Source organism: Lathyrus oleraceus, chromosome 3 (assembly GCF_024323335.1).
Source record: "Lathyrus oleraceus cultivar Zhongwan6 chromosome 3, CAAS_Psat_ZW6_1.0, whole genome shotgun sequence".
Classification (NCBI taxonomy): Eukaryota; Viridiplantae; Streptophyta; class Magnoliopsida; order Fabales; family Fabaceae; genus Lathyrus; species Lathyrus oleraceus.
The window spans coordinates 487,595,486-487,667,574 of record NC_066581.1 but is presented as its reverse complement, the minus strand read 5'-3'; the positions used below and the strand labels follow the sequence as shown (position 1 = coordinate 487,667,574).

General features: G+C 38.2%; 2 protein-coding genes and 2 long non-coding RNA genes across 6 annotated transcripts; 1 reads left to right on the top strand and 3 right to left on the bottom strand.

Moving 5' to 3' along the window:
* The first annotated feature begins 40,382 nt into the window (after window positions 1-40,382).
* LOC127131787 (pentatricopeptide repeat-containing protein At2g33680) lies at window positions 40,383-41,150 on the top strand. Its single transcript, XM_051060692.1, has one exon. It carries the CDS (start codon window positions 40,383-40,385, stop codon window positions 41,148-41,150), a length of 768 nt encoding a protein of 255 aa, XP_050916649.1.
* A 388-nt stretch (window positions 41,151-41,538) lies between these two features.
* LOC127129493 (uncharacterized) lies at window positions 41,539-56,087 on the bottom strand. Of its 3 annotated transcripts, none has more exons than XR_007806351.1 (7): window positions 55,956-56,087; window positions 55,821-55,879; window positions 55,429-55,671; window positions 55,065-55,265; window positions 54,913-54,942; window positions 54,654-54,790; window positions 41,539-41,595 (listed from the first exon to the last, which is right to left on the bottom strand). It is a non-coding gene; the product is annotated as an uncharacterized LOC127129493 (long non-coding RNA). The 3 variants fall into 3 exon arrangements; XR_007806352.1 differs by lacking the exon at window positions 54,654-54,790 and adding an exon at window positions 41,687-41,823 and having other exon boundaries at window positions 41,553-41,595; XR_007806350.1 differs by lacking the exon at window positions 41,539-41,595 and adding an exon at window positions 54,358-54,562.
* Window positions 42,035-43,109, bottom strand: LOC127129494 (uncharacterized). Its single transcript, XR_007806353.1, has 4 exons — window positions 42,989-43,109; window positions 42,854-42,912; window positions 42,462-42,704; window positions 42,035-42,298 (listed from the first exon to the last, which is right to left on the bottom strand). It is a non-coding gene; the product is annotated as an uncharacterized LOC127129494 (long non-coding RNA).
* A 9,813-nt stretch (window positions 56,088-65,900) lies between the features above and the next one.
* LOC127129489 (putative glutaredoxin-C14) lies at window positions 65,901-67,217 on the bottom strand. The gene has a single exon (XM_051058661.1). The coding sequence runs from the start codon at window positions 66,490-66,492 to the stop codon at window positions 66,100-66,102; it is 393 nt and encodes a 130-aa protein (XP_050914618.1). The 5' UTR covers window positions 66,493-67,217; the 3' UTR covers window positions 65,901-66,099.
* Between the last annotated feature and the right edge of the window lie 4,872 nt (window positions 67,218-72,089).

Sequence of the window (72,089 nt, the reverse complement as noted above, 5' to 3'; positions counted from 1 at the left end):
GGTTACCTCTCCGTTGGTCTTGGTAAACGTTGAGTTTTTCCCCATTACGTCCGCTGACGTATGGTTGTATATCTCTTCCCATTCATCCTATGATGTCGGGTTGCCTCTCCGTTGGTCTTGATAAACGTTGAGTTTTTCCCATTACGTCCGCTGACGTATGGTTGTATCCTTTCCTGGTTATCCCCAGTAGAGTTGATTTACCTCTCCGTTGGTCTTGGTAAACGTTGAGTTTTTCCTGGTTGTCCGTTGGCATCTAGTTGAGATGATTTCTGACCCCATGCATCGTGTGTCGATGTCTGGATGTGGTTGTACCTCTGAAGCAGAAGAAAGCAAAAACAAATAAAGTCCCAGCAGTGTGCAAATTTCTACGGTACTTGGTATTCAATCCCTGTTTACCCTGAAAGTCTGACAGCCGTTGCTCTCATCCATTCGGGTTCCCAGTTGATTGAATAGGGGCAGCTGTAGCACCTCAAATTTGCACCCTACCATTTTGTACATTCATTTCATATTAGGTCATAGCATTAACAATGTCCATTGCATAACATTGCATTGTCCATTTGCCCAAGTGCAAGCTCAGTTGATGAATCAGGTCAAACTGATCAGGAGAATCAGTCAGTCAAACAAGTGAGTGCCATTTTTTATTGAGACAAGGCCCTAGGGTGGATTTATCAAGCTCATATGGTCCAAGGATCATTTTGAAGTGGTTTGTCCAAAGATTGGATGCTCAGAAGTCACCAGTCATTGTTCAGTCAACCAGAAACCCTAGAAAGTCAACTGTGGTCAACTGTGGTCAACTGTACATTTAATCAGTGATTTGAGGATTGGAATTGGTTTGAAAGGCCTCATTCATGTCCATATAAGTCTCATTTGACATGACAAAGACCAAGGTTGAAGGAATTGAGCTCAGGCAGAAAATTTCCAAAAATAGCAAGTGGACCTGTAATTTCAGCTGCTCAAAATGGAAACTTTTTCTCCTCAAGATAACTTCATCATACAAGCTTCAAATGGAATTTTGTCCAACATGAAAGTTGAAGATCTTGTTCTCACCTTTCCAAAAAGTCCAAGAACTCAAAAATCCCATGTGTGGTTTGCAAAATATGGCTCAGTGAATTTCAGAAAAGACCCGTAATCAGGAGGCCATAACTACCACATGGCTTGGTCCAAATTGCAAGTTCTTTATATGCACAAACTCCATTTGACATGTACTTCAAGGGTGCATCATTGGATTTTTCCAAAAGTGGCCAATGCAAAAAGTCACTTTTCAACTGGACTGTTAAATTGGATCAGGGGCAAAATTGTCCAAATGTCAAAATATTTGGAATTTTGGAATGGGACTTTTTGTAACACCTCAGGAATGGCATTTGGAGTGTGTTTGAATCCTCATTTCATGGCTAGGCCTCATAATTTGAGTTTTGGTTTGAAGAATGAAAGTGCATAAATTGGACATTTTCCATCACATGGTGAAATTCAAGAATAGGCATCCAATTGAAATGAAACTTGTTTCTACACATTATACATGACATTTTGGACTTGTTGGAACCAAAATTGGGCTGCAATTTGGACTGTTTTGAAGGGAGGGCATTTTTGGCCATTTTGAAGAAAATTGCATATTTGCTTAACATTGCCATTTGGTTAATCCCTTGATTAATCATGATTAAAGCTACCATATAAAAGCTTAATCTCTCCCAAAACATAACAGAATTCTCATTCACCAGAAATTCAGATCAAAATCACAAATCTTCTCCAAGAATCTTCAAGAACTCACAAGAGCCAAAATCCAAAAATCTCCACAAAACCTTGATCAATTTGCATTCTTTTTTTTGCATCGATCTCCAATTGTCTATTACTTCATCTGTTTGCAGCTGGTAGCATCAATAGCCACGCCATTCTCCACTGTACAATCAAGGTCCATTCATGGTGATTTCGAATTTCGAGCAACAGGAGTAAAGTTGATCAAATCCAAGCTTCACATCACCTTTCCTGTGACTTGTTCTGCTGCTGTTTCGATAAATCGTGCGCAAATTCGTCCCTAATCATTGCTGCCATAGCAGGTTGGTGCCAAAATCGAATCGCTTGCTTTAGTGAATGATTGTGTGCGTGAGGTAGTGCGTGTTGCGTAGATCACGAGGATATGTTTAGATTTTCAAATGGTGAACTGTAGTGTGAGAAATCTTAACTCGAAGTTTAGATCTAAAACCCTATGTTCATCGATTCTTGAGATTTAGGAAGTTTTAGGTTAATTGGAGTTAAGATTCGTATTCTACGCGTTCGTACGGTTCCAACGACTATAAGATTGCGCATTTTGGTTAGGTTTTGGAAGAAGCGTGTTCTTGAGCTTTTGGTAATTTTCTGGAAAATTTCTTGGATGAAGATGATGAATTATGCTGTTTGATCCTATTTCCAGTTTGAAATTTTGAATTCCAAGTTTCCCTCCCCCGCCACTTTAATTACAGTTTTGCCATTTCTAATTTAATTTAATTAATTTCAATAAAAATCTAAAGAAATGTAAAAAATATCTAACACCTTAGAAAAATCATAGAAAATTATAGAAAAATCACAAAAATATGAAAATAATTTTGTTGACTTTGTCTTTGACTGTAGATGATTTTTGACCTATTGGTCAAAGTTGTGCATGGAATATTTTTCATTTGACCTAGGGTTTCTTCCATATGTGTATATTTTGATACCTTAGACTAATTTGATCATGAAATTCTCATATTGTAAAATAAATGTCTGGAAATTTTTGTGATGGTTGTTGACTGGATGAGGTTTATTTCCATATAAATTTTATGCATTTTTGATACCTGGCCATGGAGTTATGAATTTTTGAACTTAGGTGTGACAATTTGTGTCACACCTCTTGATGCCAATTTGTTGGATTTTTTAGCATGACCTATCCTTGTTAGAATTGATTGAAATTTGGTATGGATGTTCATTAACATGTTAGGGTCCTTTGTGAATTTTTGTGGAATTGTTCATTGTGTTTTCTAATTGATCATGATTTTTCATTTCTGATGATTGAATTTGCAAGCTTGTGTGACATAGGTTGGTAGGTTCATTGAGAAATGCTCATATGGTACTGTATATTCATGAAATTTGATATGCTTGTAATAGACACATGTTAGGACCTCCCTGTTTTGGTCTCATCCATTTCTTTTTTTGTTTTCATTGAGTTATGAATTTTTGAAGTGGAAGCATGTGTTGATGTTGTGATTTGGAGCCTATAATTGTGTCTGTTTTTGTTAATTTTCATTGACATGGTTCCATTTGCCCAATTAAGCTGAAATTTGGTGTGCCATACCTGGATTAGGTCCTGTTTAGGTGTAATTTATTTGAGAATTTTTGGGATTGTGTTGATGTGGATTTGAATGCAATAATTCTGTTTGTGGGCTTAGTGCTTCCTTTGAACTAGTCTGCCTTATTTTGTGCATAGAATGAGCATGATGAATGATATGACCATGAAAATTGATAGGATAATTCTTAACCCCTGTAGCTATCTTTTGGCTTTGGTCCCACTGATTTATAATGCATCATTACTGTTTACCATCTAATTGAAGTTGGTGTATAATTGTAGGCTTCATTTGATGTTGTTTTTGCATGCTCCGATATGTTTAATTAATTCCTATTGATCTACTAGTCCAAATGACTTGAAAATTAACATGTGGCTTGTTGAATGCCTTATGGTTAGAACACAATTTTTGTGGATTTTTTGATGCCATGTTGGAATTTATTTGAATGTGATCTCGCTGGTTGCTTGTATGAGACTCCACATTGCGTCTTTTGCCTTATATGTTGCATAAATTGAAATGAGAGCATAGTTTGAATATGGGACCAATTGGGATCCCTTTGTTATTGATATTATTTGACTTTGATCATGAATTGGTTGCTGTTTTAAGATTTTTCCATCTTTTTGACCCTAGGCTAGTCCTAGTGGTCTTGTCACTTACAGTTGAACTTGTTTTTGGCTTTTCAGGTTAAGGAGTTAATGATTAAAGGAATTGTTTCACATTTGGGATTATTTTACTTGACCTATAAACTAATGTGTTTGTTTTGTAGGATGTTTGAGCCTTGAGCTTTGTGCTATGCACACCATTGTTTGATTATGATTGAACACTGTTGATCATTATATTGTTGTCTGTTTGTGAAAGTAGATGCTGATTCTGTTTGACTTTTGTACAGGTACACTTAGTTGCTCAGTTCTCTTAAGAACTTGCTTTGCATTGCTTTGCTTATAAGCAATTGGCATTGAGGTATAGAACCTTCTTCTTCATGTAGTCTGGAGACCCGGCTGTTACCGAGCCGGGCAAATTGTCTGAAGTCCTCCTTAAGAGGCAATGCTTGTGTATGTTTATATTTGTCCTAAGCAGGGAAAGTCCTCATTTGAGGCAATTGGTGGAAGGTAGGGGTAAGCAATCTATCCCCCACTATTCTGTGAGTCTTCTCCTTGCTCCCATTACATGGTTGTAGCATTGAGATCCAAGCCCAAGATCTTGTACATTGTACAGTCGAGTCTATGTCCTGAGCGTAGAAGGGTCCCCCCATTCTGGACCCACGCTCCCTTGTCTGATGCTCTCTCTGACTTGAGATAGAAGCAATGAGGCACACCCCTCATCACCTTTCATCCGGCTTCACCTTAGCCCCTCAATGGCAAGGTTAAGAGCTAATCTGACCCCGATACAGAGGCTTGTTTGTTGAGGTTGATATGACCCCTCGACTAAAGCCTAGCCCTGATGTTTGAGCCCCTTGTTGGTGTGTTTATTTCATGCTGTATATGTTTGTGTGGTGTGATTGTATCCCCTAGGTTTGCTAGACTCCGCGTAGTCTCGTTTGCATGTCAATTAAGGTAGCACGGTTCCTTCGTATAGGACTTCCTTTCTTGCTTGAGCTTTCCTAAAACACAAACAAACATCATCCCCTCTTAAGGATACGTCAACTCCTTCTACTACAGGTGAGTAAGTCTCCAAAGGTCGAGCATCCGGTAGATTGCGTAGTGACGTTGTCCACCTAAAAAACACAAACCAACAGGAATAGTTTAGCCGAACTACGGCAACTCTGATTCTCATGTTCAGATGAGATACGTAGGCACGAGATGCGATGTCTTGTCGAGTTTGACTAACAACTAACACTAATGCTTTTCTCTCGCCCTCGTTGCGATTGAGACCTTCCCCTTCTCTTGCCCTGGTTGCAATCGAGACCCTTCTTCTTGTTGTGTGCTTGGAAGCTGATGTAAGTCCATCGAGTGGCGTTCGGGTTCCAGGGTGGGTTTTGTTTGGTTCGGATGCTGATGTAAGTCCAGTGATTGGCATTCAGGCTCCACGTTTGCCCCTTTGTGTGTGTTTTGGTTCGGATGCTGATGTAAGTCCAGTGATTGGCATTCAGGCTCCACGTTTGCCTTTGCCTGTGGTCGGTTGTGTGCGCGTCAGCCGAGCTACGAATGCTCTGATTCTCCTTCGTCCAAAGGAGATACGTATGCATAGGATGCGACATCCTAGCGAGCATGTTTTCCCCCAGTCGAACTACTTTGACTCTGATGTCTATGCTTGATAGACTAAGTAGGCCCAGGATGCGATATCCTGCCGAGTCAGTCTCAGTCTGTTTCTTGTGTCTCTTTCAGCCTGTGTAGATGATTATTTTGAGCAGTGTTTTAGCAACCATTTTCCTTCTTATTGTGCGTGGATCCCGTCGAGTACGACGGATGCGTAGGGGTGCTAATACCTTCCCTTCGCATAACCGACTCCCGATCCCATTCTCTTTGGTCGCGAGACCACGTCTTTTCCAGGTTTACTCTGAGCGTTTCCCTTCCCTCTTTTGGGATAAATAACGCACGGTGGCGGCTCTGTTGTTCTTGCTTTCCCGCCGGTTTTTCGCGTAATGCGACAGCTGGCGACTCTGCTGGGGACATAGAGCGAAGTTGACCTGTGCTGGTCCTTCTTCCCTGAGCGAGTCTCTCCTAGCGCTCTCTAGGTTAGGGCCTTGGTTGCTTTTTGCTGTTATTTATTGCATTCATTTCATTTATTGTTTGCATTTATTGTTTGCATTTATGTTTGCATGCATCATACTATCATTGAGCTGTTCTCTGTGCAGGTGGTTCCTCTGTTTGGGGTGGGTGTTCTGAGTGGGGCTAAAACCCAGGCCCGAGTATACACCTAGGATTAGTGTGGTCTCATGTTGCCTCCTTCATGTTAGGTCAACATGTGCCTGGCAACATGATGTACCACAAGCCGGACGAGGTTCATTTGATAGTGCTTGCCTCTGTGGGTATTCCACTTTGGTTGAGTTACTTCATCTGAACTGTTGACTCTGGTGACCGTTCTTTCCCGGATTCTTGGTTGAGACGATCTTAAGGGAGCTACAATGGCACACCCGAAAGGGCAAACCCATTGAGTATCTTTGCCCGACTGTCGAGACTATTATCCGCCTTAGGATGACCTGATTAGAATTTACCTGTGAGGGGAGGGTGATTCTTACAGATGCATGTTCTGATGGTGACTTTTGGTTTCGTTGATCAGAGTCATATTTATAAGTCGGATTTATGGATCGTTATTTCTGGACGCCGGAGGTTTGACCCCGGTATTGATCAGAGGGTTCCGTTTATTTCGGATCCCTGGGCTGAATTTAAGGTTGCTCCGTTGGTGACTCGGTTCCTCAGATTGGGTTCAGATGACAGTTGACCAGTTGACTTTGGGGTTTCAGATGATTGTGATCAGAGTTCGAGCCGAAGCTTCGATCCTGTGTTCAGAGATGCACAGCTTGCCAGTCGTGTCTGCATCATGTGCATCATAGCATGTTTATTTTTCAAAAGAAACGCAATCAACAAAAAAAAAGAATCAATAAAAAAATTGAAAAAAAAAAGAAAAAAAAATGATCTCTGCATGCATATCATTTCTCAGGTACATTCCAGAGTCTGTTCACTGATAGATCCGGGTGCTCATTTACAGATGAAATTGTTGGTTTCACTCGGTACTCATTGCTCTTGTATACTGTGCCGTTGCTGCAGATTGCTTTTTTTTCGAAGATGAATCAGGCTCTTTGAAGGCCTGAGAAATGATCATTATCATGTGCATCATATGCATTAACATCATAATCATAACATGTTGCATAACAGGTGTTCTGGTTCGGACTTCTCACTCTGGCTCCTGTCTGAGACAGGATTGTTGATCATCGTCCGCACCGCAACCAGATCAGATCATCAGAGGAGTATGGATCAGGTTCAGACTGAGTTGGCTGAGATGAGGGCAAACATGGCCCAGTTCATTACCATGATGTAAGGGGTCGTTCAGGGGCAAGAGGAGCTGCGAGCCTTAGCCCAGAGACAGGAAGCCATGATTCTGCCACCCAGTCGTGCTTCACCAGAGGGGGTCCCCGTTAATGATCAAATTGCTGCTGTCACTATTCCCGTCAACAACTACAACGTGGATGATGATTTGAGGGGTATCATAATCAATGGACAGCCTCTTGCTACAGAGACTGTTAATGTCAAAGCAACCCGTACTCCGGTTCGCCATCGTGGCTCTTCAAGTTCGTTGAATTCTAAGAAGCCATTCTCTGGGGCACCCAAAAGGGGAGAGAGTGAAACAAATGATGTGCACCGGCGAGGGAGTGCGAACAGAGGACAATATCGTCAAGCTGCCGCTGTGACTATTCCAGCAACCCAACAGCAACAGGGAAGGCCAACTCAGCGGTATCAACATCAGCAACATCGTCCGCAACAGCAGGCTTACCAGCCTCCCTATGATAATCAAGCCGGTACAAGTAATGAGAGGAAGAGGGTCATTTTTGATCCGATCCCTAGGTCTTACGCAGAGCTGTATCCCTCGTTGATAGAGCGGAACTTGATTACTCCCAGAGACCCGCCGGCTATACCCGTCAACCCTCGGTGGTGGTATAGGCCTGAGCAGCATTGTGTGTATCATTCGGGTGCTCCTGGTCATGATGTGGATAGTTGCTTTCAGTTGAAAATGAAGGTTCAAGACCTCGTGCAGTCAGGTATTCTGAACTTTGAAGACTTGGGTCCCCGTGTTAATAAAGCTTGAAGATAACAAGTCGCGGGCTGGCGTTGGCTTTTCTCCTGAGGTCTTCAACAAAGAGGGTTGATCAAAAGCAGAAGCTACTAATGCAAGAGATTCTGACAGTTGTTATCCCTGGTGGGATCTATCACAATTGGGTCACTGTGGGCGTTCCTACATTTGTTCATAAGTCAGAGTAATAATCACTTTGTTTAAAAAACCCTTCTCCCATGCCAAAAGGAGAAGTGATGACATTGTTGGCAACATTTTGTGCAATGATATTTTCATTCAAGTAAATGCATGTTAAACATTTGTTTTTCCAATTGTTTTCCCTTTTCGCTTTTTGCATGAAATTGGTGATCACAAAAAACCCTAAAAACAGGAATAAAAGCAATCTTTTCATCTGCATAACGATTGTCTTGTTTGTTTTCCAAAAAGTTTTTCATATCGAAATCATTATGCAGGTTGTTTCTCAAACCCATTGAACATAGTGATCGGACGTCATCTCCCAATTTTGAATTCCCTGTATTCGAAGTAGAAGAAGATGATGTTGAAGGGATTCCTGACGAGATTTCCCGACTTCTTGAGCAAGAAAAGAAGATCACTCAGCTGCATCTCGAGAATCAGCAGAACAGCCAACTGGGGCATCAAGAAAAAATCAATCAAAAAAAAAAAACAAAGAAAGAAAGGGTGCAAAAGAAATCAAAAGAAATCAAAAGCAAAATCAAAAGAAAAAACAAAGGAAAAATAGCACCCTCAAAGTCCCAAGTTGACTGATGCTGAATTCGATCGAAAAGAAGAGATTAACTGCCAGGTGTCATGGTCAGTTATATCAGCAGAGAGTGACGAAAGCATTCGACTAGAAGGTCGAGTCTCGAGTTCTGATAAAATGACCTTGTGCTCAAGAAAGTCTTGTCTTTCGTGCCCGATTCCAGGGGCAAGTGGACTCCACGCTATGAACGTCCATATGTTTTCAAGAGAGCCTTTTCAGGCGGTGCTTTGACACTTACAGCAATGGATGAAGAAGTTCACTCGTCCTGTGAACCCAGATGCAGTCAAGAAATACTTAGCCTAAACAAAAAAAAAAGAGCAAAACAGCTCGCTAAGTTGAACACCCCAAAGGGTAACTTAGGCAAAAAGGAGCGTCTCGGTGGATTGAAAACCCGAAAGGGCGATCCAGGCAAAAGTTAGAGACGTTGAAAAAAAGAATTTGCATCTCGCTAGATTGAGCACCTCACGCCGGGGCAATCTAGGCAAAAATTAGGGATTTGGCAAGTAACTGCATCTTGACAAGACCGTGTTCTATATCTGTCATCCGCCAGGAATTCTCTATGCGTCGTCGACCGAAGCTTTGAATACATCGAAAATTCGGAATGGTAGAGGAAAGGTCATTATGTTCAATGTAGCCCTCTCCAATATATATCACCGATTTCAAACTTGTACAGATCTATGGAGTCTCGCCCTTTGCAGACTACCATTCCATCACATCGATTTGAGCTTTTACCCCATTATTTGCACTCTTATTTGTTTCAACTCAACAAATGTTTTGCATGCTTTTAATTGATAAAGTATCATTGTTTTCAAAATAACAAATTTTTCACAAAATTGTTCTTAAACAAAGTGAACATTCACAATGATGAAAGGATACCTAGGAGACCCGCAGTGCTCTCCCAAGGGTGGTATGATTACCGACGGGTAAGACAGTCGTTCGTATCTCGAGCATAACTGTATCTTTGTCCTGTAGAACCTTCTCATGGTCTCTCCTCAGCGAGGTTGCTCAGTGCAGTGTTGGTTGAAGTTGTTCATCTTCACGTCCCCGACAGTGCAACATGTTTTCTCCAAGTCTCTGTTAGCCCTATGGTGGGGCATCCCTAATAGAGTGCTGTTTGAGCCCTATCGTGGGGTATCCCCAGCAAGGTTGTTGTTTTGGACATTATCGTGGGCCAGTTCTCGAGCAGTAGGTGTACTGAAGACTTCAATTTTCGTCTCTCCAGCAGAGCAGTCTTCTCCTCTCCCTGGCACGAATGCTTTTCTGCAATGACTCGGTATTTGGAGGATTGACGTCTCAGTATTCCGTCATTTTTTCAGGTAGGTCCTCAGCAGAGTGGTTGACATGAGGAACTTCATCAACGCCTGTCTATTTTCACCAGAGATCTGGTTGATCCTGGATATCTCTGTTCTCCAGCATGAGTGAGAAGTCGGTGCTCTCCCCGCGGAGTATTCTTCAAGCAGATTTCCTCAGCAAAGTCTCCCCACAGAGTTGGAGTATCTGATCAGTTCGGCTCCCTAGCCGAAGTTCATTTTGCATTTTGCATGTAGTGATCATTGCATCCTCAAATCGCGTAGCATTTCCATTCATAATGGAGCATTACGCCATAGAAAAATTCAAACATATGCTTTCATGTGTTAACCCGATCAGACCGTCTCCCCGGCAGAGGCAGCTTCTTGTTCGACGTCTGTACAGCGCTTTCGCTACAGTTGCTCCTGACGGCTTTCAGGATTGGTACCCCCCGGAGAGGTTTATTTCCTCATCCGTTGGTGAAAGAAGAACCTGTTTCTCCCCCCAGTAGTCTCCTAGTAGATGTGGGTGTGTCCGATCTCTCCATGTAGAGTCTACCCCTTAAGCAGAAAGTGTCCATCCTTTCCTGCCATTTCCCCACTGAGATACATCCTCGTGGATGACGGTTGCTTCCGTTCCCTCCCTAATGGGATGGGTTTTCCCTATTGAGTTCTTTCCTCATTAGGATGAGTCCTGTTTCAGTCCGCCTTTTTGGATCGATCCTAAATTGGCTTCCTGTTGGCTGTCTCCTGTGTTTCCCTGGGGCATAAATGAATAGTCGCTCACTAACCGGCACTCATTCATCTTATCCTCAGCGGAATTTGGGGCCTCTACCTACGAACCGGTAGTTGTAAGTCCTATTGTCGTGGTTTTCTACCTACTCCCGGTAGTTGTAAAATCCCACTTTCACCCCCTAGCAGAGGTAACCTTTGTGGTTCATTCTGTTTGTTGGCTTCTACCTACAACCCGGTAGTTGTAAGTCCTATCTTTGTGGTTTTCTACCTACAAATCGGTAGTTGTAAAATCCCACTTTCATCCCCTTGGTGGAGTTAACCATGTGTGCTCATCTTATCGATGACTGGTTACTTTTCCGTGGTTTTCTACCTACTAACCGGTAGATGTAATCCCCTCTTTGCAGTTATCAGTATCCGGTTTGCGGTATTGATATTCTTTTCCCCTCTGGATACTCGCCTTGATCAAGCAGTATTGTCCCCAGTGGGTCTCTCCCTTTCTTTTGGGTACTTGCTCCGAGTTAGCAACTTTATCCTTTTTGATTGGTCATCTTTTGCATACCTGTTCCTGGTACACGATGCCTTTCTTTTCGGTCGTTTACCCATTTAACAACCTGTAACCCGGTTATGGATAATCTTCCATGCGAGTGTGTTATCTGCGTTCCGACAGCTATAGATAATGTATCTCATGCGCTCTTGGGTCGAAGTCGTCCTCCCCAGCAGAGTAAGATTCGTATTCCTTTGTCCGGAATCGAATGTCCATCCTTTAACAAGTTTGCTTCCACTTTCTTTAGGATGATGTCGGTCGTTTATCCATTTAACAACCTCCAACCCGGTTATGGATAATCTTCCATGCGAGTGTATTGTCTACGTTTTGACGGCTATAGATAATACGTCTCATGCGCTCTTGGGTCGAAGTCGTCCTCCCCAGTCGAGTAAGATTCGTATTCCTTGTGGAATCGAATGTCCATCCTTTAACAAGACTGCTTTCTAGCCTTCTTCAGGGTGTTGAGTTTTTTGCATCGACAACAATTGTCTATTACTTCACGTTTGGTCGGTCACAATAGCCATACCTACAACCCTGTATCCTTGGTGTTCCTTCCTGGTGATTTCGCTGTCGTGCAACCTTGTAAAGTTGGTGAGATCCCAGCTTCACATCACCTTTCCTGTGACTTGTTCTGCTGCTGTTTCGATAAATCGTGCGCAAATTCGTCCCTAATCATTGCTGCCATAGCAGGTTGGTGCCAAAATCGAATCGCTTGCTTTAGTGAATGATTGTGTGCGTGAGGTAGTGCGTGTTGCGTAGATCACGAGGATATGTTTAGATTTTCAAATGGTGAACTGTAGTGTGAGAAATCTTAACTCGAAGTTTAGATCTAAAACCCTATGTTCATCGATTCTTGAGATTTAGGAAGTTTTAGGTTAATTGGAGTTAAGATTCGTATTCTACGCGTTCGTACGGTTCCAACGACTATAAGATTGCGCATTTTGGTTAGGTTTTGGAAGAAGCGTGTTCTTGAGCTTTTGGTAATTTTCTGGAAAATTTCTTGGATGAAGATGATGAATTATGCTGTTTGATCCTATTTCCAGTTTGAAATTTTGAATTCCAAGTTTCCCTCCCCCGCCACTTTAATTACAGTTTTGCCATTTCTAATTTAATTTAATTAATTTCAATAAAAATCTAAAGAAATGTAAAAAATATCTAACACCTTAGAAAAATCATAGAAAATTATAGAAAAATCACAAAAATATGAAAATAATTTTGTTGACTTTGTCTTTGACTGTAGATGATTTTTGACCTATTGGTCAAAGTTGTGCATGGAATATTTTTCATTTGACCTAGGGTTTCTTCCATATGTGTATATTTTGATACCTTAGACTAATTTGATCATGAAATTCTCATATTGTAAAATAAATGTCTGGAAATTTTTGTGATGGTTGTTGACTGGATGAGGTTTATTTCCATATAAATTTTATGCATTTTTGATACCTGGCCATGGAGTTATGAATTTTTGAACTTAGGTGTGACAATTTGTGTCACACCTCTTGATGCCAATTTGTTGGATTTTTTAGCATGACCTATCCTTGTTAGAATTGATTGAAATTTGGTATGGATGTTCATTAACATGTTAGGGTCCTTTGTGAATTTTTGTGGAATTGTTCATTGTGTTTTCTAATTGATCATGATTTTTCATTTCTGATGATTGAATTTGCAAGCTTGTGTGACATAGGTTGGTAGGTTCATTGAGAAATGCTCATATGGTACTGTATATTCATGAAATTTGATATGCTTGTAATAGACACATGTTAGGACCTCCCTGTTTTGGTCTCATCCATTTCTTTTTTTGTTTTCATTGAGTTATGAATTTTTGAAGTGGAAGCATGTGTTGATGTTGTGATTTGGAGCCTATAATTGTGTCTGTTTTTGTTAATTTTCATTGACATGGTTCCATTTGCCCAATTAAGCTGAAATTTGGTGTGCCATACCTGGATTAGGTCCTGTTTAGGTGTAATTTATTTGAGAATTTTTGGGATTGTGTTGATGTGGATTTGAATGCAATAATTCTGTTTGTGGGCTTAGTGCTTCCTTTGAACTAGTCTGCCTTATTTTGTGCATAGAATGAGCATGATGAATGATATGACCATGAAAATTGATAGGATAATTCTTAACCCCTGTAGCTATCTTTTGGCTTTGGTCCCACTGATTTATAATGCATCATTACTGTTTACCATCTAATTGAAGTTGGTGTATAATTGTAGGCTTCATTTGATGTTGTTTTTGCATGCTCCGATATGTTTAATTAATTCCTATTGATCTACTAGTCCAAATGACTTGAAAATTAACATGTGGCTTGTTGAATGCCTTATGGTTAGAACACAATTTTTGTGGATTTTTTGATGCCATGTTGGAATTTATTTGAATGTGATCTCGCTGGTTGCTTGTATGAGACTCCACATTGCGTCTTTTGCCTTATATGTTGCATAAATTGAAATGAGAGCATAGTTTGAATATGGGACCAATTGGGATCCCTTTGTTATTGATATTATTTGACTTTGATCATGAATTGGTTGCTGTTTTAAGATTTTTCCATCTTTTTGACCCTAGGCTAGTCCTAGTGGTCTTGTCACTTACAGTTGAACTTGTTTTTGGCTTTTCAGGTTAAGGAGTTAATGATTAAAGGAATTGTTTCACATTTGGGATTATTTTACTTGACCTATAAACTAATGTGTTTGTTTTGTAGGATGTTTGAGCCTTGAGCTTTGTGCTATGCACACCATTGTTTGATTATGATTGAACACTGTTGATCATTATATTGTTGTCTGTTTGTGAAAGTAGATGCTGATTCTGTTTGACTTTTGTACAGGTACACTTAGTTGCTCAGTTCTCTTAAGAACTTGCTTTGCATTGCTTTGCTTATAAGCAATTGGCATTGAGGTATAGAACCTTCTTCTTCATGTAGTCTGGAGACCCGGCTGTTACCGAGCCGGGCAAATTGTCTGAAGTCCTCCTTAAGAGGCAATGCTTGTGTATGTTTATATTTGTCCTAAGCAGGGAAAGTCCTCATTTGAGGCAATTGGTGGAAGGTAGGGGTAAGCAATCTATCCCCCACTATTCTGTGAGTCTTCTCCTTGCTCCCATTACATGGTTGTAGCATTGAGATCCAAGCCCAAGATCTTGTACATTGTACAGTCGAGTCTATGTCCTGAGCGTAGAAGGGTCCCCCCATTCTGGACCCACGCTCCCTTGTCTGATGCTCTCTCTGACTTGAGATAGAAGCAATGAGGCACACCCCTCATCACCTTTCATCCGGCTTCACCTTAGCCCCTCAATGGCAAGGTTAAGAGCTAATCTGACCCCGATACAGAGGCTTGTTTGTTGAGGTTGATATGACCCCTCGACTAAAGCCTAGCCCTGATGTTTGAGCCCCTTGTTGGTGTGTTTATTTCATGCTGTATATGTTTGTGTGGTGTGATTGTATCCCCTAGGTTTGCTAGACTCCGCGTAGTCTCGTTTGCATGTCAATTAAGGTAGCACGGTTCCTTCGTATAAGACTTCCTTTCTTGCTTGAGCTTTCCTAAAACACAAACAAACATCATCCCCTCTTAAGGATACGTCAACTCCTTCTACTACAGGTGAGTAAGTCTCCAAAGGTCGAGCATCCGGTAGATTGCGTAGTGACGTTGTCCACCTAAAAAACACAAACCAACAGGAATAGTTTAGCCGAACTACGGCAACTCTGATTCTCATGTTCAGATGAGATACGTAGGCACGAGATGCGATGTCTTGTCGAGTTTGACTAACAACTAACACTAATGCTTTTCTCTCGCCCTCGTTGCGATTGAGACCTTCCCCTTCTCTTGCCCTGGTTGCAATCGAGACCCTTCTTCTTGTTGTGTGCTTGGAAGCTGATGTAAGTCCATCGAGTGGCGTTCGGGTTCCAGGGTGGGTTTTGTTTGGTTCGGATGCTGATGTAAGTCCAGTGATTGGCATTCAGGCTCCACGTTTGCCCCTTTGTGTGTGTTTTGGTTCGGATGCTGATGTAAGTCCAGTGATTGGCATTCAGGCTCCACGTTTGCCTTTGCCTGTGGTCGGTTGTGTGCGCGTCAGCCGAGCTACGAATGCTCTGATTCTCTTTCGTCCAAAGGAGATACGTATGCATAGGATGCGACATCCTAGCGAGCATGTTTTCCCCCAGTCGAACTACTTTGACTCTGATGTCTATGCTTGATAGACTAAGTAGGCCCAGGATGCGATATCCTGCCGAGTCAGTCTCAGTCTGTTTCTTGTGTCTCTTTCAGCCTGTGTAGATGATTATTTTGAGCAGTGTTTTAGCAACCATTTTCCTTCTTATTGTGCGTGGATCCCGTCGAGTACGACGGATGCGTAGGGGTGCTAATACCTTCCCTTCGCATAACCGACTCCCGATCCCATTCTCTTTGGTCGCGAGACCACGTCTTTTCCAGGTTTACTCTGAGCGTTTCCCTTCCCTCTTTTGGGATAAATAACGCACGGTGGCGGCTCTGTTGTTCTTGCTTTCCCGCCGGTTTTTCGCGTAATGCGACAATAAAGATTAGTTTTAAGTGGCTCTTCATACCTGGATCCAGTGTCTCAAAAATGGGATTATGTTCTTCAAGACAATCGTTCTTCATCACATAATAACAAACTAGCTTGTCTTCGTCCATTTCCTCAACAAAAAACTCCTCTTCTACGCCCGTCACTTCAGTCACCATGTCATATTCGAATGGCAACACAGACACCATGTTGCAAAGTGCATAAAAGTATCCCTCTGAATTTGAGAAGTTGTCAGCTATCATCTCTCAATCCTTATTTTTCCCCTTCTCTTTATCAGAAGGTACATATGGGCTTACTATCTCTTTTAATGTCCTTTTGGCTAGTTTGACCTTATATGCAACAGGTGAAAGTGGGTTCACCCTCTCATTTACTATCCTCCTAGCCAGTTTGATCTTAGGTTCGGTATGTGAAGGTGGGGTAGACTCTTTTTTTGTATGGCCTTTGGCCACTTTGTTGCTCAAATATGGGTTCTTTTTGTTACTAGAATCTTGCCTCTCAAAACACTTTCTTTTGGCGTTGATACCTGCTCCATTATGTTCGAATCATGGGGTTTTTTCCCTTATAATTTGGATTATAAGATGGTTCTTAATGGCTTGAGGGTTGTTAGGGAGTTTCCAAGTTATGTTTTGGGTCAACACCTCTCCATTGTTTTAGTTGATGTCTCTTTTGTTGTGTGGGGGGGGGGGGGCATTCACTTCCCCGCTGGTGCCTTCGATTGAGGTGCATAGGTCTTGGGTCGACCTTCTTTGTGGCCTGTGGCCATATTTTGTGTCATGTAGGTGACTCTTCTTTTGTTGAAAGCATAGTTTGGCCTCGACTTGGGCCATTTGTTCCCCTAGAAGGTGAGGGCATAAATTTTCCAAGGCCTTCAATAGTCTTTTTATCAAACACATCACTGCACCTGGGGCATAACATCACTTCTGAGCCTTTTAGTTTTCATCTATTGAGGAATTCGACAAGCTCCTCCTCAGCAGTGGGGTAAACTGTCTTAACCTTCTCAGCGTAGTTCGACTTAGAGACTTCCATTTCCATGTCGAGGCTCTCAATAGCCTCGGCCATCAAGCACTCGAGTGGCTCAACATATTTTGCATCCTGGATTTACGGAGGGTCACAATCCACCTGCATTAGGTCTTTAGCCTTGTCAGTAAACTTTAGCCTTCCCTCATTCAACGCTCCTTGCACCAAATCCCTGAAAAGGACACAACAAGTGGTTTTATGACCTAGAAAGTTATGAAACTTTCAAAACCATATTTTCTTACGTTGCTCTAAAGGTGTTATATTTAGTCCCTTAGGGACTATGATTTGGTTATCAGTAACTAAGAGGTCAAAAATCTCGTCCCACTTAGTTACGTCGAAGGTATATTTTTAGGAGACAAACTTTTCATTTTTTGGTTCGACCAGATTCTTTCCATAAGATGGTTTCAATAAGTTACAAACGTAAGGAGTTTATGGCTTAAGTTCCATAATATTCATGTCTTTTTCTTCGACCTCCTCATATCCTATATCATAATCCTGGTCTCTTTCATTTTCCTCTATATAGGATACCTTCTATTTTTTATGGTACTTGCTCGTCCTGGCCTTCTCAGCCTTTAGGCGTTTGACCTATTAAACTATATCATATAATTGAGCTATATCCCTCAGATATTGGGTATCTAACTTCTTTCTGATATAATAATCTAGACCCCCGTGACCATTTCGACTAGTTCATGCTCAGGCACTTAGGTAAAGCCCCTTGCCTTTAACAGCCTGAACCTATTTACATAATCATCAATTGACTCAAGCGCCTTGCACCTTACACTAGCCAATTCTTTGAGGCTAATTTTTGATGGTCCCATATAAAATTGTTAATGAAACACTCTTTCTAACTAATTCCTCTTATGTATGGAATGAGGAAGGAGTGTCGTGAACCATGCAAAACCATTTTTTGTTAGAAAATTCGGGAAGAATCTCATTTTCAAATTCTCATTATTTTCTATATCGTCTGCTTCGGTTTGATATTGAGTGTTATGTTTGATAGTCGACTAACTTATGTCTCCTCTAAACTTGGTGAATTTAGAGATTTTCCACCCCCTGGGAAGTTCTGTTTACATAACATATTTAGTCAAAGGAGACATGGAATTTGGCCTATGTAACCCTACATTAAGGCTATTAGGGAAAGGATGTCTTTGACGATGTGGGCTAGATTATTTTTCCCCTTAGGTTATCTTGTCGAAAATTCCTAACAATTTCTTCAGCATCTTAGTTCCTACCCACCATAACTATCAATGGGTTAACCTGACCTATACATTATTCTCCTCCCACAATTATTAGGGGCTCGATAGGTCGAGGTACCTCTTGCTGTTGTTGCCCTTTATTAAAAGGAGAAACCTCATTTTCAGGTATCCCTATCGGCCTGGCTGACACAATATGAGGAATTGGTTGTGCTTGGGCCTGAGGGGCATAAATAAATTGGCTATTAGACCCATCTGATTAGCCAATAATTGGTAACTCAGGTTACTGTTTTGAATTAAGCGGTTGAACATTGTACCAATTTTCTGAGTAAGCATATTGACCATCTCGTGGTTACTTTTATCCATTTGTTGTCTTATGAAAAATATGGAGTTCGTCATAAGAGCAGACGCGTTTGGGGGAGCAAATGCAGTCCCTCCATGTTGTGTCGCTCAAGCAGGGTGGCTAATGGCAAACCCTAACACCATACAAGGATTTAAGGAAGGCCTTATTGTTGCATTATTATCTACATACATCGAAGCGTTGCTCTGTAATATTTCCATAATTGCAGTTGGCATACCATAATGAAAATCTCTCGACACTAGTGACATTGTGAAACTTCACATATAAGAAGGCCTATGGTCTACTAAAGGAGTATGAGTGGGCCTGGGATTCGTTAGAATACTCGTTGCCAAGAACAAAGAAACCACAACTCCCGACATCGAGGTTGCACTCGCTACTGGGTTGAGGATAGGTTCACTAGCCTATATGGGTTTTGTATTCTCTATCGTTCCAATTGTCGATGTGATAGATGGTTCAGTATGTGGAGCATTATTTTGGGGAAGTGACGTATTCTTAGGACAAATCATTTCGACTAAATTTTTACCACTTCTCAAGCGAATGTAAATCAAGATGTAAACAACTTTATTAAATAAATAAAAAATCACATTAGAACAAACAAAAATGCAAACACTTTTTTAAGGGAATAACTCAAAAAATGCACAAACATGTCCTATTGGGTGTGCCAATTTGTTCACCGGTGTTTTTGGTAAATAATCACTTAGCTTTGAATTTATTGCTTGAATGAAAAAATTAGTAAATCCTGGAAAAAGTTTGTGCTAGTTTCTGGGAAAATTTTGTGCTAGTTTATGGGAAAAGAAATATGCATTTAATGTTGTCGGATTGCTTGCATCGAATGCTGAATGTCGTAGAAAAATAGTTAAGTTTCGAAAGTAAGTGTAACAACTGATTTTGTCTGGGCCTAAATTAGTTACTTGAATGGTAAATAAAAGCAAGTAAAAATAGACTAAAGGGAAAAGAAGTTTATTTTCATAAATTAAAAAAAATGGTAGGCAAGTACATTTATTCAGAAAACTAAATTCTCGCTTGCGTGTGGGTACTTTGACTGTATATTGAAGTTTATAATGTTTTTTGCCACCCTGAATCCTAACACTATAATTCCTTTTTATAATGCTACGAAACTAATGGTCTTCCAACATTCAAATTCCTTTTAATCCGACACGTCATCTTAGCATGTCTGACCATCCTTCGATCGATCTCCACGTTCCTTGGTGTTTTGGATAAGATCAAAAGATAGTTATTTCAGTTCGAAATTTGAATCCGCCTCTAGTTGAATTCCTTTGACTTGTCGAATTTGACGAGTGATCAACTCGCTTGAAAATTTCACTAAGTACCAGACCAATTTCCTCAATGTCGAATGTTGTTGTTTCTTCTTTCAAAGTCTTTGGTCAAAAGGCATTTTCACCTTGCCTTATGTTTGCATAAATTCCAGCTAAATCCTTTGTCGACACTACTATAAATAATATATTTCATGACAAAATTTGACCTCTCCGAACCAAAAATCGAGGTAAAAGGTCAAGACGCGTCATGTTTTATATTATTTTTTAACATATACCACATATTCCATTGGTTTCTAAATAAAATCGAGTGGAAATATATTTCAGAACATGCTTCAAATCTCAGCATCAATAGTTTATGTTTTTTATTTTTTTTAATAACCGAGGGATTAGATTATCATATTTTACTATATACCATATATACCATATTTTTATTTTTTATTTTTAAATTAATGATCTATTTCTTCGGTTATATTTAATAACCAGAGATTATATTATCATATTTTACTATAAACGCACTCGTTAATCAGATTTTACCCTAACCTAACTTATATGTAGCCGCTCCAAAGTCTTACACATCATTCTATAGGATGAATTGCAAGACAGAGAAAATCTTCAATGTTCTTCAATATTGAACAATTTTTTTTTCTTTTGCCCTTACAATCTATCTCACATAATGATGTCGATGTTGTTGTTGTATTTTTGTAATAAACTTCCTATGTTGTTAATCAAAGAAAACATTGAGAAATTTGTTGCTTTCCTCGGTTGACAACATTGAGAAATTTATTCCTAAAAGCAATCATCCATTTCTCTTTCATGTTCTATGTCATGTGAAAGAATTTTTTATGAAAACATTTTCTCAAGATAATGAAATCTCTCTGAGATGTATTGCAAGTACAGAAGAAAAAAATTCTCTTATTTGGAACAAATAACTTATTAGAAATTTGAAAAGATAGGTTGTTCTCAGAGAATCCATTGTCAAACTCTTGAGTTGTTCGAACAATTTATTTTAATATTTTGTGTAAATAATGTAAATATAAAAAAAAGCTTTTTCCCCTCGGGCTTCAACATAAATTGAGAGGTATGTGGCGCTTATGTTGGAACATATTTTATTGTTTTTTATTTATTTAAAAAGAAACACATTTTATCTTGATTTTGAGTAATAACCAAGGTAAAATATACGCGTGTTTATTCAATTTGTTCACCGTCTTCAAACAAATATTTATCGTCCATTTAATGAGTATCAACGCTCAAGGCACTTCCATTTGTGATCTTCGTGAAACCTAAAAGCCTTATTATAAAAGCATTATGAATATTAGTGAATCCACAAGAAACTCAAACGTTGTTGTGAAATCCTTTATGTTTAATCAGAGCACCATGAGATTTTACAAAGTAAAAGTATCAATGTGATAGATTGTAAGAGCAGAAAAAATTTAGGTTTTTAAGTGATGGATTGTAAGGGGAGAAAAAAAATTGGTTCAACGTTTGTGTTATAACATAATCTCTTAATTGAATATTTATTTTATTTATCTAACCTTTTTTTTATATCAAAAACAAATGAATACAAAAGTCATAGAAAATATATTGCACCCAACATTTGATATTCCCCAAAATTCAATGAAACGAGGATCCAACATTTGTTCTTCCCCAAGATATTCGACATTTCTTCTTCACTGACAGCGATGACGATGAATTGGATTCAAAATTTGTTATATATTTTTACTTTAATATTCCATGTAAACAATGTAATGAGTATTTTTAAAAAATTCTATCTTTCCCCTCGATTTTGTTACTAAACCGAGAGGTATATGATGCTAGTTTGGAAAATATAAAAAATATATTCCTGGGGCTCGAACTCATGACCATTTAATCTAACCCCTTGGTTATTTTTTAACCGAGGGGTAACGTTTCCACTTTTCATGTACTCTTCATTACCTCGGCATTGTAACCGAGGTGAAATCTATTTCATATCCGACATGACATGTGTTATTTGTAGTAGTACAAATTTCCTTTTTGTAATTTCTTGGCTAACAACTTCATACACCAAAAAATGATAATACCTATTTTAGTAATCAATTTCATATAATTCAAACACTTTTTTTTTCAAAGTGCTCATTAAATTTTAAATTCTTGGAACTTTGCATAAATTGCATATCATTTAAAAGTTTCATTAAAACTTTCTTAGCACTTAAAGTTTATAAGTTAAAATTTAATATAGAGAAAGAGAAGATCAGTCATTCAACGTGGAAATCAAGCCAAGAACAAATCTTATTCAAAATAATTTGCAAATTGTGTGTTGTAACTTAGTCATTAAGATTGTGATGATAAGTTGTTGTAAAGAAGAAGATTGGGTTATTTCTTTTTGTTTCTATATTATAAGGTTGTAAATAATTCTTAGAGAAGAAGGTAGGGTTCATTCTTTTTGTTTATGTATTAGAAGGTTGTAAAGAGGTATTGGTGAAGAATTGTACAAGGATATAAAACATAGTGGATAATCTTCTAAGGAGTAGATGGACTAAATGTACCTTTGAGTTGATAAGAGGATCTAGTATATTTCTTTATGTTCTTTACTTCATGCCTTTAAAATTATTCATTTTACATTCATCTTAAAGTAACATTCATACCATTTCTTTTAATACCTTAACAAGTTAAGAAAATTTGTGCAAAAATGAGAAATCCTAAATCACTCTCTCTCTCTCTCTCTCTCTCTCTCTCTCTCTCTCTCTCTCTCTCTTAGATTGCATAAGATGGTTAAATTTGGTATCAGAGTGTGAGTTTGGTAACTTGCTCATAGATCCATGTTAAAATGGCTTCCGTAAAAAATTTCTTAGAAGAAGACTCTAGCATCAACGTACCACTAAGTTTCATCGATGAGTGTTACCATTATTGGAATATTAGAATTCAAATGTTCCAAGATGAATCTGGAATCCCAATTGACATAAAAAGTATCAAGGTACGATTGTTTCTTTGATTTATCTTACGGCTAGTAGACCTGATATAATGTTTAGTATTTGTTTATGTGCTCGTTATCAATCTTGTCCAAAAAAATATCACCTCTCTTCTATTAAAAGGATCATTAAATATCTTAAATGAACCACGCATGTAGGTTTATGGTACCCAAAAGTTAGTCTATATGATTTTGTCGGATATTCTTATTCTGATTATGTTAGATGCTAAACTTATTGAAAAAGAAAAAGTGGGACTTGTCACATTTTAGGAAACACATAGCTTCTTGGTTTTGCATAAAGCAATCATATGTCACCCTAAGCACTACAAAAGCAAAACATGTTGCTTTTGGAAGTTGTTGTGTGCATGAATAATGGTTAAAGTAACAATTTTGTGATTATGGTTTAAATCTAGGGTGAATTCCTATAAGATGTGACAACACGGGTGCTAGAAATTTAACAACAAACTCATTTATGTATTCAAGAACAAAGCACATAGGCATCAAACATCATTTATTAAGAGGTCATTTTCTTAAAGGAGATGTTGAAATTACATTGTTGATACTCATGATGAATTGGCCAACATATTTACAAAACCTTTGGCCAAATAACCTTTCTTTAAAATAAGAAGAGAATTGGGAATCCTCGAGGAAAATGATATTTGAGGTATGTATGTTCATCTGCTACACAATATTTGGTATGTTGATCATAAAGTAATTCATTCGTTTCATCAATCATCATCTGATACAAGGTACATATCCTATCGATACTCTTAATTCCTATATTTTTTCTATGTGCTATGTGATTTTAATATATGTTGCATGTGCTTTCCTATGTGTATATGAGCCAAATTTGAGCTAAAAAGTAAAAAAAATCAAAATATTGGGGGTTGTAATCGATTACACATACACTGTAATCAATTATAAGTATGAAAACATTTGAAAATGTGCCCCTGCCAAGAGTTGTAATTGGTTAAAACAGTCCATGTAATCAATTATAATATTGTGTTTTTTCTCATATATAAGCGTTGACTTCATTTTTGCATTCTCTCAAAAACCCTAAACCAACAACACTCGTATCTTCATCTCTCAGGGAACGATTCATTCAAGGAATTCATGATATCTTAATCTCATAATACTTCTTACCCTAGTTTCCATCTCTTTAATCCTAAAATCCCTAACTCCTCGCCCCCACCTCGCCCAAAAAAAACAACCTAAAAGCTCCAAATTCATCATGAGATCAAGAAGAAGTGGTCCTAGAACCAAGAATGCTTAATTGGGTCGTTCTCCGAGAAGAAATTAAAAACCCAACCTTTTAGACATGTATCGTCTCATAAACACTCATGAGGATATGGAAAAATTCAAAACCTTGTATTATGACTGTAGCGGTAAATTCATGATCATCAAGTTATGGATAAGCAAGACATCAAATAACAAGAGTCGCCATCGCGCTTTTATTGTTTCCAAGGGAAAAGGGAAAAAGTACGAACAAAACCCAAAAGTAAGAAGTTTAGAAATCAAAACTAATAAAATCTCAGAGATTACAGATAAGGGGGTTGGTTACACAGAGGAAAGGTGTTAGCACCCAAAGTGTCCTAGGTACTCCAAGGAAGCCCTTTTTTGTGTGCGTGTGTATTTTGTACAAAGTGATATTTACAAAAAAATAAAGTGAGGGGATGAGAAAAGAATTCATTAATTATATTTTTGTTTTTGACAAGACCTTCGGACTTGTGCCTACGTACCAACATAAAAATGAGGGATCAAAACTTCGTAGTTTGTGATACAAATTTCAAAATGGATACATAGCTTTTAACAAAAATTTAGTTTGAGAGGCACCAAGGCCTAAAAATGGTTTGAATGAGTTAGTTAGTTTTGGCTTTTGAAAGTTTAGGTCAAGTATAGTTAAGTCTATTTACAAGTTTGATTTAAGAAAAGAAGTTTGAAAATGCAATAGCATAAGGCCAAAGTTTCTAGTTTGCAAAGTGGTCAAAGTTTAGAATAAAACTAGTTCGAGCAAAGAAGAATTTTTAAAAGGAGGAAGAGATGAATTCCACAAGTCAAATTAGCCCATGTAGCAGATGAATTCCACAAGTCACAAGTTCAAAATAACAGCTTCACAATGATCATGTTGCAGATGAACTCAAAGGGATCTTCAAAGATGTATCATATGAAGTTTCAAATTGCAAGCACTTGGTTACCCAAATGTTGGCATTGGCTAAGTCCTTTAGCATAGGGAGGTTGCCTAGATTCTAATTCCAATTTGTCAAAGATCAAGTCAACAATCCATACAAAAGTTTTTTTTAGGGTTTTTTGTTCTTATTATGTACATTAATGGTCAAAGACCCCACAAACAAACAAGATATACACAAACAAGATATAACACACAATATGGTCCAAATGGACAAAGTGAAAATTGTATTAACATAAACAATTAGAATGGTATGAATAATGGAAAATGAATAGAGCTTAAAAATTAAAGTGCATTAAAATAAAGGACTTGAAATTAAATGTTAGTTGTTAATGAGTTAGAAATTAGTATTGTTTTGCTTTTGCTTTTCATTTTAAGTCATTCTTTGGAGAACACTCAACCCACTTATCACAAGCATGGATCCTTGAGTCAAGACATCTTCCAAAGGAAGGAAAAAAGGCCAAGTTTCCATACAATACCATGAAAGATGGGAGACTTACAATCTCACTAACTAGAATGTTATGCCTTTTGTATCAAAAATTTAGCGGTATGTTAAGCAATCGTAATTAGACTTATGTAGAAGTCATAACTATTTGAGGCCGGACAATAGAATTTTGGTGTTAATGAATCTTAGAGACATAGTATAATGGACTATGCTCATGAAACATACCACACACAAAAATAATATGAAAAAGAGGTGGCCTAATCTCATCCATACTTATGTTGATTTTGCAATCAACTAGCCTTAGGACTTAGAGATATCATAGGCCAAATGAGATGAATGCATAAAGAATGGAAAATAGATGAAAAGGGAGAGGAATGGATCAAAACTCAAATTGGTCAAAGGAGGACATTTACCAAATTAATATCATTCATTCATTTTGGGAGATGGAATGTACATTCCATAAATCCCCTAAATCCAATGATATTAACTTAACAAAGTCAAATCAACCTTGACCAAGACCCAACAGCATAAGTCAAACTTACACAAATCATCACAAGAGGTCAACACAATTATTTGACATTTATTCAAATTAAAAATACTAAAATAAGGCATTTAAATTAAATATGGTTTGCCAAATTCCTAAAACCCCATCAAAACACCAAAGAAATGGCCATGAGATTTATCGTAGGTCAAACAAGGTCAAAGGACCTTGGAGAAAAAAATTCAGAATTTTTAAAGACTTAAAAGTATTTTTAAACAATTAAAAATAATCTCAAAATCAATTAAATCATGAAAAATATTAATAATGATCCAAAAAATAATTTTAATTTAGAATATGAATGAGGAGTTTATTTAAAATTTTTTGGTGAAACTCTCATATTTTTTGGATCAATATTAAAATTAATATGAATTAATGAAAATAAAACAAATTAAATGAAATTCAAATAATCAGAAAAAACGTGGACCACTTGATCTCCCTCATTAATTGAGGTGGTAGATCAAGTGGATCAGCGCACGCGTTCCACAATAGACCTAAGTCAATATGCTGCAGGGATGGTAATTAAAACCAACGCGTGAGATTAAAACATTTCAAATGAGATCAATGGCTCAGAACCTGTCCGGCACACCACCGGCATTGGACCTCCGGTCACCTTCTTAGGCGAGGTCCACTGGACTGGTTCACTCATCACCATCAACAAAATGAAAAAGGAGGACATGATCTAAAAGAAAAAATGGCGTAGAGCACGAATCTGACCTCAATTTCAACTAACTCCAAATATATAAAAAGATATGAGGAGTTGAATTTTGAGGTATGTCAACTGAATTGCTTCGATTTAACCTCTAAGCAACTCAATCTTCTTGCCTATATTGGTAGGACTTCAGACAACTAAAGATCCAAGAGAATTAATGAGAATGTAGTGAGAATCGAAGAGATGAAGTTTTCTAAAATTTACCTTTAATGTTGTGCAGAACTTGATGTTGCTTGCTTCAACCTTGATCTGATCACACTTGAGAAGCTTGCAGGAGAGGTTTAGCAATGGTACAAAGCTTTGGATCCTGGAGTTCTTGAATCTCCAAACAGTGAGATTCAAAATCAATTTTCAAGTTGAAAATTCTCAGGTTTTCCTTTGAAATGTGAGGGTTTCAATTGGGGGGAAAAGCTGGCGCGCAAGGTCTGTTTGAATTGAGCTCATAAGCCTTGTATTTATAGCATTTGGGATTGATATTTGCACACTTGAAAAATTACTAAATTTGGTCATTTCATGCACAAGCTTATATGGGCGTGTACATGCCCATGAAGCAATCCATTTTGATCCATATCCAACTGTTCTGAAGTTCAAATGAGGCTTGAGTGGCAAGGCAATGATATGTGGAGTTTTGGACATTTGATTTTCTCCAATGATGTAGCTCTGTTAAGACCATGCGCAGCCCTAGCAAATCTCATCTAAAATGCATGAACTTGGGCTCTTTGGAAAGCATAGACCAAGGGGAACAAGTTTGATGTTGAACACTTTTTCATTTGGAACTTGGATCATGGTGAATTTGAAGGTGGAAGTTTGGAAATTTCAACATGTTGAAAATGTTTCTAAGTGTCAAGCCATATATCTCAATATTCCACCTTGCTTAACTTTTCATGTGAGCTTCAAATGAGAAAAGTGTCTTCATAAAAGTTGTATCTATTTCAAAGACCTTAAAAATGGTCACCAATTTCATAGCATTTGGATTTAGAATGGTAGAGGTATGCATTTTTGAAGTTTGGAAAAATCACTTGTTCAATGGTATAGGTAAAAAATGACCCATAATGTATCCTCATATCACATGCTCATAAAAGTTGATTTAGCTCTCACTATAAACATCAAAGTTGAAGTAGACATCTTGAATTTGATTTTTCAACTTGGAAATATTTCATATCATAAAATTTGAGCAATTTATGGCCTTGGGAAGTTGACTTTCAAATTAGGGTTTAGACAAAATGACCTATAATGTTTCAACATAGAAAATGATTTTCCAAGCAAAACTAGCTCTAGGTCTCAACATGAAAGTTGTTTGTAATGTCATTTAGAGTAACGTTTCTCTTGTAATCATTTTTAGATGGTGACAATTGTAGGAGATAGGGTCTAGGGAGACCCAGTTATGATCAGATGAAATCATCTGGCCAACCACCATCAATCAACTTGCTAACTTACAATTCTCTTGACTTTTTAGGATCATGGTAGATCATATATGCATAAGATGATGAATTTTGAGGTGTCCCTTGAGAAATTTGATCAATTGGTGAGATGGCTTGTTGGAGAAGTTACTCAAAATACCCAGTCAAACTAGGGTTTCCAAGGCAAATCACCTTCAAACTCTTGAAGAATACTTGATCAATATCATATGTAGGAATCATTGGGACTCATATATGATGCTTTTAGACATTGTGAATCAATCCTTGGTTATGCTTTTAGCCATGAGGGTCTCAAACCTTAGATATGAACTTGATAGATCATTGAGGATCGTACCCTACAAGAAGTTAGGCATATACAAAGACATATTTTTGGTATTTTGGTTAGTAAAATGATAATATACAAGTATGATACAATCACATAGTGCTTGGTGATTTCTCCCAAAACAAACCCAATGAGAGAGGGGTAAGGAGGATACCAAGGTATGATCCCAATGCTAATGCATATGATGAAATTGCATGAGGGATCTTAGGGTCAAAATTGGGGTTTTACAATGACATGAAAATTATTACTCAAAGATATGGTACTCTTGATACTTTCTCTGATTCCCCTTTTGTTAATTTTTTGAAGTTTCAAAAATTAGTGCAATTTAAGTTATTCTGGACCTGTGTAGTCTGATTTAGTAAGATTATTTTTACTACAACCTTCAATTAAATGGAAAAACTTTGTGTAAATTTTTTAAGTGGGAAGTTATTAAGTTAACATCTTCTGAAATTGGTGAATTATTGGGTATTCCTAATGAAGGATCACGGTTTCACCCTTACAAGTTGTGTGACTGGGAAGGGTTTTTAAAGAGAATTATTATGTATCATTTTGTAGAATGCCTGAATCTGTATTTCAGATTAAAAATTAGGGTTGATAACGAATATCTAAGAATATCTTTGGTGTAAGGAATCTAACTATGAATAACAGGTTGCTGCATTATTTCCTGATCTACGTTTTGGTTCCCAAAGTTGGAAATTATTCTCAATTAATGAGTTTGAACTGCAAATTATGTATTCTTTTCTTATGTACATTCGTCTGAATTAGGCATAATTTCTGAAAGTCAACATGTATATGTCAAAAGATAAAGTTACATGTTTACCTTATGCTAAGGAAGTGACCAAGATTCTCGAGCTTCATGATGTGAATTTTGATGTAGAAGTAAGTATGGAATTACAACAAGATAATGTGCTTGACCTTTGAACTCTATCTAGAATGGGAATTATTTGAAGTAAATCCAGAAATTATTATGTTCACAAAAGTGACTTGCTTCCTCCTTCTTTGACTCCTTCATCTTCATTTGCACATCTTGTTCCTGGATCGGTCAATGAACCTCCAGTCACTGATGTTTCCAATCAAATGATTATGGCTCAACTTCAAAGCATGCAGACTTTCATGACAAATATGATAAATGATATGTCTACTGGTTTTATAAATGTTCACTTTGAACTTCAAGGCCTCTCATACATATCGGAGAAGCTCGGGATTGATGAATATCACAAGTAGTTGGTTTATAAGGCTTATATTAGTTTCCTTTTCATTCCTTTGCATTTAGTTTAAGACATGTTCATATTATTTCCAATTGTATGCATTTGTGTACTTTTTCATTGTATGTTCGTACTTTTGGTTTATGTTTGTACCGTGCACTAAGTATTGAAATGTATGGCTAATATGTTTGTTATTCCCTTGCTTGTATGGTTATTCTGTGTGTATGCTATGCATGGACGTATCTCCTCTTATATATATTTTTACCACTTTTTATTCTTTTTGATAATGTCAAAAGAGGAGAAAAAGTTTGGTTATGTTTTTCTATGTTTCATTCCAATTACGTGACTACAAGAGTTCAATATTACAAGTTTTAGCAATTGAGGGGGAGTTTTTCAACTCTTGTAAAAAATACAAGATCAAAATTGGTTGTCATCATCAAAAACGGAGAGATTGTGAAGAAGATATCTTTTATCTAGTTGGTTTTGATGAAGAAAATAATTATCAAATAAAATGATTAAAAGTTTGATGACAAGTACATCAATGATAAATTTGAAAAAGAAGGTTGAGCATTTAATATCAAGTGAAGAATTGATATGTTTGATCATGATTAAGGGACTCATTAAAATTCATGTTATGATACTCTGAATGCTCATAATTTTATCACATACTTCATCTACAACCTTCTGACATCATTCTACATGAAAATCCATGGAAGTCTTGTCTGAAAGTTGTTTTTTGTGTTGGAAACAAAGTTGTAATCGATTACAACATTATTGTAATTGATTATAGAGTGCCATAATTAAAAAATTGGAGCCTTAGATTGTTGTAATCGATTAAAGTCACATTGTAATCAATTACTATATGAACCAATGTGATTTTTTATGAACCATAATCACTGTTTTTTAATGGCAAAGTGTCATACCCTAATTTTTAACCCTAAGATCCCACATATCATTTGCATCCTTGCATACAAACAAGATCACATCTTTGTCCTCTCCCTCTCATTTTTGAGTTTTCCTTTTTGCAGGGATAATTAAGCACTTCTTTATTAGTGTTTTGCTCTTGTGTTTATGTGTTCATTACTCATCTAACCACTAATCAAAATATCATAAATATGTTTTGATTTATTTAAAGTTTATTGTGCAAGGTAGGGCTTTTCCATCAAGAGCATCAATCATGGCTCCTCAGCTAGGGTTTGTTTTGATTCCTCAATAAAGTGTGCTCAACCATTGATTCTCAAGACGTTATATCTCAAGACATGATCTCTAAGGTCCTCAAGAATCTTGAAATCTCATTTGGATCAAGAGTATCTCAAAGTTTTGTGGCTAAATTCTCAAAGAAAGTCAAAGGTTCATGTGTTCATTTCCATGCCTTCTTCAATAAGTTGCCTCAATCTTTGAGCAATCTAATTAAGGGAAATTCAAAGGCACCTTATTTTGAGTTCATATGATCATCCATGTACCTTGGAATGCAAGAAAAGTCCAAGTGCACAAGCTTGTTCCAAGTGGTTTGATCAAAAATTCAACATTTGAAGTCAAAGTTCCAAGGATCACAACTCCTTCAATTCTCAACATTTTTGAATGATTCATATGAGTCTTCTCAATATCCTTTACAACTTATATTTACATGACAAGAGCCAATTATGCTTGGAGGATCATCAAAAGTTTGGAGACATTATAGGTCATTTGTGGAGTTAGTGAAATTTGACCTATTTTCAAGTGACTTTTTCTCAACTTTCAAGGATTACAACTTCTTCAATTTTCAACATTTGAGGCTGATTATTTTTGCATAATATCATTTGTGGTGCCCTCTACAAGTTTTCTTCAAGGATCAGAGTCAAATTATGATTGGAAGGCCATGGATTTCATTGAGACATTATAGGTCATTTTCAGGGGTTTGGTACTTGGAATTTTCTAAGTTACGGGACCCGTTTTCCGTGCTAACTTCAACATGCCATAACTTTGTGCTCAAGCATCCAAATGCAAACTTTGTTGGCACATTTTAATATTTGTTATGATGTCAACACATTGCAAAAGCAATGGGATAAAAAAGCCTCTTAAGTAGGATGCCCCATTGAGTTGAACATTGTGACTTGAAACTGAAGAAATCACCATGGTCCGAAATTTGAACTTCACTAATCTCAATTCCAAGCCAAATTAGAACTCATTTTGGATCTAAACATGTTTAAACAAGTCTACATAAGTTAATTGGCCCTTAAAACGCATCAATTGGCTGAGTTTTGATGAGTTTCAAGTCACACTTTTCACACACTCGGATCAAATTCATTTTGCATGAATTCTACATCATTTTACACGTATTTGGATCCAATCACATTTCCTAAAAGTAGAGGAAGATATTTCATTCATTTCTAAGCTTTGGAGAGTCAAGAACTCTCTGCTGCAACTTCAAATTTTTCCAGAAAATTCAATTATCGTGTTTTGAGTTTCAACTCAATTTCTCGATTCCATTAGCACCTTCAACATCCTCTGAAATTTTTGCAACAATTCCCAAGCTCTGAGACCTACTAAAGTGCTCTAACCAGATAAAGCTTCATCAACTTCTGATCACCATTTGGACAAGGTAGTTCTGAGCATCACTTAAACTCAAACAAGTTACCACAATGTAGTCTTTCACTCTCTGATGCTTTCCCCTAATTTATCTGGTGTCAATTGATCGTGTTTATCATTTTATTTTATTTTTCGTGGTTTCCTTATTTATGAAACTTCTCTGAAATTCCCCGTGCTTAGTTTAGATAAATGAATTTGGAGCATGAGGTTGAATTCGTGATGAAGAGGCGATCACATTGGTGGTGGTCTCGCGTTCTGAATACAAAACGATGAAACTCCGGTGAGGGACTATCGGAGAAGACAATCAGAGTTTATGTCAGGTCATTTGAGTTTAGAGACACATTAGACAAATGAAATATTTTGCTGGTTCAATCTGAATTGAATTCCGTGTTTTATTTTTGTTAAATTCCATCATGCGACCCAGCCTGAGGAGTGTTGGATCTTCCACATCAACTAATGAGGCCAGATCCAATGCTCCGTATTTTTTATGATTTTATTTCTTTTCCTATTTTAAATTTTAATTGCATTTTTTTTAAATTCATAAAAAAATCATTTTACATCCAAAAATTCCCAAAATAATTTCAAAAGTTCTCTTTTATTTTTCTTCATCTGATTTTTATTTTTCCATATTTTATTTTATTGATTTTCTATTTTTTATGGAATTTCTCTTTTCTTCTTTGTGTTAATTAGTTTAAAATATCTTTCTGCATTTTTAAATTCTGAAAATTTATTTTATGTCTCTTATTTTATTTCTAACATTTCATAATTTTCTTGACCATTTATTTGGTGTTTTGAAAGACTTTATGGATTTTCTCTTTTATTTCCCTTTTAAATTTCATTTTAAAAATATTTTTGATGCATTTTATTTTATTTTATTGCATTTTATATTTGTTTGACCTTTGTTGACTTCTGTTGGTCTTGGATCATGATTGTTTTGATCATATCTCTCATCAAACTCAATGGATTTTGGTTGTTGATGGGGTGAAAACCCTAATCCACCAAGATGGATGATTGATTTTGATGTGGACTTGATCAAGCATTTGATCCAATTTAGGTGTGATCTCTCTTATCCTCTTCTTCTTCATCTCTTTCTTTTCCTCTAGATCAATTGGATGACTTGTATCTATCTTGTTCATGTGTATGGATTGGTATTTTATGAACTTTCATCATTTCAAATCTACCTCCTAATTGATCCTGGATCATTTAAGTTACTTTGGATTGATGCATACATTTGTCTTAGGTGTTATGAAGTATGGATTGAAGTAATGGATCATCCTCCTAGCCTCTGTGCTTGATCCATCTTTTCTTTTGTGGTATGGTTTTAGGAGAATGATTTACATATCATGTCTCTAGCATGTATTAACACAAACATTATAATTGATCGACCTCAGATAGTTGTGACTTCTACATAAGTCCAATTACGATTTCTTAACATATAGCTAAACTTGTCCTGAAAGAAATTCATTTTTATAAGTGAGATTGTAAGTTTCCTAATCCTCATGGTATTGTGTGAAAATATTACTTTCTCTCCATTTATAGAGCTAGTGGCATACTTGTTGATTTTTATCCAAGTTGGAGCCCTTCTCATAAGTGCTGTAGAGGTTCATATTTTCATACTTATGGGTGAATAGTTGAGTGTTCTCAAAAAAATGACAAAAACATCTTTCATTTCCATCACTAACATTTGCTAACATATATCTTGCATTGATCTTACTTTAATGTTATTTATCTTATGCTCTTTATTCTTTTGTCATTTATTTTATGCTTTTATTTTTAGCATCATGTTATTTGTTATTTATCCATTTGGACTTTTATTTCTTTTAAATACATTAATAAAGAAAAAAAAACCTAAAAACGAAACTTGGTTCTCCTGATTCATGAACTTGTGGTTACTATCCTTAACATTGTTATGGAGTTATGAGCTTAGAACCATGATTTTGACCTTTGCTTTGGGAGCTGGTACTTTTAGACCTTGGGATTCATTTGTTACCTCTAGCTTTGGATTACTTTGTGAAGACTTGACTTGGTTATTCTGGTTTCATCTGATACATGAATTATTTTTTTCTTATGTGGTTTGCTCGAGGCTTAATCCAAAGGAGGGAATTCTTGCTTGATTTATGTCATAAAACTTTCTATCTCTTGGTTAGATCTTTCCTCCCTAGCTTTTACTTTGTGTTCTAGGATAGTCTCTTCTTCTCCTCCCCTTTTTTAATTTTCAAAATATTCTCTCTTTTCCAAAACCTTCTTGTTTCAAATTTGAACCATTTTCTCAATAAACCTTGACTTTTGTCAAATAATTTTCAAAACTTTTTTCTTAATAAATGCTAATACATCTTAAGCATATTCATACCAATTTTAAAAAGACTTAAAAATGCATTAGCCCATTCAAATCACTTTGTGCCCTTTTGTGCATTTTTTCTTTTAGAAATTTTTCTCAAAATTTAGACATGAGTCATTTTCATAGTTGAGTTGTAATTATCCTATCTCCATAGTATTGATGATAATTTTTTTCCACTTAAGAGAGCTAGTTGCATACTTGTTGATCTTTATCCAAGTTGGAGCCCTTCTTATGGTGATGTAAATTTCTCATATTTGTGGGTGACTAGTTGAGTATTCTCCTTAAAATGACAAAATGTCTTTTCATTAAAATGAACCAAAACAAAAGTCTTTGTTATTTTTATCACGAACTACGAGGTTTTGATCCTCCATTTCACTTTGTTGGTACGTAGGCATGAGACTCGAAAAGTTTTGGCAAACATGTAAAAAAATATTTATTTTTCCAACCCTCCAATCTTTTACAAACAACACCATTTTTTAAACCAAAATACATATTTTCAAATAGGTTCCTATAGAGTATTATAGATGTTTAGGGTGCTAATACCTTCCCTTTGCATAACCAACCTCCGGACCCTTATCTCTTTTTATTAGTTTTGCTTTAAAAACTTCTTTGGGTTTGTTCGTACTTTTTCCCTTTTCCTTCGGAAATAATAAAAGTGTGATAACGACTCTTGCTTTGTGAGTTAAATTAATCAATAACTTAATTTCAAAATTTTTACCACTTCACAAAGCTTTATGGAAGATTTTCTAACTTAAGCCATCATTCAAAAAGGCTTATAAAGGTGTATATAAGGCATTACATACCATAAAACCAAATTACCTCTTTCAATAATCAAATTCATACAATTCAAACATTGTTTTTTTAAAAGTGTTCATACAATTTCAAATTCTTCGAACTTTGCATAAATTTCATATATTCAAAAGTTTCGTTAAAATATTATGAGCACTTAAAGTATATACATTTGAATTTTGATATAGAGAAAGATATGATCAATCATTCAACGTGGAAATCAAGCCAAGAACAAATCTTATTTAAAATCATTTTCAAATTATGTGTTTTAACTTAGTCATCAAGATTGTGGTGATAAGTTGTTGTAAAGAAGAAATTAGGGGTATTTATTTTTGTTTATGTATTAGAAGGTTGTAAACAGGTCCTGGTGAAGAATTGTACAAGGATCTAAATCATAGTGGATAATCCTCTAAGGACTAGAGGGACTAAATGCACCTTGAGTTGATAAGGGGAACTACTATAATTCTTTGTGGTCTTTACTTTATGCCTTTAAAATTCTGCACTTTACATTCATCTTAAAGTAATATTCATACAATTGTTTTCAATACTTGAACAAATTAAGAAAAATTACGCAAAAACAAGAAAAAAAAATCAAAAATCCTAATTCACCTCCGCTCTTAGATTGCATCTCATAGTTACAATAAATATTTATCAAATCATAACTAATGGTACTAAAATAGTGTTTTTAAAACTAGATATTGTAACTAAAGTAGTATTTTCTTTGTTCTTGACACTAGATATTATAACACTACTATAAAATATATCTTTCGTAATGAGTTTTCACCTCCGTTGGATATTAGGCCAAGGATAAATATATTCCAATAGACGTCCTCCTTATTTTATTTTATATCTATAAAAATACAATTTTCCCCTCGGCTGGGCAAGCAACCATTGGGAAAAATGGCACTGGTACAGACTTCGATTCTCGACAACTAGAATTTTGTATTTTATTTTATAAAAAAAGGTACTACTTATTCCATTAGTTGGCCAAACAACCAATGGCAAATCTTTTTTGAAATGAAACATTTTTTAAAATTAAATATAAATCATTGGACATATACACAGAAGCTCGACACCCAAAAATTCTTAAACTGTCAATATCAATAGGATTATCTATCCATACCCCCTCTGCAACCTTCCCCTCCAATGACATTTTTAGTGACCTGTTGATAAGATAACACATTATGTTAATTTCCTCTTCCCATCTGTAACACCCCGATGAAATAAGGATAATTATTTAATTTAAATTAATAGAATATTTATTAATTTAATTAAATAATTGGAATATTATTGGATTATTATTATTATTATTGGAATATAAGTTGAAATCAGTAAAAGAGTTCCAATGGGTAAAAAGGGTTATTTCACGTGAAAAGGAAAAAAAAAGAGACAGAAAAGTGGAGAAAGAGCCAGAGAACAAGGGTTGAAGAGAGGAAAAGCTTGAAGCCGAAGGATTTTCCGGATTAACTCAGGTAAGGGGGTTTATCGTCGTTTGATGGGTATTATGGGTTAACATGTAATGGGTAGTGATAAACCATTGATTTGACCCTGATTAGAATGATGAATGTTGAAATTTATGAACTTATGGATGAATGTGATTTGAGTTATAATTGAAGAAAATTCGTAAGAATTAGATGGAATAATGTTAGAATTTGTGAGAGTGAATGGGTATGATCTGTGTTAGATGAGGTAAACGATAACTGTGTAAGAATTGGACTATGGGAGGTTGGAATTGAGAAATCCTGTAGCAGAGAAAACCCATAGCAGATCTGGAAAATTTTGGTTCTGGTCATACGCGTATGGTACTAGGCAATACGCGTATGAGATGGCTTGGAAGGGAGAGGATTGGCGCTGATACGCGCCATACGCGTGTAATTACGCGTAGCTGTGAGTGGTACGCGTATGGGTTGAGGCCATACGCGTATGGATGAGGAAGATGATGTTTTGAACGTGGTTTTGTCTCTGTTGGTACGCGTATGGGGAAGTGGTACGCGTAGCATACACGTATGAGACAGGTGATACGCGTATGGGTTTGGCTGAGAAATGGGCCATACACGTATGGGCATGGGGCATACGCGTATGGGCAGAATTGTGATTTTTCTGAGCTGTTGTTGTGCAGTTTTTGGTTGTTCAAGCTGAGTAATGTAAATTAGCTGATATATGATAGAGTAGGGATCATTTCCCGTTGTTTTGAGCAGTATAGGTATTAGTAGAGTGTGCTAATACTGTGATTGATTATGTGGCATGACATGATATGATTATGTGATAAATATGTTGATGATGTATGAGGGTATGCATAATGCTGTGAATGTATCTATTATGTATGCAATTGTGAATGGACTGTTTATGGCTTAGAGTGTGAGCATATGTCCATTGTGGATTGTTGATGATGTTTGCATGCTAGGTGATTAGCGTGCATATCATAGCCCTTGGGGTGGTAGCTAATTCCCATGGTGAGGAATTAGTGAGTGAGTCACTAGGTCTCAAATGAGTGGGACTAGTGAGCTTGGTAGCCGTATCTGGATTTGATCGGTGAGGTTGAACTCTATGTTCACGAATAGTCGGTACCGCATGCATGGAGTCTCATTGCATAATGTATATATGGCGTATAATATGAATGGATGTATTCCAATATTATACGTGTGTTTTGTGTTTGTGTTGAATATGATTTGAGTTGATGTTGCCATTGCTGTATGTATGATCTGATTAGGGTGATGAATGTGTTAAATTACTTAGCATTACATGATATTTTATAATGCTTATTATATCGATTGAGGAACTCACCCTTACAACTATGTTTCAGGTAACGAGCAGTGATTGAGTAGAAGCTAGTGCTTGGAGTCTAGTATAGTTCCTTAGTGGGTCATGCTCTGGTAGATGTAACATCGAGACGGGATGTTTTACTATGTTCTCATTTTGGTTGTTGAACAACTTTACATGTAATGTGTTACATGTTTTGCATGTTGTCAGATTTTATCCGCTGCAAATTATGCAATGTTTTATTTTGATTAAATAAATGAGCATGACCAGATATTTTGGTGAATGGTGTGAAGTGTCAAGTGTGACACCCTTAATTGCATATCTACTCTGACTATATTTTACTGTTTTAATTAAATATTTGGGGTATTTTAGAAGGGTGTTACATTAGTGGTATCAGAGCATAGTCGGTCGAGTCGAGTCGTAATTATTCTGTTTCCCTGTACGGGATAGGTGTTGTGTAACCCTATCAGTACTTATTGTTTTAGCTTGTTGGGCTCTCAGAATAGAGATGGCTGGAAGAGGTAGAGACGATGCTGCGATTGCTGAGGCTCTGGGTATGCTAGCTGGAGTACTTGGAGGGAATCCGAATGTTGTGGGAATGGGAGCTGCTCGTCAACTGAGTGAGTTCCAGAAGAACAATCCTCCAATGTTCAAGGGAGCATACGATCCAGATGGTGCTCAGAAGTGGTTGAAGGAGATCGAGAGGATCTTCCGAGTGACTGAGTGTGCCGATAACCAGAAGGTCAGGTTCGGTACGCATATGCTGTCAGAGGAAGCAGATGATTGGTGGGTTGCTGCCCGCACTGAGTTGGAAGCTGCTGGGAGTGCTGAGATCACTTGGGCGGTGTTCAGAGAGAGATTTCTGAGGAAGTACTTTCCAGAGGATGTCAGAGGAAAGAAAGAGATAGAGTTCTTAGAATTGAAGCAGGGCAACCGGTCTGTTACTGAGTATGCTGCTAAGTTCACAGAGCTGTCGAAGTATTACACTCCCTATGATGAGGCTACTGGGGAATTTTCAAAATGTGTGAAGTTTGAGAACGGGTTACGTCCCGAGATCAAGCAGGCTATTGGGTATCAGCGGATTAGAGTGTTTTCTGACTTGGTTGACTGTTGCAGAATTTTTGAACAGGATACCAAGGCCAGAGCGGAGAGCTATCAGCAGAGGGTTGATAGGAAAGGCAAGAATCAGAATGATCGTGGGAAACCGTATGCAGCTGGCAAAGGTTTCCAGAGGCAGAGTGGGATGAAGAGACCTAGTGGGGGAGACTCCAGTGCCCCTGCTAAGTGTTACAGATGTGGTCAGGCTGGACATCGTATCCATGAGTGTACCAGTACTGAGAGGAAGTGTTTCAAGTGTGGCAAAGGTGGTCACTTGGCTGCAGAGTGCCGGTTGAAGACTATGACTTGTTTCAACTGTGGAGAGGTGGGTCATATCAGTCCACAGTGTCCTAAGCCGAAGAAAGAGAACCAGTCGGGAGGCAAGGTCTTTGCTTTATCGGGTTCTGAGACTTCTGCAGATGATCGTTTGATCCGAGGTACGTGTTATATTAATGGCTTTCCTCTTATAGCTATTATTGACACAGGTGCGACTCATTCCTTTATATCTTTGGATTGTGCTGTGAAACTTAAATTAGAGATATCTGAGATGCATGGAAGTATGGTGATTGATACTCCTGCGAAGGGTTCAGTGATCACTACTTCAGTTTGTTTAAATTGTTCTTTGAGTATTTTTGGTAGAGACTTTGGGATGGACCTTGTGTGTCTTCCACTAGTGCAGATTGATGTTATCCTGGGTATGAACTGGTTGGTGTTTAACCGAGTTTATATCAACTATTTTGATAAGACTGTGATCTTTCCTGAGATTGAGGAAGGAAGGAGTTTGTTTCTATCAGCAAGGCAGGTGAATGAGGCAGTAGCAGATGGGGCAGAGTTGTTTATGCTGTTAGCGACTTTGGAGGCTAAAGATAAACTGGTGATTTGCGATCTAGCCGTAGTGTGTGATTTTCCTGATGTGTTTCCTGAAGAAGTGAATGAATTACCGCCAGAGCGTGAAGTTGAGTTCTCGATTGATTTGGTACCTGGTACTAGGCCGATATCGATGGCTCCGTACCGTATGTCTGCTGTTGAGTTAACTGAATTGAAGAGTCAGCTGGAAGATTTGTTGGATAAGAAATTTATTCGTCCGAGTGTGTCACCGTGGGATGCACCAGTGTTATTGGTTAAGAAGAAAGAAGGTACTATGAGGTTGTGTGTGTGTCATACCCCGATTTTGGCCTTGAATTTTTCCCATCAATCGGTCATTTACATTTCCCTTCATTCCCTATCTCATTCTTCACACAATGTTTCTCTTTCTCTTCCTACCAACCTCATCATCCATGTAGCTCCACAAGCAGACTCAGAGCTTCTATGTCAATTCCTGATCAAACTCATTTCGAAGACCATGACGCTGTTCGTTTGTTTTGTTCCAACGCCCTCAAAATCTCAGCCAAAAAGGGGTTATCTTCCTGAAGGAAAACAATTACATGCTCATTTAATAAAGTTTGGATTTTGTCATGTTCTTTCCTTGCAAAATCAGATTTTGAGTGTTTACCTTAAATGTAAAGAAACTGAAGATGCAGAGAAGCTGTTTGATGGATTGCCTGTGAGAAATGTTGTGTCGTGGAATATTATGATTCGCGGTATTATTGGATCATGCGATAATGAAAATGAATTGGATCGTAAGCAGCTGTGTTTTTCTTATTTTAAAAGGATGCTGTTGGAAATGGTGGTTCCTGATTATATAACTTTAAATGGTTTGATTTGTTCTTGTGCTCGGTTTTGTGATGCTGAGATGGGAATTCAGTTGCACTGTTTTACAGTGAAAGTTGGATTTGATTTGGATCGTTTTGTCGGTTGTGCTCTTGTTGATTTATATGCGAAATATGGTTTTGTTGAAAATGCTATGAGGGTGTTTGTGTTGCTCCTTTTAGAGATTTGGTTATGTGGAAATTATGGTGATGGCAATGAAGTTATGAGGCTTCTCAGAGAGATGCTTCGGGAAGGGTTTCTTCCCGATGAATTGACTATTTCCAGCGTCATTAGTTCATGTGGCTACGCTTCTGCCATTACCGAAACACTTCAAGCACATGCTTTTGCGGTTAAGTTATCGTGTCATGTTTTTTTTATCTGTTGCCAATTCTTTGATCAGTGCTTATTCCAAATGTGGTAGCATTGCTAGTGCATTTAAATGCTTTGAATTAACTTCACAACCTGATCTAGTTGCTTGGACTTCATTGATATGTGCATATTCATTCCACGGACTAGCCAAAGAAGCTACAGGTGATGTTTACATGTGGGACGGGAAGAAAGGTAAGGATAAGCCGTTTGTTGCGACTCAGATGCCGGGTGTAAAGGAGGCTACTTCAGTTTCAGTTGGTGAAACACATTTATTAATTGTGGCTTCCCTGTATCATCCTATCTACCCTATCAACATGATTGATAATTCTCAGAAGCTCAAGTCGAGTGACATAAATAACATGGAGGAGTTCAACGAAGACATTTTATTTGAGGATACCAATTCCTATAATACAATATATACAGTTCAAAATGATAATCATAGACAGAGATCTACATCCAGCTTAAAAAGTCTTTGTGAAAAAAGCAGCAGCAACAGCCTGCAAAACCAGTTGAAACAAACCATGGACAGTTAGAGTAACTGAGATTCACCAACATTAAATGGAATACTCTGTCTTGAGAAAACCTCACCAGGTTTTGGTGGTTCACTTGGAGAATAAGCCTGACATCTAGCATCATCAAGACTGTACATGATTTTTAATGCAACTGCAGCTAAACATTCACCAAGTTAGCTTGCAACAAACCAGGGAATTTCCAAAATCTCGGACCTGCTACATCACCAAGTCATAACCAACAAGAAACTCCATCAATGAACAAGCCATGAAATGTTGTTGACATATCATGAAACAACCTAACCTACATCATGAGCAGCTAACCATCCTACACTGACCTGCATTGTCACCCTGCCAGAAGTTGGATCCTGCAGTTAAAGAGGCCATTTCAGTTCGGATCATGATCAATCAACACTTCACCCCTTGCAAAAAGCCATGTATTTGCTCCAAACAGAGAGAAAAGACCACAAATATTGCAACATTCACATACCTGCTGTTAACAGTACCCATTCTGCAGCAAACTATCCTGCACTTCCATTCATCCACACACCAGTCAGTAGCGGCAAGGGTGCAGGGGTATTGGCATCACATCCAAATAACAGCATCAGGTCCCTAACATTTATGGTCCAATCAATCATTTGGCATAACCACCTCTTTGTGACCTAGGGCCAGGATGAACTTGCAGATGGCCCTGGAATAGACATTGGTTCAAAGCAAAATCAAACATAAATTGAACCATAAAACATGAATAGCAACATGCTTCAAAACCACCAGTCTGCACAACCATCCAAACATTGATCAAGAAACACATGCTAGCATGATTCAGAACAACATAAGGTGCAAGGTATACTAACCTACTTCATCAGAACCATGATCCAACTATGCAAAATCGAGCATACCATCTGCAACAACTACAACCAAGCCTGCAAAACCAGTTGGCAGCATAGTTGGTACTTATCCAAGCCAGGAGGAAACTTGCTTGCAGCAGTCCATCAACTGAATTAGCATGCACAACTGAGTCCAACTTGTGTAAATCCTGTAGAAAAGCCAGCCCACGACCAAAGCTAGTCAACTGTTGAAGCAAGTAAGACTTTGATCTGCAAAAGCAACAAACCCAAGGTCAAGGTCACCAAGAATTCTCCTACAGCAAGGGGTTAATGAGCCATGACAAGCCAAAACAATGATGAACTTATGCAGACATGAAACAAGGCACATGGCTTAAACCAGGTATGAATCATGATCATACCACAACCAAGTTAAGGTCTGGTTCCCACTCGTACCCGAGCCAATGAACCCTGAGCCATACTGCACACATGATGTTGAACACAAGTCAGAAATACAATGCAAATCTAAGGCATGAACTGAATCACAAGATGCATACCAGAATAATACCATGTTGTGCAAGTCTCCAGTGCATGGATTTCAATAGGATCCAAAAACTCCAATTCCTCAAAGGCCAAGCAAGCAATCTGCACAGAAGAGTGATGGGATTGTAAGTGGATTGAAACAACGCAGTTCATTTTTTCACTGTAGTAAATAAGCTTCTTACCAACAGTAAAAATTCTTGGAGATGGAAAGGATTGAAGGAGGGACCACCTGCTGAAAGAAGACAAAAATTCCTCAGGCAACTCTGTACTATGAGACTACGAATTCACTCCTATGGTCCCGGTTATTCACACATATAAGAGCACACAAACCCTAATTTTGGAGGAGGACACTGTTCATAAAAGGAGGAAGGATTGAGCGGCGGAGAAGACAACAAAATCAGCCGAAAAACCCTAGGAGTCATTGGAGAGGCGGAAGAGAAAGAAAACTGTTCAACAAAAAAAGCCCAAGAAAATCTGGATTCCACTCAGAAGAGAAACGATATCATAACTTAGAAGGATTCAGGAAGAACATTTCCTACGCTTTCGTCGGTCGATCCAGCTGCAACTGGTTAGTTCCATTTTCGATCCATCTCTCATCTTTAATGTAGCTTCATGATTGTCTTCCCTGCGTGTTTTTGTTGTGCTTTGTTGTTGAATTTTTGCTGTTGTTCAAAAATGGAATTTGATTTTTGAGAAAGAAGGTGGATTTTGTTTCAGAAACGGGAATGATATTTGTGGCTCTTGATGCTTCCCTTTTGTTTATTTGCAAACTGATACGTTGTTTTTGTTCTAAACGACAGAAGGTATTTGGATCGATACCTGTGAGACCCACAGAATCCAATGCCTAGCCTTTTTTTTGTTTTGTGTATCATCAGTCATTATTAGCTTTGTCTTTTTCATCTGGACCAAGACAGCTATGCGGCTAGGTCACGCTGCCCTTTGGCTTTCCATCATTTCTTTTGTGTTGGACCGGTTATCCAAGTCTGGAATCCAATGGCCCATTTCATTTCTTTTAGTTAGTTTTTATTATTATTGTTTATTGTTTTTGTCTATATGTTCTAGTCGCTGTTAAGATAATAGCTAACCACCTGTGGCCGGGTGGATGGGAAGGAATCCCATTTCCCCTTATGTAGTGGGTTCGATACCCACATATAACATTTCCTTTCTTTAGGCATTCATTTTTTCCATGTTTATGTTGTATTATAATTTTACTAAGTATTCATTTTTTCCATGTTTATGTTGTATTATAATTCTACTAAGCATTCATTTTTTCCATGTTTATGTTGTATTATAATTTTATTATACTCGTAGTTTCATTTGTTAATAATGCAAACTTTGTTTTCTTTTAAGTTCATCATGCATGCAAAACCATTTTTAAAACTATAAAAAATCATACTTTTCTCGATTTAATATCGAGCCCATTTTTACACCCTTGTAAGTCGATTGCTTTTTAAGCATCGCCGTCGACCTCACATAGCTTACTCTTGGGCTTCCTTACAATGAGACATGTCCCTTGCACTTACACTCATACATTGTTTAATGCTTCATTATTTCATTCTTCGATCATTTGATTCGATTATATACTTGTTTATATCTTAATTGTTTGATTAACTGTGGCCTACTTGTATGGTGTATGAGGCATATATTTATATTGCTTGATTACCATGTCAACCCCCATTCATAACAAATGTATCCCTCTCCCATGAAATGTATAATATTTATTCTTTCAATTCTTTATTCATCTGTTAATATAAGAAATAAAATGAACACCCGATCATCATTTCAAAACAAGACCAAAACCTCGATCCAACGTCGAGTAATCATTTTTTCAAAACCTAACAGAACCAGCACGTATTCATCCACCCTTTTGTAAGTCGATTGCTTTATGCATCGCCATCAACCTTGTAAGTCGATTGCTTCATGCATCGCCATCTACCCTTTATCCCCAACGCTTCTCCTTGCTCCATTCGTCGATTCTTGTTCCGATTAGGTAGCACCCATTAGATAGAACCCTTTGTATGATAGCATAGGTAGGTTTCCCATATTCCTTTGCATGCTAACATTAGGTAGATATTCCCATCTGTAAATCCTAAACACTTAAGCACACATTGCATGACAACTCTAGAGAAGAGCTTCCCCATTTCTTCTAGACCTTTCCGAGCGTCTCCGATCTTGTGGCATGTAGTCCGTTCTATTGCAAAGAGGTAACTGCCTAAGACTCGATTCAGCGAGCTGCGACACCTACTGCTAGGACGTGAACACATTGCCCACTCTCCTTTGACACAACTGGTGTCTTCCTTTGTAAGTCCATGTTCAGATGGCAACCCCTATGTAGGGGAACTACATCGCCCTGATCCTTGTTCCAGACGAGGTATGTAGGCAGGTGGTCGTGCGAGACCACTCCGGGCACCTTTCTTTTCCTTTTGTGTGTGTTTTGGTTCGGATGCCGATGTAAGTCCAGTGATTGGCGTTCGGGCTCCACGTTTGCCTTTTTGTGTGTTTTGGTTCGGATGCTGATGTAAGTCCAGTGATTGGCATTCAGGCTCCATGTTTGCCTGCTTGTGTGTTTGTTTGTTTGGCGTGCGTGTAGCCGAACTACGGCAACTCTGATTCTCATGTTCAGATGAGATACGTAGGCACAAGATGCGATGTCTTGCCGAGTTTGACTAACAACTAACAACTAATCCTTGTTTTCTTTCGCCCTCGTTGCGATCGAGATTTTCCTTTTCTCTTGCCCTAGTTGCAATCGAGACCCTTAATCCCGTAGTTAGTTTGAACTACGTTTTTGCTCTGATTCTCATTCCCGATGAGATACGTAGGCATAAGACACGATGTTTTATCGAGCACACTTATCCTTAACCCCTAGGTAGCCGAGCTACGGAGACTCTGATTCTCATATTCAGATGAGATACGTATGCAGTGGATGCGACATCCGTGCGAGTCATTTTCTTTGACCCTTTCTTTTAGTAAATAGTACATTAGATAAACATACACCCTTTAGACAAGAAACAACAAGAGTGGATCCCGTAGAGTACTACGGATGCGTAGGGGTGCTAATACCTTCCCTTCGCATAATCGACTCCCGAACCCAAGATTTGGTTGCGAGACCTTGTCTTTTCCTTTCCTTTCTCCAGGTTTACTTCGAGCGTTTCCTTTCCCTCCTTTGGGATAAATAACGCACGGTGGCGACTCTTCTGTCATTTCTTTCTCGCCGGTTGTTTTTTTCGCAGACCGTATTTTTCGGGTTGCGACAGCTGGCGACTCTGCTGGGGATCTCTAGTTTCCCTAAGCGAGTCCCTCCTAGCTTTTGTAGGTTTCTTGTTTGTTGGGTGTTTATTCTTTTGTACAGTTATTTATTTTCCGCATTTACCTGCTTTATCTTATTGCATTCATGTACATATGTTTGTTGTATCTGTGGGTTCCGTGGGTTGTTTGTTTGTTGAGGGGGGATGTTCTATGAGAGATAAGCCCACTACCCAGGCTTGAGCATACACATAAGTGTTAGAGTGGATAGTCATGAGGCTTGCGTGGCATGTTGCTACGTTAAGTCGTTCATGAGACCCACATTCCAGACGAGGTTTCTTTTGGATATATTCTGTCCTATGGGTGTTCCATAACGACAGATATTCCTCTAGAAATCGTCGACTCTGGTGACCATCTCCCGAGAACTCAGTCGAGGCCTCTCCTCCGAGACGTGATTATGTTAGCTCTGGTGGGCGCATTCTCGCTGCTCAATCCGAGGACCCCGAGACTGGGAACTTGCTTTAGGATGTCCTGTTGAGGGGAGTCAGCAGAGGTCTTTTATCCCGTAATAATGCCAAACCTTCAGTGGTAAACGTATTATTCTCGACTGAAGGGCTGAAGCTGACAAACTTCTGTTCTTAGAACCTACCTGTGAGGGGAGGGTTTGATCTCTACAGATACGGTTTCTGCCAGTGGTGCTGTGATGGTGACTTTGGTTCAGCCAAATTTATGGACGTTTATTTCTGGGACGCCGGAGTTCTGTCCGTGGTTTATCAGCGGGTTCCGTTTATTTCGGATCCCTGGGCTGAATCAGTGGGTGCTCACTCAGATGGTGACTCAGTTCTCCAGACATGGGTTCAGATGCCAGTTGATCAGATTGACTTTGGGTTTCAGATGGTTGTGATCAGAGTTCAAGCCGAAGCTCCGGATCCTGTGTGCCGAGATGCACAGCCTGCCAGTCTTGGCTCCATCATTTGCATCATAGCATGTTTATTTTCCAAAAAAATAATAATGCATAAAAAAAGTTAACTCGCATGTGCATATCCTTTTCAGGATCATTCATGATAAAATAGCATTCGCATCATATGCATATCATGCACATATCATCCTTGCATTGCAGACATGCTTGGGAGAGACTTCTCACTCTGGGTTTTGACTGAGACGGGATTGTTGATCATCGTCCGCACCGCAACCAGATTGAATCATCAGAGGAGTATGGATCAAGTCCAAGCTGAGTTGGCTGAGATGAGGGCAGAACATGGCCCAGTTCATGACCATGATGCAAGGAGTTGTTCAGGGGCAAGAGGAGCTGCGTGCCTTAGCCCAGAGACAGGAAGTTGTGATTCTGCCGCCCAGTCGTGCTTCACCAGAGAGGGTCCCTGTCAATTATCAAATTACTGCTGTCACTATTCCCGTCAACAACTATGCCGTGGGTGAAGATTTGAGGGGTATTATAATCAGTGGACAACCCCTTGCTACAGAGACTGTTAATGTCAGAGCAACCCTTGCTCCGGTTCGCCATCCTGGCTCTTCAAATCCTTCAAGTTCTAAAAAGCCATCCTCTGGGGCACCCAGAAGGGGAGAGGGTGAAACAAACGTTGTGCACCGTCGGAGGAGCGTGAACAAAGGACAGCATCGGCAAGTTGCTGCTGTGACTATTCCAGCCACTCAAATTCAACAACAACAGAGAAGACCAACTCAGCAATATCAGCATCAACAACATCGTCCTCAGCAGTAGGCTTACCGGCCTCCCAATGGTAATCAAGCCAGTACGAGTAATGAGAGGAAGAAGATCATTTTTGATCCGATCCCTATGTCCTATGCAGAGCTGTATCCCTCTTTGATAGAGTGGAACTTGATTACTCCCAGAGACCCGCCGGCTATACCCGTCAACCCTCGGTGGTGGTATAGGCCTGAACAGCATTGTGTGTATCATTCGGGTGCTCCTGGTCATGATGTGGATAGTTGTTTCCAGCTAAAGATGAAGGTTCAAGACCTTGTGAGGTCAGGGATTCCGAGCTTTGAAGACTTAGGTCCCCGTGTTAATCAAGCTTGAAGACGGCAAGTCCCGGGTTGGTGATGGTTATTCTTCTGAGGTCTTCAACGAAGAGGTTTGTTCAAAAGCAGAAGTTGTTGATGCAAAGGATACTGACAGTTGTTATCCCTGGTGGGATCTATCACAAATGGGTCACTGTGGGTGTTCCTACAGTTGTTCAGAAGTCAGAGTAATAATCACTTTGTTTAAAAACCCTTCTCCCATGCCAAAAGGAGAAGTGATGACATTGTTGGCAACATTTTGTGCAATGATATTTTCATTCAAATAAATGCATGTTAAACATTTGTTTTTTCCAATTGTTTTCCTTTTTCACTTTTTACATGAAATTGGTGATCACCAAAAAACCCTAAAAACAGGAATAAAAACAATCTTTTCATCTGCATAACGATTGTCTTGTTTGATTTCCAAAAAGCTTTTCATATCAAAATCATTATGCAGGTTGTTTCTTAAACCCATTGAACACAATGATCTGACGTCATCTCCCAATTGTGAATTCCCTATATTCGAAGCGGAAGAAGATGATGTTGAAGGGATTCCTGACGAGATTTCCCGACTTCTTGAGCAAGAAAAGAAGATCACTCAGCTGTATCTCGAGAATCAGCAGAACAGCCAACTAGGGCATAAAAGAAAAAGAAAAAAGAAAATACAAAGAAAGAAGAGGGCGCAAAATCAAAAGAAATCAGAATCAAAAGAAAGAAAGAAAGAAACAAAAGAAAAATAGCACCCTCAAAGTCCCAAGTTGACTGATGCTGAATTCGATCGAAAAGAAGAGATTAACTGCCATGTGTCATGGTCAGTTATATCAGCGGAGAGTGACGAAAGCACGCTATAAGAAGGTCAAGCCTCGTGTGTTCCGAGGGACCCTGTGCTCAAGAAAGTCTTGTCTTTCGTACCCGATTCCAGGGGCAAGTGAACCCTAAGCTATGAACGCCCATAGGTTGTCAAGAGAGTCTTTTCAGGCGGTGCTCTGAGACTTACAACAATGGATGAAGAAGTTCACTCGTCCTGTGAATTCCCGATGCAGTCAAGAAATACTTCGCAAAAAAAAAAAAAACAAAAAAAAAAGAACAAAAAGCTCGCTAAGTCGAACACCCCAAAGGGCAACTTAGGCAAAAAGGAGCGTCTCGGTGGATTGAAAACCCGAAAGGGCGATCCAGGCAAAAGTTAGAGACATTAAAAAAAAAAGGATTCGCATCCCGCTAGATTGAGCACCTCACACTGGGGCAATCTAGGCAAAAATTAGGGATTTGGCAAGTAACTGCATCTTGACAAGACTGTGTTCTATATCTGTCATCCGTCAGGAATCCTCGATGCGTCGTCGACTGAAGCTCTGAATACATCGAAATTCAGAATGGTAGAGTAAGGGTCATTATGTTCAATGTAGCCCTCTCCAATATATATCACCGATTTCAAACTTGTACAGATCTATGGAGTCTCGCCCTTTGCAGACTACCATTCCATCACATCAATTTGAGCTTTTATCCAATTATTTGCACTCTTATTTGTTTCAACTCAACAAACGTTTTGCATGTTTTAATTGATAAAGTATCATTGTTTTTCAAAATAAATAATTTTTTCAAAATTGTTCTCAAACTAAGTGAATATTCACAATGATGGAAGGATACTTAGGAGACCCACAGTGCTCTCCCAAGGGCGGTATGATTACCAACAGGTAAGACAATTGTTCGTATCTCGAGCATGACTGTATCTTTTCCCTGTAGAACCTCTCATGGTTTCTCCTCAGCGAGATTGCCCAGTGTAGTGTTGGTTGAAGTTGTTCATCTTCATGTCCCCGGCAGTGCAGTTTTTTTTCTTCCAAGTCCCTATTAGCACCTATAGTGGGGCATCCCCAGTAGAGTGCTGTTTGAGCCCTATTATGGGGCATCCCTAGCAAGTTTGCTGTTTGGACGCTTTTTGTGAGGCAGTCCTAGGCAGAACATTTATTGAAGACTTCAACTTTCCTCTCTCCAGCAGAGCAGTCTTCCTCCCTCCCCCAGCATGGGTGCTATTCTTGGAAGACTCGGTATTTCGCGGATTGACATCCAGTACTCCATCATGTCCTCGGATAGATCCCCAGCGGAGTTGTTGGCATGATGAGCTTTGCCAGTGCCTATCTATCCTCATCAGAGATCTGGTTGCTTCATGGTATCTCTGATCTCCAGCACGAGTGGTCATGGCGCGTCCGCCTGTATGCTGAACTCTGTTCTCCGGTTGTGACCGACGATCCCTCCGGAAGCCTCTGGTGGCCTTCCTCCCCTGCAGGACGGTGTTGCTCCCTGATATCCCAGTCTCCAGTGGATTTTCTCGGCTCTCTGGTGACTTTGGTTTTCCCTCCGGAAGAGTGGTACCGGATGGTTGATTCCCGGACCTGTGTGTTGAGCACGTCTGTTTGTCAGCATTCATCATACATTTTTTAGGTATCATGCATACATGCATAATCATAGCACTCAGATACTCATGATGCAGCTGTTGCCGTGTATCTGTTGATGGTTGTCTCCTGCTATTTGTTGATACAGATCTCTCCAGTAGATCCTCCTCTAGCAGAAGTGGGTGAGTCTGATCTCTCCATGTAGAGTCTACCCCTTAAGCAGAAAGTGTCTACCATTTCCTTATGCGCCCCCCACTGAGTTATATCCTCGTGGATGACGGTTGTTTCTGTTCCCTCCCTAACGGGATGAGTTTTCCCTATTGAGTTCTGTCCTCATTAGGATGAGTCCTGTTTTAGTCTGCCTTTTTGGATCGATCCTAAATTGGCTTCCTGTTGGTTGTCTCCCGTGCTTCCCTGGGGCATAAATGAATAGTCGTTCACTAATCGGCACTCATTCATCTTATCCTCAGCGGAATTTTTGGGCTTCTACCTACAAACCGGTAGTTGTAAGTCCTATCTTTGTGGTTTTCTACCTACTAACTGGTAGTTGTAAAATCCCACTTTCATCCCCTAGCAGAGGTAACCGTTGTGGTTCATTCTGATTGTTGGCGGATTTTTGCGGTCTTCTACCTACTTCCCGGTAGTTGTAAATCCTTTTTTCTCGCTCGGTCTCTCAGCGGAATTTGTGGGCCTCTACCTACAAACCGGTAGTTGTAAGTCCTATCGTCGTGGTCTTCTACCTACAAACCGGTAGTTGTAAGTCCTATCTTTGTGGTTTTCTACCTACTAGCTGGTAGTTGTAAAATCCCACTTTCATCCCCTTGGTGGAGTTAACCCTGTGTGCTCATCCTATCGATGACTGGTTACTTTTCAGTGGTTTTCTACCTACTAACTGGTAGTTGTAAAATCCCACTTTCATCCCCTAGCAGAGGTAACCGTTGTGGTTCATTCTGATTGTTGGCGGATTTTTGCGGTCTTCTACCTACTACCCGGTAGTTGTAAATCCTTTTTTCTCGCTCGGTCTCTCAGCGGAATTTGTGGGCCTCTACCTACAAACCGGTAGTTGTAAGTCCTATCGTCGTGGCTTCTACCTACAAACCGGTAGTTGTAAGTCCTATCTTTGTGGTTTTCTACCTACTAGCTGGTAGTTGTAAAATCCCATTTTCATCCCATTGGCAGAGTTAACCCTTTGTGCTCATCCTATCGATGACTGGTTACCTTTCTGTGGTTTTCTGCCTACAAACCGGTAGATGTAATCCCCTCTTTGCAGTTATCAGTATCCAGCTTGCGGTATTGATACTCTTCTCCCCTCTGGATACTTGCCCTGATCAAGCAGTATTGTCCCCAGTGGGTCTTCCCCTTTCTTTTGGGTATTTGCTCCGAGTTAGCAACTTTATCCTCTTTTGATTGGTCATCTTTTGCATGCCTGGTCCTGGTACCCTAATGCCTTTCTTTTCGGTCGATTATCCATTTAACAACCTACAACCCGGTTATGGATAATCTTCCATGCGAGTGTATTATCTATATTTTGACGGCTACAGATAATATATCTCATGCACTCTTTGGTCGATCTTTCGATTGTTACCCCCAGCTTAGGTCTTTGGCATGCGTGCCGGCTCACGTATCACTGTTTTGTTATCTTCGCCGATGATGATAGACATGAAGAGTTTTTCGGTATCCAGACCGAAGTGGCATTCAGGCCAGTTTTCCCGGTATCCAGACCGAAGTGGCATTCAGGCCAGTTTTCCCGGTATCCAGACCGAAGTGGCATTCAGGCCAGTTTTCCCGGTATCCAGACCGAAGTGGCATTCAGGCCAGTTTTCCCGATATCCAGACCGAAGTGGCGTCCAGGCCAGTTTTCCCGGTATCCAGACCGAAGTGGCATTCAGGCCAGTTCCCGGTATCCAGACCGAAGTGGCATTCTGGCCAGTTTCCGATTTCCAGATCGAAGAAGTTCTCAACAATCAGGACGAGGAACTTGTGGTGTTCAGACCAGTTCCCGGTATCCAGACCGAAGTGGTATTCAGGCCAGTTTTCCCGGTATCCAGACCGAAGTGGCATTCAGGCCAGTTTTCCCGGTATCCAGACCGAAGTGGCGTCCAGGCCAGTTCCCGGTATCCAGACCGAAGTGGCATTCAGGCCAGTTTTTTTTCGATATCCAGATCAAAGTGGTGTTCAGACCAGATTTCCGGTGATCAGACCAACATTGATACTCTCATACTCCGATGCTTAGTGTTCAGACTAATGTGCGGCGTTCGGGCCATGGGTATTCCTGTGTTACCATTTATTTTGGTATCCAGGTCAACTTTCTGTTTCGGTACTCAGGCCGATTTTCACCGTACCAGACGGATTCTTCTTTTGGGATTGCTTCTTTGCCGATGCTGACAGGCATGGTTAATTATTTCATAGGGATTCAGGATCAAAATCTGGGTCTTCTTAATATTTAACCATCTCCCATTATGATCATATGGAGAACGTCCTGCTTCATATTCTCTAGTTGGAGACGCTTAAATAGGGGCAACTGTCATACCCCGATTTTGGCCTTGAATTTTTCCCATCAATCGGTCATTTACATTTCCCTTCATTCCCTATCTCATTCTTCACACAATGTTTCTCTTTCTCTTCCTACCAACCTCATCATCCATGTAGCTCCACAAGCAGACTCAGAGCTTCTATGTCAATTCCTGATCAAACTCATTTCGAAGACCATGACGCTGTTCGTTTGTTTTGTTCCAACGCCCTCAAAATCTCAGCCAAAAAGGGGTTATCTTCCTGAAGGAAAACAATTACATGCTCATTTAATAAAGTTTGGATTTTGTCATGTTCTTTCCTTGCAAAATCAGATTTTGAGTGTTTACCTTAAATGTAAAGAAACTGAAGATGCAGAGAAGCTGTTTGATGGATTGCCTGTGAGAAATGTTGTGTCGTGGAATATTATGATTCGCGGTATTATTGGATCATGCGATAATGAAAATGAATTGGATCGTAAGCAGCTGTGTTTTTCTTATTTTAAAAGGATGCTGTTGGAAATGGTGGTTCCTGATTATATAACTTTAAATGGTTTGATTTGTTCTTGTGCTCGGTTTTGTGATGCTGAGATGGGAATTCAGTTGCACTGTTTTACAGTGAAAGTTGGATTTGATTTGGATCGTTTTGTCGGTTGTGCTCTTGTTGATTTATATGCGAAATGTGGTTTTGTTGAAAATGCTATGAGGGTGTTTGTGTTTCTCCTTTTAGAGATTTGGTTATGTGGAAATTATGGTGATGGCAATGAAGTTATGAGGCTTCTCAGAGAGATGCTTCGGGAAGGGTTTCTTCCCGATGAATTGACTATTTCCAGCGTCATTAGTTCATGTGGCTACGCTTCTGCCATTACCGAAACACTTCAAGCACATGCTTTTGCGGTTAAGTTATCGTGTCATGTTTTTTTTATCTGTTGCCAATTCTTTAATCAGTGCTTATTCCAAATGTGGTAGCATTGCTAGTGCATTTAAATGCTTTGAATTAACTTCACAGCCTGATCTAGTTGCTTGGACTTCATTGATATGTGCATATTCATTCCACGGACTAGCCAAAGAAGCTACAGGTGATGTTTACATGTGGGACGGGAAGAAAGGTAAGGATAAGCCGTTTGTTGCGACTCAGATGCCGGGTGTAAAGGAGGCTACTTCAGTTTCAGTTGGTGAAACACATTTATTAATTGTGGCTTCCCTGTATCATCCTATCTACCCTATCAACATGATTGATAATTCTCAGAAGCTCAAGTCGAGTGACATAAATAACATGGAGGAGTTCAACGAAGACATTTTATTTGAGGATACCAATTCCTATAATACAATATATACAGTTCAAAATGATAATCTTAGACAGAGATCTACATCCAGCTTAAAAAGTCTTTGTGAAAAAAGCAGCAGCAACAGCCTGCAAAACCAGTTGAAACAAACCATGGACAGTTAGAGTAACTGAGATTCACCAACATTAAATGGAATACTTTGTCTTGAGAAAACCTCACCAGGTTTTGGTGGTTCACTTGGAGAATAAGCCTGACATCTGGCATCATCAAGACTGTACATGATTTTTAATGCAACTGCAGCTAAACATTCACCAAGTTAGCTTGCCACAAACCAGGGAATTTCCAAAATCTCGGACCTGCTACATCACCAAGTCATAACCAACAAGAAACTCCATCAATGAACAAGCCATGAAATGTTGTTGACATATCATGAAACAACCTAACCTACATCATGAGCAGCTAACCATCCTACACTGACCTGCATTGTCACCCTGCCAGAAGTTGGATCCTGCAGTTAAAGAGGCCATTTCAGTTCGGATCATGATCAATCAACACTTCATCCCTTGCAAAAAGCCATGTATTTGCTCCAAACAGAGAGAAAAGACCACAAATATTGCAACATTCACATACCTGCTGTTAACAGTACCCATTCTGCAGCAAACTATCCTGCACTTCCATTCATCCACACACCAGTCAGTAGCGGCAAGGGTGCAGGGGTATTGGCATCACATCCAAATAACAGCATCAGGTCCCTAACATTTATGGTCCAATCAATCATTTGGCATAACCACCTCTTTGTGACCTAGGGCCAGGATGAACTTGCAGATGGCCCTGGAATAGACATTGGTTCAAAGCAAAATCAAACATAAATTGAACCATAAAACATGAATAGCAACATGCTTCAAAACCACCAGTCTGCACAACCATCCAAACATTGATCAAGAAACACATGCTAGCATGATTCAGAACAACATAAGGTGCAAGGTATACTAACCTACTTCATCAGAACCATGATCCAACTATGCAAAATCGAGCATACCATCTGCAACAACTACAACCAAGCCTGCAAAACCAGTTGGCAGCATAGTTGGTACTTATCCAAGCCAGGAGGAAACTTGCTTGCAGCAGTCCATCAACTGAATTAGCATGCACAACTGAGTCCAACTTGTGTAAATCCTGTAGAAAAGCCAGCCCACGACCAAAGCTAGTCAACTGTTGAAGCAAGTAAGACTTTGATCTGCAAAAGCAACAAACCCAAGGTCAAGGTCACCAAGAATTCTCCTACAGCAAGGGGTTAATGAGCCATGACAAGCCAAAACAATGATGAACTTATGCAGACATGAAACAAGGCACATGGCTTAAACCAGGTATGAATCATGATCATACCACAACCAAGTTAAGGTCTGGTTCCCACTCGTACCCGAGCCAATGAACCCTGAGCCATACTGCACACATGATGTTGAACACAAGTCAGAAATACAATGCAAATCTAATGCATGAACTGAATCACAAGATGCATACCAGAATAATACCATGTTGTGCAAGTCTCCAGTGCATGGATTTCAATAGGACCCAAAAACTCCAATTCCTCAAAGGCCAAGCAAGAAAACTGCACAGAAGAGTGATGGGATTGTAAGTGGATTGAAACAACGCAGTTCATTTTTTCACTGTAGTAAATAAGCTTCTTACCAACAGTAAAAATTCTTGGAGATGGAAAGGATTGAAGGAGGGACCACCTGCTGAAAGAAGACAAAAATTCCTCAGGCAACTCTGTACTATGAGACTACGAATTCACTCCTGTGGTCCCGGTTATTCACACATATAAGAGCACACAAACCCTAATTTTGGAGGAGGACATTGTTCATAAAAGGAGGAAGGATTGAGCGGCGGAGAAGACAACAAAATCAGCCGAAAAACCCTAGGAGTCATTGGAGAGGCGGAAGAGAAAGAAAACTGTTCAACGAAAAAAGCCCAAGAAAATCTGGATTCCACTCAGAAGAGAAACGATATCATAACTCAGAAGGATTCAGGAAGAACATTTCCTACGCTTTCGTCGGTCGATCCAGCTGCAACTGGTTAGTTCCATTTTCGATCCATCTCTCATCTTTAATGTAGCTTCATGATTGTCTTCCCTGCGTGTTTTTGTTGTGCTTTGTTGTTGAATTTTTGCTGTTGTTCAAAAATGGAATTTGATTTTTGAGAAAGAAGGTGGATTTTGTTTCAGAAACGGGAATGATATTTGTGGCTCTTGATGCTTCCCTTTTGTTTATTTGCAAACTGATACGTTGTTTTTGTTCTAAACGATAGAAGGTATTTGGATCGATACCTGTGAGACCCACAGAATCCAATGCCTAGCCTTTTTTTTGTTTTGTGTATCATCAGTCATTATTAGCTTTGTCTTTTTCATCTGGACCAAGACAGCTATGCGGCTAGGTCACGCTGCCCTTTGGCTTTCCATCATTTCTTTTGTGTTGGACCGGTTATCCAAGTCTGGAATCCAATGGCCCATTTCATTTCTTTTAGTTAGTTTTTATTATTATTGTTTATTGTTTTTGTCTATATGTTCTAGTCGCTGTTAAGATAATAGCTAACCACCTGTGGCCGGGTGGATGGGAAGGAATCCCATTTCCCCTTATGTAGTGGGTTCGATACCCACATATAACATTTCCTTTCTTTAGGCATTCATTTTTTCCATGTTTATGTTGTATTATAATTTTACTAAGCATTCATTTTTTCCATGTTTATGTTGTATTATAATTCTACTAAGCATTCATTTTTTCCATGTTTATGTTGTATTATAATTTTATTATACTCGTAGTTTCATTTGTTAATAATGCAAACTTTGTTTTCTTTTAAGTTCATCATGCATGCAAAACCATTTTTAAAACTATAAAAAATCATACTTTTCTCGATTTAATATCGAGCCCATTTTTACACCCTTGTAAGTCGATTGCTTTTTAAGCATCGTCGTCGACCTCACATAGCTTACTCTTGGGCTTCCTTACAATGAGACATGTCCCTTGCACTTACACTCATACATTGTTTAATGCTTCATTATTCATTCTTCGATCATTTGATTCGATTATATACTTGTTTATATCTTAATTGTTTGATTAACTGTGGCCTACTTGTATGGTGTATGAGGCATATATTTATATTGCTTGATTACCATGTCAACCCCCATTCATAACAAATGTATCCCTCTCCCATGAAATGTATAATATTTATTCTTTCAATTCTTTATTCATCTGTTAATACAAGAAATAAAATGAACACTCGATCATCATTTCAAAACAAGACCAAACCCTCGATCCAACGTCGAGTAATCATTTTTTCAAAACCTAACAGAACCAGCACGTATTCATCCACCCTTTTGTAAGTCGATTGCTTTATGCATCGCCATCAACCTTGTAAGTCGATTGCTTCATGCATCGCCATCTACCCTTTATCCCCAACGCTTCTCCTTGCTCCATTCGTCGATTCTTGTTCCGATTAGGTAGCACCCATTAGATAGAACCCTTTGTATGATAGCATAGGTAGGTTTCCCATATTCCTTTGCATGCTAACATTAGGTAGATATTCCCATCTGTAAATCCTAAACACTTAAGCACACATTGCATGACAACTCTAGAGAAGAGCTTCCCCATTTCTTCTAGACCTTTCCGAGCGTCTCCGATCTTGTGGCATGTAGTCCGTTCTATTGCAAAGAGGTAACTGCCTAAGACTCGATTCAGCGAGTTGCGACACCTACTGCTAGGACGTGAACACATTGCCCACTCTCCTTTGACACAACTGGTGTCTTCCTTTGTAAGTCCATGTTCAGATGGCAACCCCTATGTAGGGGAACTACATCGCCCTGATCCTTGTTCCAGACGAGGTATGTAGGCAGGTGGTCGTGCGAGACCACTCCGGGCACCTTTCTTTTCCTTTTGTGTGTGTTTTGGTTCGGATGCCGATGTAAGTCCAATGATTGGCGTTCGGGCTCCACGTTTGCCTTTTTGTGTGTTTTGGTTCGGATGCTGATGTAAGTCCAGTGATTGGCATTCAGGCTCCATGTTTGCCTGCTTGTGTGTTTGTTTGTTTGGCGTGCGTGTAGCCGAACTACGGCAACTCTGATTCTCATGTTCAGATGAGATACGTAGGCACAAGATGCGATGTCTTGCCGAGTTTGACTAACAACTAACAACTAATCCTTGTTTTCTTTCGCCCTCGTTGCGATCGAGATTTTCCTTTTCTCTTGCCCTAGTTGCAATCGAGACCCTTAATCCCGTAGTTAGTTTGAACTACGTTTTTGCTCTGATTCTCATTCCCGATGAGATACGTAGGCATAAGACACGATGTCTTATCGAGCACACTTATCCTTAACCCCTAGGTAGCCGAGCTACGAAGACTCTGATTCTCATATTCGGATGAGATACGTATGCAGTGGATGCGACATCCGTGCGAGTCATTTTCTTTGACCCTTTCTTTTAGTAAATAGTACATTAGATAAACATACACCCTTTAGACAAGAAACAACAAGAGTGGATCCCGTAGAGTACTACGGATGCGTAGGGATGCTAATACCTTCCCTTCGCATAATCGACTCCCGAACCCAAGATTTGGTTGCGAGACCTTGTCTTTTCCTTTCCTTTCTCCAGGTTTACTTCGAGCGTTTCCTTTCCCTCCTTTGGGATAAATAACGCACGGTGGCGACTCTTCTGTCATTTCTTTCTCGCCGGTTGTTTTTTTCACAGACCGTATTTTTCGGGTTGCGACAGTGTGGACTACAGGCAACTGAATAAAGTGACGATCAAGAATCGGTATCCTTTGCCGAGGATTGATGATTTGATGGATCAGTTGGTTGGTGCGAGTGTGTTCAGCAAGATAGATTTGAGATCGGGGTATCATCAGATACGTGTGAAAACTGAGGATATTCAGAAGACTGCTTTTAGAACAAGGTATGGACATTATGAGTATTCTGTAATGCCTTTTGGTGTGACTAATGCGCCTGGGGTATTTATGGAGTATATGAATAGGATTTTCCATCCGTACCTAGACAAGTTTGTTGTGGTGTTTATTGACGATATTTTGGTGTATTCGAAATCTGAAGAAGAGCATGCTGAGCATTTGAGAGTGGTTTTAGGAGTTCTACGAGAAAAGAAGTTATTTGCTAAACTGTCCAAGTGTGAATTTTGGTTAGAAGAGGTTAGTTTTCTTGGTCATGTGGTTTCAAGAGGTGGTGTTGCTGTTGATCCTTCTAAGATAGAAGCGGTATCTAAGTGGGAAGCTCCGAAGTCAGTTTCTAAGATAAGGAGTTTTCTTGGACTTGCAGGTTATTATAGGAAATTCATTGAGGGATTTTCTAAGTTGGCGTTACCGTTGACGATGTTGACTAGAAAGGGGCAAGCGTTTGTTTGGGACTCAAAATGTGGGGAAGGTTTCCAAGAGTTAAAGAGAAGGTTAACTACTGCTCCTATTCTGATATTACCAAGTCCGTCGGAACCATTTGAGGTTTACTGTGATGCTTCATTGTTGGGTTTGGGTGGTGTTTTGATGCAGAATAAGCAGGTTGTAGCTTATGCTTCGAGGCAACTGAAGGTTCATGAGAGGAATTATCCGACACACGATTTAGAGTTGGCAGCTGTGGTATTTGTTCTGAAATTATGGAGGCATTACTTGTACGGGTCAAGATTTGAGGTTTTCAGTGACCATAAAAGTTTAAAGTATTTGTTTGATCAGAAAGAGATGAATATGAGACAGAGGAGGTGGTTAGAGTTTCTGAAGGATTATGACTTTGGTTTGAATTACCATCCGGGTAAAGCAAACGTAGTGGCTGATGCATTGAGTCAGAAATCATTGCATATGTCTATGTTAATGGTTAAGGAATTGGATTTAATTGAGCAGTTTAGAGACTTGAGTTTGGTGTGTGAGAGTACTCACAATAGTGTTAAATTGGGAATGTTGAAGTTAACGAGTAGTATTCTGGATGAGATTAGAGAGGGTCAGAAATCCGATGTGCTTTTGGTTGATAAGTTGACTCTAGTGAATCAAGGTCAAGGTGGTGAATTCAGAGTTGATGAGAATGGTGTTTTGAAATTTGGTAGTCGGTGTGTATTCCGGATGTTACCGAACTTAAGAAGAGTATTCTTGAGGAAGGACATCGTAGTGGCTTGAGTATTCATCCTGGGGCTACTAAGATGTATCATGATTTGAAAAATTTATTTTGGTGGCCGGGAATGGAAAGAGAAATTGCGAGTTTTGTTTATTCTTGTTTGACTTGTCAGAAGTCAAAGATTGAGCATCAGAAGCCGTCTGGGCTAATGCAACCGTTGGCTATTCCAGAGTGGAAGTGGGATAGTATCAGTATGGACTTTGTTTCTGGTTTACCGAGGACAATTAAGAATTTTGAAGCTATTTGGGTGATTGTTGACAGATTAACAAAATCGGCTCATTTCATTCCGATCAGAATGGATTATCCGTTAGAGAGATTAGCTGAGTTGTATATTGAGAAAATTGTAAGTTTGCATGGTATTCCGTCGAGTATTGTTTCAGACAGAGATCCTAGATTTACATCGAAGTTCTGGGAAGGTTTGCAGAGGGCTTTGGGAACTAAGCTGAGATTGAGTTCTGCATATCATCCGCAGACTGATGGTCAGACTGAGAGGACAATTCAGTCACTAGAGGATCTTTTGAGGGCTTGTGTTTTAGAAAAGGAGGTGCTTGGGATTGTTATTTACCTTTGATTGAGTTTACCTACAACAATAGTTTTCATTCGAGCATTGGCATGGCACCGTTTGAAGCTTTGTATGGTAGGAGATGTCGGACACCTTTATGTTGGTATGAGTCCGGTGAGAGTGTTGTGGTTGGACCGGAGATTGTTCAACAAACTACAGAAAAGATTAAGATGATTCAGGAGAAGATGAGGATTGCTCAGAGTCGTCAGAAGAGTTATCACGACAAGAGGAGGAAGTCACTTGAGTTTCAAGAGGGAGATCATGTGTTTCTTCGTGTTACTCCGATAACTGGGGTTGGTCGAGCTTTGAAGTCGAAGAAGTTGACACCTCGATTTATTGGTCCTTATCAGATTTTGGAGAGGATAGGGGAGGTAGCCTATCGTATCGCTTTACCGCCGTCACTTGCGAACTTGCATGAGGTTTTTCATGTGTCTCAGTTGAGGAGGTACATTCCTGATCCGTCGCATGTGGTCCAAGTAGATGATGTACAGGTGAGAGATAACCTGACTGTTGAAACATCACCTATGAGGATCGAGGATCGAGAGTTGAAGCAGTTGCGGGGTAAAGAGATTGCTTTGGTAAAGGTAGCTTGGGGAGGACCAGCAGGTGGCAATGTGACTTGGGAACTTGAGAGTCAGATGAAGGAGTCTTATCCGGAGTGATTCGCTTGAGGTATGTTTTCGAGGACGAAAACTCTTTTAGTGGGGGAGAGTTGTAACACCCCGATGAAATAAGGATAATTATTTAATTTAAATTAATAGAATATTTATTAATTTAATTAAATAATTGGAATATTATTGGATTATTATTATTATTATTGGAATATAAGTTGAAATCAGTAAAAGAGTTCCAATGGGTAAAAAGGGTTATTTCACGTGAAAAGGAAAAAAAAGAGACAGAAAAGTGGAGAAAGAGCCAGAGAACAAGGGTTGAAGAGAGGAAAAGCTTGAAGCCGAAGGATTTGCCGGATTAACTCAGGTAAGGGGGGTTTATCGTCGTTTGATGGGTATTATGGGTTAACATGTAATGGGTAGTGATAAACCATTGATTTGACCCTGATTAGAATGATGAATGTTGAAATTTATGAACTTATGGATGAATGTGATTTGAGTTATAATTGAAGAAAATTCGTAAGAATTAGATGGAATAATGTTAGAATTTGTGAGAGTGAATGGGTATGATCTGTGTTAGATGAGGTAAACGATAACTGTGTAAGAATTGGACTGTGGGAGGTTGGAATTGAGAAATCCCATAGCAGAGAAAACCCATAGCAGATCTGGAAAATTTTGGTTCTGGTCATACGCGTATGGTACTAGGCAATACGCGTATGAGATGGCTTGGAAGGGAGAGGATTGGCGCTGATACGCGCCATACGCGTGTAATTACGCGTAGTTGTGAGTGGTACGCGTATGGGTTGAGGCCATACGCGTATGGATGAGGAAGATGATGTTTTGAACGTGGTTTTGTCTCTGTTGGTACGCGTATGGGGAAGTGGTACGCGTAGCATACGCATATGAGACAGGTGATACGCGTATGGGTTTGGCTGAGAAATGGGCCATACGCGTATGGGCATGGGGCATACGCGTATGGGCAGAATTGTGATTTTTCTGAGCTGTTGTTGTGCAGTTTTTGGTTGTTCAAGCTGAGCAATGTAAATTAGCTGATGTATGATAGAGTAGGGATCATTTCCCGTTGTTTTGAGCAGTATAGGTATTAGTAGAGTGTGCTAATACTGTGATTGATTATGTGGCATGACATGATATGATTATGTGATAAATATGTTGATGATGTATGAGGGTATGCATAATGCTGTGAATGTATCTATTATGTATGCAATTGTGAATGGACTGTTTATGGCTTAGAGTGTGAGCATATGTCCATTGTGGATTGTTGATGATGTTTGCATGCTAGGTGATTAGCGTGCATATCATAGCCCTTGGGGTGGTAGCTAATTCCCATGGTGAGGAATTAGTGAGTGAGTCACTAGGTCTCAAATGAGTGGGACTAGTGAGCTTGGTAGCCGTATCTGGATTTGATCGGTGAGGTTGAACTCTATGTTCACGAATAGTCGGTACCGCATGCATGGAGTCTCATTGCATAATGTATGTATGGCGTATAATATGAATAGATGTATTCCAATATTATACGTGTGTTTTGTGTTTGTGTTGAATATGATTTGAGTTGATGTTGCCATTATTGTATGTATGATCTGATTAGGGTGATGAATGTGTTAAATTACTTAGCATTATATGATATTTTATAATGCTTATTATATCGATTGAGGAACTCACCCTTACAACTATGTTTCAGGTAACGAGCAGTGATTGAGTAGAAGCTAGTGCTTGGAGTCTAGTATAGTTCCTTAGTGGGTCATGCTCTGGTAGATGTAACATCGGGACGGGATGTTTTACTATGTTCTCATTTTGGTTGTTGAACAACTTTACATGTAATGTGTTACATGTTTTGCATGTTGTCAGATTTTATCCGCTGCGAATTATGCAATGTTTTATTTTGATTAAATAAATGAGCATGACCAGATATTTTGGTGAATGGTGTGAAGTGTCAAGTGTGACACCCTTAATTGCATATCTACTCTGACTATATTTTACTGTTTTAATTAAATATTTGGGGTATTTTAGAAGGGTGTTACACCATCAACCTTTTGATTGTACAACATTTAACAAGAGACATCATACCCTTTCAATTATAAACCTATTCATTCTCTCTGCCACACAGTTTTTTCTGTAGTGTCTTACAAATTGAAAAATTCCTTTGAATATTGTGTTATTCACATAATCTCTTGAAATTAGAATCAATGTACACTTTTCTATCATCTGACTTCAAATACTTGATTTTTTTTTTGCATGTTTGATTCTCTATCTCTGCCTTCCACAACTTGAATTTGGTAAAGACTTCAGATTCATTCTTCAAGAAATACACCAAAATCTTGCGAGAAAAATCATGTGTGAAAATCACAAAATACCTAAAACCACTTGTGGAAATCTCTTTGGTAGGCCCTACACATTTGAATGCACATTGTCTAAAATTCTCTGTATTGTTTTTTCGGTCTGAAACCGAACACTAAATTGTTTCCCAAGTACACAATACTTGCAAAAATCCATCCTGAAATTATGAACACTTTTCAATAGATTTCTCTTATAAAGTTCAGTCATCCCACAGTCACTAAGATGACTCAAACGCATTTGATAGAGTTTCATTGCATCATTATTAGACTCAACTAATACAACATCATCTACAATAATATTCCCCAATAGTTTGTAGATGTTATAGGCTAACCTCGTTGCTCTCATCATAGTTAAGACACCCCTGCTAACCTTTATAATGTCTCTATCTCCATCAGACTTGTAGTATAAACCATTTGCTTATAGAGTACCTAGGAAAATCAATTTCTTCCTTAATTCTGGAATATATCTGGCACCGTTCAATGTTCGTAGTCACCACCATCCATGACAATTTTAATTTGTACCATTCCAATGACATTACATGCTTTATCATCACCTAGATAAACAAAAAATTACCTAGCATAAATAAGTGAACCATTCTCAGTGCGACATCATGTGGTAAGAATAACTAAAGTCTAAAATCTACGCATCAATGCACTTGCTAGATGAAACAAACGATATATCTACTACACATTGAGAATCATTCAGTTGAACCATATTAGCAGAACTAGACGAGCCATTCATTTTGTTTGAACATTCCCTCTTCCAATGCCCAATCTGTTCGCAAATGTAACACTCAATTGTTTTTCAATTCTTGAATTTAGACCTTTTCTTTCCAAAATCCGTTTTACCCTTATTTCGCCCACGATCTTGACAATCCCTCACATCTAGACCATCATCTTGATTTCTTTCCTTTACACTTTGTCTCCATCGATAATGAGACAAAAGTATAGTAGTAATCACATCAAGAATGATAGTGTCTTTATCGTAAGTAAGAGTAGTCACAAAAGCCTGGTAATAAACACCACAAGATGATTGTCTTAACTTCATCATCAATCTTACCCCAAGCCTCACTAGATCAATAATTATATTGTTGAAGACATTAAAATGTTATTGCAAATTAAATGCACCATTAGGTCCAAGATGTGATACATCATCTCTTCTGAAATGCATAGGGGAATCAATCTTGTAGCATTCTCCTTCATCTCGGCTCAATCGATATCCTTCATGTCGATCAGTTTTATCTCACACAACGACTTTTGTTAACCTTGTTGAGCCTACATATCATTAACCATCATTTACCATAATTCAAAATTACTCGTCCTATCGAACCTTGTCATCCTGAATTTTGCATCGGGATTAATTGTCATCTGATACTATTTGTCATAACAACAGTGAGTATACCAGATTAAAAAGAAACAAAAATAATAAATAATAAACACAATCGATATTTATTAATAAAGCTCAACAATAATGGCTATAGAAAAGTTATAATTTCTTTTATTTCTGTTTTAATAATTAGTATTACAGTCTTACAAACAATATATATAATCCTACTAATCAATTTAAAATAATACCCCTAAATCAGTTTCTCCCGCAAAACAAATATTTGGGACCGTTTCAAATTCTCACATATTGTATACCTCTTGTCTTAATATGAACTGAAAAAATTTAATTTATTGATATTCTTTTAAAAATATAAGTAAAATATAAGGATAAGATCTTTTAGTTATGCATATACTGTACAATATAGAGTTGCAACATTAATTATAAAAACTACTATCCAGGTAATAAAGTAAAAAGAAAATCCACAGAATTCCAAATATTCTTTCCCATATATATCATTGCCAGTTCCTTAGAAGTTACGACACATTAAGTCAGTGCTTAATTATGTTAATATCTCTGTTATTAAGCTTGAAATCATTATCACTAATTAATTTCAACTCTAATGACTATTATAACTAAGAAATTAAATTTAGAATCTAATTAAAGCCACAAAGCACCAGCATCTTTGAGAAGAGGAACAAGAGAACCATTGATATGAAAAGCCAAAACTGTATCCATAGAACCAACTAATTTTCCACCAATGAAAACAACTGGAAGTGATGTTGAATTTCCAAGTAACCTCATGAATGGTTTTGGATCTTGATCAAATTCATGAACCATTGCATTCACTCCCATTCCACTAAACAAGCTCTTCATTGCATGACACATACAACTAGTACTACCAATGCTGAATATCACAACAGCACTCTGTGCAGCTAATCTCATGATTCTCTCCATTTGATCTTCCTCCATTGTCCTTGTTACTCTTGTCATGTAGTAGCTCCATGATGGTTGTTCCACTTGATAATGCACTAGCTTCTCTTGATTGAACATGGTGTTTGTTGTAAACTGAAATAGTGGAATAGAACAAAGTAAGCAAATTCAGGTTTATTGCTCAGTTTTGTGTGGTTGTGATGATGAAAATGAAGAAAGGGAAAGTGTGGTTTTATAAGGGAGGTGAAGGGAGTGTTAGAAAATAAATAGTGTGTAGCAGAATGCTGGGGACCTTAGGATATTAGGTTTGTCTGTTAATGTCGGAGGAGCGTGTTCTATTGTCTCTAACAGTACTCTCTCTCTCTCTGTTTAATTTGCAGCTATAATGGTTGTTCACTCGAGGAGAATAAGCATGCGGAATATTTTTCTTTTCAAACAGTTAGAAAGGGAAAAAAACGGTTATATAAATACTACATGCTGATACGTAAGCCTTGAAAGACGGCTGTTTGTCTAAGATAGGGCGACAAAATTCTGACATGCGACGCTTCTGTTAATTTTCTTTTGCTTTCATCATGTTGAGAGTCAAAGATGCATCCTTCCTTCATCCAAGTTTGTTGAATCACTATCATCATATCATTATCATTCATAAAAGTATAATATATGACTTTATCTAATCAAAATGGTAAGAAAATAATAGATGTATTCTTGAGACAGATACTAGCTGCTTTCCTACGGCTATATGGCTTATGACAGTGTAAACGAAACAGCGTGCATGGCGGTTGCAGAGTTTGTTTGTGTGTTATAAGAAGAATGGAATGTCAAGTCTCATTCTCAAGTTTCATTTGTTTTTTTTTCTTATTTATTTTTGGTTAAAATCTGAACCAAAAGAGGCACAATTTTGTATACATATGAAAATAGAATGTTGAGATAAAGGAGTGACAAAATGGCAGCAGGTGTTTGAAGGGCAGGCGGGGCATGGCGTGACCTCAACTCTTAAATTGCATGCCTGCTCACTTTTCTGATTCAGGCGGCGGAAACCGGACTGACGTCGCCACATTTTTGTCTTTTCTGTTCTTCTTTGTGATATTGGTTGGTTTATATCTATACATAATACATTGGAAATCACACATGTTTTCTTTCCTCTTTCAATTTTGTTTATTGGTTGGGTTATATCTATATTAGAAAAATTAATTTTTTTTTGTCAATAGAGATTTAAATGGGAGAGTTTGACCATCATGCCACTATGATGAAAAAAAATTCTCAAAATGCCACCACTCTAAATCAATTTCCTAATCTGCCATCATTTTTGTCTTTTTATGGATTTATTTTAATATTTTTCAGGGGCATCCATCCAAGATGGAGGACGTCCCCAGAGGTTCAGTTGGGGTGCGCCATCTGTGATGGAGGATGCATTATTTTATTTTATTTTTTAATTTTTTAATTTTTTAATTTTTGAGTTGTTTTAAAATGAATAAAATAATTAATTAATATTAAAAATTAATTAAAATATTATATTTAATAAAAATTAAAATAATTTTTTTAAATAAATTAAATACTTTGTTATATAATATTTTTTATAATTATTTAATATTAATTAGTTATATTACTTTTTATATAATATTTGTAATAAATATATAATACTAATTAAAAATTAATATTTAAAATTAAATTAATAAATAAATTGTTTTAAAAATAAATTGTTCTAAAAATAAAATTAATAATAAATAGTGACATATTATTAAAAAAATATTTATTAATAATTAATTAAAATTTCAAAATTATATAGCTTTTTATGTAATATTTGTAATAAATATTTAATATTACATAAAAAATTAATATTAAAGAGAAAACTTTAAAAAAAATTTAACAAATTAAATTAATTGTTACATAATATATTTAATAAAACTGAAAAATTAATGATACTTACAATAAATTTATTAAAAATAAATTTATTAATAGATGATTACATATTATTTTTTAGTAAACTTTAAAAATTAAATAAAAAATATAGTTTCATATAATATTAATTAAAAACGATACTTATAATGTTTACTTTCTTAATATTTTTTAACTATAATTACAAAGAAAAAGAGATTAAAAAGAAATTAATTGCGACGTTGATTGGGATCTTCATCGACGAACTGACTACCAGTTCCACATCTTGCACGTACTCGAACGCGGTGACCACGACCTAATGATTGTGTTGAGGTAGGTATAGGAGGGGCAATAGTTGTGGACGGATTAACAGTTGTTTGAAGAATGGATGGTTGCTCACGAAAAATTTCGAATGCCTCAAAATTCTCAAAATCCATACTAGGAGAAAAGTTATTTAATATTTATGTGAATGAGGTGGGGTTTGGGTTTGAAGGTTCTATGGTTGCGATGTAATAGTCGCTCACATCGGTGGTTGTTGATTGTTGATGTGTAGTTGAACAATCAAAGTTAGGTGGTGGGATGAGTGTGTAGTTATGTGGGGGCGTAGGTATGGTTGTTGTTGGGTTTGAGAAGTGTAGTGTATTGTGTTTTGTGGTGTTTGGTATGGGTAATTATTAGGTGTTTGTTGTGTTAGTGTGTGGAAGTTTGGTTGTTGGCATGAGGTGTGTTGTGTTTGGGTTTGGTAGTTTGGTTGATGGTATTAGGTGTTTTGTGTTTGTTGTTGGTAGGGTTGTGTATATTGACTTTGTGGTTCATATTGGGTGGAAGTTGAAGTTTGTGTATAATATTGGTTGGGAGGGATTCTTGTTTGGGGGTTTGTTAATTGTGGTCGCGGTGTAGTCGATATTTGTGATGTGTAACAGTGCTGACGGGGGTCAATAAGTAGTTGCTCAATTGACGCGTATCGTAATGGAAGATGTCGTAGCCAATTAATATATTCTTCGGTTGGCTTCATTTCTCCCTGAAACGTTACCCCAGTCAAACACAGTCGGTGTCTGTTTTCCCAAAGTTGTTGTTCGTTTCTATTCAATGTTGTGTAACTATAATTCTATGACTCTTGCATAATCATGGTATGTTCTTCTTGTAGGCATTTAGGAGGATTGGGTATGTCTTGATAATACCCAAATTGCAATTTTACCCTATCTGATTGATGCATTTCAACGATCCAAAAGCACAAGATTGGTGTTGTTGCGCTCCAAATCAAATGATCATCATTCTCCAAGGGGGGTATCCAAGATATGGCCTCCATATAAACTGTGATTGTATTAAAAAAAATACGTAAGTTTACCATTTATTATTTGAGTGACATGTAATAAAAAAAACTAGTCAAACCAAAATTACGTTTGTTGACGACATGTGATCGAACATGACACGGTACCCATCAAGGTAATGACGAGGATTTTTAGAGCAATTTTATTTTTGTTGGTCGAAGCCCATCTAAAAAGTAGAGCAACATTATATTGAAAGATTAACATATTATATAACACAGAGAACAAAAATGTAAAACAATGGATTTACATGGAAATATTAAGACTTACATTGATGCATATGGATGACTTGGAACTGCAGAACTAATCGGTGCTATAAATGGGAATCGTGTAAGTCCCCATGTTTGTAGCAGAATAACACACACCCCATACCATCAACATCAACGTCAACTGCTTTGCACATTTCCCTATATAGATATGCTAACACAGATGATCCCCCAACTATATTCACCACACTGACGCAAATCCTGAACAAATGGTATCCACATACTATGTACATCTTTTGCCGATTTATCAGGGGATAAAGTTAGGGAGATGCACAATATAATATAAATTCTTGTGTATATAATGAGTTCGTCATGGGAGGTATTTTCAGATATTTGAGTTTCTTCTAGTATTTATTTTAACCAAGAGATACTGACACGTCTACCTTTAATGTGATTTTCTGGAGGTTGACGGCCCAAAAATGTGGTCCATGCACTTTCACTAATCTCGGATGGTCCTACGACGACTCTACCATTGACGCGTAGACCTAAAAGAATACTTACGTCTTCTAAAGTTATAGTGCACTCACCGGTTGGGAAGTGAAAAGTATGTGTTTCGGGTCTCCGTCGTCCAAGTAGAGCATATATGAAACTTGTATCAATTACTATATCCTTCAGTTTTGCGATGTTTGTAAAACCAGAGGTATCCAAAAAAGGTTGAATATAATATGGTGCATCAATTAACTTATGATTTCGGGTTCTAAAAGCTCTTTCGGGTTCCACCTGATACATGTAGCGAAAACAATAAACAAAATAACAAATACATAATATATATTTATTTATAAAAAAATAACAAAGCAAATGTTAAACAATTATCAAAAAAATAAGTATCACTTACTAATGCTTGAATATTATCATTAGTTCCTTTATGTTTATCACCCATAAAAAAAAGGAGTTTGAGACATACTGAGATCTATGGTAAAAATGATAGAAGCTTGAGTTGTGGTAAAAATGAAATGATGATAAAGAAGTGTGAGTTGTGGTAAAAATGAATTGATGGAGGAGTATTTATAGATATATTTTCATGACATGTTCTAGTTATCATTTTTACATAATGATACAATTTCATCTGCTGTTCTACGAAAACTAACATACAACTCTAATGGCCCTAAGTTAATGAAATTTAAATAATTGTCAAACATTTCACGTGCATCTTCATCATTGCAAATTCGAATTTCTTCATACAGCAGCATGCCTTTTGAATTGATGTATGGTTTTCGATAGTGCAGAGCAACAATTTCTCTCTCAAATTCGGTAACATGAAGTATCTGAGTTTGGATGTCGTCAAAACCAAAGTTTTCCATTATTCTGATTGATATTGGATCAGAAATAGTATTGCAAGAATCAACTTTTTCAGATGATATTGGCTTAATAATGTATAGTAGACCAATTAAGAGATCCATGTGGGTAGCTTATGCGTTTGGATTGCTCAGGTCTGGCTTTTATACTGTGTTTGATAAGACCAAACATGTAGTATATATACAACTTCCAAGATTGTGGACAAAAATAGTAGCTTTTCAGATTTTTTATGGTGTGCTCCAACCAAGATGGCGGTCCCCAACGTATCCTCTTTTCACACGCCTAGGTCCTCCAACCAAGATGGCGGTCCCCAACACATCCTTTTTTCACGTGCCTAGGTCCTCCAACCAAGACGGCGGACCCCTTCATGCTCATGCTGCACGCGTGCGTCATCCCAAATGGCGGACCAAAAGCACATGGAATCGCATGCACATGACCCCTACGTCTCAAACGGCGGACCCCTTCTTACTTTGAAGAGGTAGTTGAGGTCCTCCATCTCAAATGGTGGACGTCTTCTGCATGGCTTCCACGTACCATTCCAAACAGCCCTTGTATATAATTGAACCTTTAATTTTCAAATTAAATCATACACACAATGGCTCAAAACAATATCACAGTTCAAATCCATTATAATGGAAGTATTTTTCTAGATGTTAATATCGGAGTCATATTTCAAAACACAAACGTACATCAACTCAAAATACATCCCAGGTCCAATTACACGCGTCTAAAAGAAAGACTTGAAAACAAGCTCCAACAACAGATAACTGATATTTATTATCGATATCCATGTTTTAATGACGGCGTTAACAACGTGACTTATACAACAACGAAAATAGAAGACGACAATGACGTCGGGTTAATGTTCCAGTGCCATTGGACGTATAATTTGTCAGATGTGATTGAGTTATACGTATGCTTAGTAGACCACAATGAGGGTGATCAAGTAACG

What these genes read in the sequence shown, in the direction of transcription:
- LOC127129489 (XM_051058661.1), bottom strand. Translation starts at nt 66,492, where the DNA reads ATGTTCAATCAAGAGAAGCTAGTGCATTATCAAGTGGAACAACCATCA.
- LOC127131787 (XM_051060692.1), top strand. Translation starts at nt 40,383, where the DNA reads ATGACGCTGTTCGTTTGTTTTGTTCCAACGCCCTCAAAATCTCAGCCA.